Genomic DNA, 59,517 nt, shown 5'->3' with positions numbered 1-59,517 from the left:
ATTACCACATTTGAGCTGGAATTCATAATGTTGGTTTCAAAAATATTTTTTTCCCTATTTTTTTATGAAATATACATTTCACTACACTAACATGATTTGTGATATACGCACATACATATGTCAATTAACCAAGGTTTTAGTGTTTTTAATTTTATAAATCCTTCTATTGATATTCTGGGTTTCTATATTCCTCACTCCATTATTTTTAGTACAGTTTCAGAACTAATAAAAAATTGGCACAACAGATGTCAGAATTCTGAGAAAATCTCGTTTTTAAAAGTGAATGGGGTGAAGACTTTGTAGATTATTAACAATATTATATACTGTCATCAAATTATTAAGAGAAGCAAGAAATAAATGTTAACTATAAAACCATGCCCTTTTTTTCTCCTACTCTCCGTTAACTAATCACTAATTTAAAAAAAAATATTTTCAAGAATAAAAATTTTAATACTGTTTTTTATCATTTACTTTTCTGATAGAAATGAATCATATTTCTGGTCCTGGTCTAGGAATTCAACGTTTGAAGTCGGAACCTTTTTTCATAACATACATGGTATTCATTAAAATGTAGAGCGTGGTTTCCCAAACTTTTTCAACAACACTGCAAATTTTAACGGAACGCTTAGCTAATTTTTTTGAATGGGTAATTTATAATATTGAAAAAAACGTTATTAAAACATTTATTTAGTAATTATTAACATATCACATAAAAATAATGATTTAGTGTTCTTGAAATGCAAATCTTTTCGATGTTAGGCACAATATCGGTGAGTTGAATTCTTATATCTGTTGTGGCCTCGAGCCTGTTCCTGCACTACCTTTGTTGCACCATAATTAAAGAATCCCACTTCTCATAAATAAGTTGTAGAAAACAGAAGTAAAATAATGATGGCTTGTTTTCATACATTGAGGTACTCGGAAGACAAACAAGCTTTTTTGTCATTTTAACGAAAAATATTTATGAATTAGCGCGGCTAATCGTTACTAGACTTGCTCGTCAGCAGGTCGGGTAAAAACAATATACCCCATATATTTCATGTGTAAAATCTTCACCTGTACCTAATAATAGATACTTGAGGTCATAAACATCTGTGGAGATTGACCATCACTTGCCTTTCAATGTGACGTAGATGTTTAAATGTGTTTCAGCGTATAGAATCACTTCAAATTTTGAGGAACATAATTTGGGAATTCCTAATGTAGAGTTGATAGTAGCTTTGATAAGCTTAGATTATTAGGTATTACTTTTTTTTTAATTACCATTATATAAAGTTGAGTTTATTATTATGACAGTAAGAAAGAAAATTTAACTGTGCACAAAAGAGTCTATATTTAATCTCCCTCATCACATTATGCACTTCGTCACTAGAATCTTGAAGGTTGCATTATCAAAATTATAAAGGAGGAAATTATGATTACTGCAATAAACAATGAAATAGAAAATGAATTAAATAATATAATATTGTAAATACATATGTTGAAATTTTGATATGATATGAATAAACCTTTCATCTAAGTTATTACTTTACATTTATAAATCAATTTAATCTCTTTTTAAACATTAATTATAAAAATGGGAAAACTATCAAAAAGGAAAAAAAATGTTTTTTGAAGTGAATAATATTTATGATAAAAATAACTGAAAATATATTTATTTACTGTCTTAGAACGGGAAAGCTATCTCTAATTGGGCAGTTTATATGACATACCAGAAAAAACCAAAAAAATATGTATGTACATTTTACTATGCGTTAAACCTATTTTAAACTAAATGTAAATAATTGCTGTAATAAATATATAACCATAAAATTAAATTGAAATGTTGTATAATGTATACATATAGGGTTTATTAATAACACAGGTACTTAAGCTACAATATATTATATTTTTCTTACAGGAAGTAATACTTTTTGTTTGGTGACAGTCATATAATATTTTAGGTAGTATGTTTTTAGAAAAATAACATAAACAAGCAGTCAAAGTTAAAATCTATGTGTAAGCAGAATATTATTACGAAATAATAATGTAATACTTTTCATTCAACACATTGCTTGAATTAGTATGATTATATTGAGCATTAAACATACATATAAAGACATTTACAGATTCATAAACATAATGTTATTAGATGTTGTGATTTTAGTGCATAATTGAAAGGTAGTTTAGTTTGAAAATGTTTATTTCCCGCAAATGCAAAAATTAGATATTCAAATAAAATTTGACAATCATCGGAATAATGTAGAGTGGCAAAAAGGATTAGAGATTTCACACATACATATATTGAATGTAGGTAGGTATATTTACCTAAATTATATTTAGCCCTTCCTTTCTAAGATTATTAATATATATAAATCTTTTTTTGTTTGTTTTTTGAGTCATATTTTGTTTTAATTGAAACATTGTAATGTCAATGATTTATTATTTTACTATATTTCTAACACAACTCAAAATATTTTGCAAAACAAAAGCCTCTATTAAAATGTGTTATTAAATATTTTTTATTACAAATTTTGGCAGGAAAGGCTTAACACGTATAACAAAGATGGAAGATTAATAATAGTTGAAGACATCAAATCGAACATTTATTTTAACATTTAAAAAATATATTTACATTAAACATCATCAAGTTTGTTCAAACATACATTAAATATTGACTTAATTTTTCTATTACTAATATGGAAAAATATGTTTCCTTCACTATAATCACATTCATTAGGAAAAAAATATGCATGTATATTTTATTCAGACTTTCTAATAAATCCACACCAAAAGATCACGGGAGTTCAAATGGATTGTACCAACAGAAATATTTGTGAAATATGACCAGTATACTTATTTTCTCTACACACAAATATGAAATAAATTAAAACATTTATACATAAAATTACATCCATATAAATATGTATTTTATTATTATAAACAATAATAACATACACACATATATTACACATTAATATTATTTACAAACGATGACACAATATTTTCATATTTAGAATGCAGGATTCGAGAAACATGTAGGATTTTTGGTACATGCATAAAAAGTGATGGCTTAACTTTCCAAGGTCAAATCTTTGAGAGTGTTACCCTGAGTGGCAACCACAATACAGTAATGTTGAAATAGCTGCGTAAGCAATTCTCCTTCGTCCAGCATCTCAATAGCTTCCACACGGCGACGATCTGCTGCAGGAAGAGCTTTCCATATTGTCTCCATGTCCCAAGCAACAGCATTACTCCAACCACAGGAGAGAAACCTGAGAATCAGAAAAGTAAAACATTATGTTAGACTCATTAAAATTGATAATGTATTACAAAAAATACTTAAAATTGTCACAACCTGCATTATTATTTTAGTGTCAAACCATATGTTATATTTTGTCAGATAACCAAAAGATCTGTCATGCTAATTTATATTACTGCTGCCATTTTTTGTTTTGTTTAGTTTTTATATTATTGTATTTTGTGTCATCTATGAATTGACTGTATCCATTAATAAATAAAATAATTAGTCAAATAAAGAAATGAATGAGGTTACTTAAAATTTAAGTCAGATTTATTCCCTGACCAAGGAAGTTTAATGGATTTTTTTATTTGTTAATAGACTATGAAACTAAGCCAAAATGTTTATTTTTATGTATCGTATTAGTAACGCTATGATTTTTTTAAGTTTTGAAATTATTTTGCATGTGAGGTCACAAGTTTTTTTAGTCAATGAGATCTGCTGATTGGTGAGTTGGCTTCCCGGAAACCGGAACTGTGCGGCTGAAGAAAGAGTTGCAAAAAAGATAACTACCTAGAAATTGGAATGCCATCTATTATGCGGTTTTAAGTATCTATTTAATTATATGTCACTACCTTTAAGGGATTTTTAAAAATATGATGCAATATAAATAAATCAAATGTTATTTTTATAATACCTCTGTTTTTGAGTTTCCAAAGAAGCGCAAAATTCTGCTCCAGCTAAAGGACATCCACGAGCACTCAAATTGCTCAACATAACATCACCAAATTTATCTCTTAGATTAACTTGTTCGTAGCTTATAATCATGGAGTTGGGGAACTGGGAAGCTATGTAAGTGATGAGTTGCTGACATGGCTCAGGCTTCAGGTAAACCAAAACACATTCTGCGAGGAATAGAGTTGGCAGGTCATGAAGAATTCCGGTTCTCTCCATTTTCCTCTGTACTTCAGTTAAACAGCGCAGATCACAACCCATCAAATGGTATCCATCAGCATGCAAATCTCCTTCTCTTATTATGACCTCTCCATCTAAAAACACCCGTTTGTAAGGAAAACAACTTGGAATGATGCAAATTATTGATACACATTTTAAGACCGATTGGCTTTCTGGAGAAGAGATAGAAGAAATGTAAAAACATTAGAGTAACAATTTAAGTACGAAGACAAAACTATTGTTTGGTTATCTAATAATAATTATAATAGGAAAATATCACATACTATGAATACCGATAAAAACATGTGAAAGGAATTTGGAAAAATTAATTGTATTTTTAAAATCAATATAAAAGAAATGTTTTCATACATAATTTAAAAAATGAAATTGTTCGAAAACATGTCTACAAAAACGTGACATGTTTGGCCTTGACAATTGTGATATCAAGATTTGTGACCATGATCTATTTAAACATTTTACGGCCACAAAGTGCAAAATTTAACCGAATCGTGCTGTGTTAGGGGTTGTGGCCAGTGCAATGAATCGTTTTTGCGGGAATTTAAAATTATAAATTTAAAAATATTTTTTATGATAATACAAAAAAAAATTTTTTACTCGATAGTATTTTAGAGACCCTTATTAATTAAAAAATGTAAAAAAAAAAGAAACATTTCCCTATTAAGTACATAACAAAAATAATGCTATTGTGTAAAGACACACAAAGGTTAGGAGTTGAACCAAGACGTCTTTAATATTCAATTGCACTAATTTCTCGGACCTTTGTAGCACCAACCTCTTGATTTTACTAAGGTTAATGAAGTATTTACTTATATTCGATATTATTAAACTTAAAGTTACATTTATGAGACATTTTGGAAGCATACTTTTTATTTATTTAGTTTACATGATACTTCTCTTTTTTCTTTTCTATATGAACACATCACTGGGCAAAGCTTGTGTCGAGGCATTCATTTACATTATTTATGTTTCTAGTTATTATCTAAATAATATATGCATATACATACCAAGTACATAAATGTATACATATGTAAATAATAAAAAAATAGTAATAATGTAAGCACAAAACACAAGTACTGTGCAGATATTGAGCTGAAAAACAAGCCACCATAGCAGGTTATTAGGCACCTATACACCAGCCAGCTTCTGATACTCCTACATCTACATAAATACCTATATATATTATTTTTCACAGTGTTGTAGATAATAATTGAACAATCCCATAATATCTTGCTTCATTCCTTCTTTATAGTTGACAATAAGTTCAGTAAATTAAAAATAAGTACCTTCTGCATGTATTCTATCCAGTAAAACCTTGTTTTTTTTAATTGCATGACTTTTTCTTGCTGTAACACTAGGAAAATCCATCTCCACAAAATTACTGACAACTTGTTTTAAATCATGAAGCCTCCAGTAGAGTGTATCAAATCCACAGCCTAGATTCACAATTTGGCAGTTACTACCAGTAATCTAAAATTCATACAGCAATAAGTATTGATTTTAAATGTGTAAATATATATATATTTTTTTAAATATAAAACACGAATTCAGTCTCAGTACATATATCATACTAACCTTGAGAAACTTGTCTATAAATATTTCTACACCTTTGACTCTTGCAAAATAACCCCTGTTAATTTCGGGAGCTTTGCGATCAACATGTTTGACAAAGTGCGATATGTACTCATCTTGCCAGTATCCTTGTTTAACAGCACTCTTTTTACACTCACTGGCATCGTCATTTGTAGCTTTGACAGCTTCATCACCAGTTATTCTCATTTGAGTATCCATTTTTCTATTTAGAAATTAATTTCACATAAAAACTACACAAATAGAAAGGCAAAATTTGTTTTGAAGAACATGTCGCAACTGATCACGATATTGGACAATATTTCTTATCTACGTACCAATATCAATATTTTCCTTTTCTGCTATCGGATTTTCAAGGGTTTTCGTTTTCGACGAATCTGACAGCTATAGCAGTGTTGTCAGCAGAAGTTTATTTTCCTAAATATTTATTTCCATAGATGACAATGAAAATCAAATCTTTCTACTTTATGCTAACCGCAACCCGCAACGGATTTCCAATTTTTGAAATTTGCGTTGAATTTGTTGTATAGTGTTCAAATATATCTTTTTCGTGTTATTATCTGTTTCGAGCGATATTTAAACTATCTATAAGTGAGTAATAACCGCTGAACTTATTCGATAAGAAGTTAATGTTGATGGTTATGATATGTGAAAAACGAGTAGACAAATTATATCGAAATAAAAGCCAAGTTAATATTATACAGCCCATGTTTGTATGACTTTCGTACCAAAATAATAATCATCAAATATGGGCAATTTCCCCGTTAAATCAACTACCGAAGAACAAATGGCAAATGAAAAATGTGATTTATCGTGCGAAGGCGAAGGAAAAACGCAGTTAGAAGGCGATCCTCGATCTCCAAGTATCGATATCGATCGTACACCATTACAGGTATTAAATCCAACTGTTTATTAATATTTTTTATGTTAAATATATAATTAATTAATATTTATTGGTGTGGTCATTTTGTTACAGAAACAAGTTTTAAAGGCAAAACCGATTACTAAAAATGTGGCTTTGACAAAGGAGTGCTTCGAGAAATACGGCGAAACTGCCATGAACCCCGCAATTAGAGCTTTGATGAACAAAATTGATCCAAGATCCCCAACTTTTGACTTTCAGAGAACTCCTTTAGGATTTGTCATACAAAACACGGAGTTGATAAAAGCTAACAATGAGTTGAATTCTAGTAATTTTCTCAGTAATGGAGATTCACTGTGTTCTGACACTCTAAATGACTCAAGTACTGGAATCGTATCGAATTTGTCTCCTAAAAACTTATGTGAAGACCTTTGCAATTTGTCAGTGAGTGACAATAACCAAGAATCTTTTACTACTGATCTAAACATAGAAAACCAGTATTTCAAAGGTGAAGATCTACTAACTAGTGCTTTGCCCGAAAATAATGAAATGATTCAACCTATTTATGGATTACTCGAAACAAATTTAGATTATGTAGAGACTGACCTCGATACGGTGCGAAGAAAACGCAAAGTAATTGTAGCACCTCAGGTTGCCATAGAAGAAACTGATTTACCACCAGAAGATCCTCTTAAAGAGAAGAAAATTGATAGCGACACAGATCTTTCTGATAAGGATCCAAGGTCTCCAACCATTGGCATAGACAGAACCCCAATTTTGATAACAGAAAGTAAGCAGGAATCCAAATTAATATCAAGTAAAAAAGCTAATAGTCAGATGAAGGAAGTCTTTAAAAACAATGTGAAGTTGCAGCAGAAGAAACATTCAGATGAGAAGTCGCAAGAAAAAGATAATATCAGGAAAATAACTGATTCCTTACTGATCTATGAAGATAATTTTGCTGATGATAAATCAACAAGTACTTCAAAAAAGACGATTCTTAACCATAACAATGAAGGTTCGAGAACCCCTCTGGCTAGTATGATTAATATTGATAAAACACACCCAAATTCCAAGCAAAATACTCCGTCAAATGATAGCATATATGACATAAATACGAAAGTAAATAAATCTTCAAATGTAAAATCAAAAATTCCTATAAGAATTTCTAAAACATCTCCCCCTTTAAATTCAGACATTAAAGTTCTTAAATCCCGTAGAATACTCGGGATATACTCTGAGAACACTCCTCCTCAACCGCGCAAGGCATGTTGGGACACGGACCTAAGCGTTGTTTTATAAACCACGTTTTGTTGCTCAGATTACCAAGTAATTATTGTTTTGTTTGGTAAAGTATTCCTCGAGTAATTGTTTTTTATTTTTTAATATTATATTTTACTGTTAAAATTGATTTTACTTTAAACACATTTCAGTCTGATGTTGTCACTCACCATTCACCATTGATAAATTTAAAGTAAGCTAATTTTACCGTAGAAACATAAATTTGATAGTAATTTATCAACTGTTATTATGTTACAGTTGATAAATTACTATAAATATTTATAGATTCTGATTAACGCTGATGTAAGCTGTGCATTTTTTTATGGGGGCTATTTAGTTTTAAATGCAATTTACTTATATCTAGAAAGGATATGCATATATCTCTTTGAAATAATAAGTTAGCACAAAAAATATGCTTTTGTAAAAGTTAAAATATCATTTTACAACATCAAAATTATGCTAACTCACCTGATACGCAGTTGTAACTTTATTTAAATAACTAAAAAAAATAATAATTTAGTTTTGAAGTTTAAACGGCGCTTTTAAGAATGTAATTTTAATTGATATTTATTTGTCAATGTTTTTTTAAACAAAACATAATTCCTGTAAATTTAGTTTTTGTAAAATCTGACTTGTTTAAAAAAAATCGAGGCTTTTATAAAAACATTTTAAACTAACCTGCAAATAGGTATAGGGATCAATAAAATATCCCCTTTAAAAACAAAATAAATTTCCAAATGAGCATAAACTTTTTTCCTCCTAAATTGTAAATACTTTTTACCAATATTTGTTTTCTGTTATTGGTCATCTTTTCAAATAATATTTTTCGATACATTAAAAAAGTACACTTTCAACCAACAATATTGTTTAAGCATATTCAATTATTTCATTATTTTCTAATGTATATACTGATTCTTCTCTAAACTTATTTTGTAATTAGATTTTAACCTATCTGAATTATAAAAATAAAAAAACTATTTAATTGACTGCTAATTTTAATTGATTTAAATTCATTCCAAATGTATATTATTTGTATATCTTAATTCTTAAACATGATTGTATTTGTGGTTCTTTAAATAAAAATGAAATCTAAAAAATGTATCTCAGTTTACATAAATTAATTATTATAGTTCATATGCAGCCAGATACTAATGGTCTTTGTTTACAATATACCCATCGACATATTATTACACATAGACATGCCCAGAGCCCTCAAAATTGATGACACTTAACTCATGCTCAATGCGTATTTAGTCCTTCTTCGACCGCCAGCTAGGTGTGAAATTTAGAATCAAAACCAAAATGCGTACTTGTGTCATGAAAGCGTGTAAAAACCCATCGGATAAACATTGTGAAAGGGGTTGTGTAACTTTTAATCTGTAAATATTTGTTCATGAGTGATCAACAAAGCTTAAAACAATGAGGAGGTTCAATGTTTTTTTTTTATTTGTTAAGAAAACTAAGCTAAAAAAAATATTATTATTTTTATATATCGTATTATCAGCGCTATGATTTTTTAAAGTTTTGTATTTCGGATATAACTCCGCGTGTGACGTCAGAGGTTCTCTCTATCAGTTCTTCCGATTGATTCGTTTACGGTAAGCAAACCGGATATCCTTTACAGCTGTCACATCATTGGTTGGTTCATATGAACCAGTGACGTCATACAAAGTAGTGTGTTTTTATTAAAATATACATATTTTGTGCATTTTCAAGAAACTTTGCCGTACAATTTAACGCTCTTATTTTTAATTATATAATAAAGATAAGGTTTAAAGACAGACCAGTGAAGTTTCTAAATAAAAATCATACATTAAAATTTTTTGCAACAGAGAGGGAAAACATTTTTGAGAAGGGTATATGGCGGTCTAGGAATTTGCAGCCAGTCTGCAAGCATTTGAACTTGTACATTTGAAGCACTTCACAACTCACAACATTATGACTTTAGTGTCATTATTATTATGGATAACTTATTATTAACCATTTTCGTAATATAATACCTCAAGGGCGCTTTACATCACTGTATAGAATCACTATTCTATACATTAATAAATTTAATTGAAGCTTTCAAATTTGTAATTGAATGAAAACCACTTATTCAATCAAATGCTACAGATTTATTCAAATGATTTAAGACAAGTTATTACTTGCGTTTTGTAATTATTAATCATCCTACTATTTTATTCGGGACACAAAAATGGCTACCAGTTCATTTATTGTTTTTGATTGTTAATTATCTTAACATAGAAAATGGGTCTCAATTACTTCACTTTATATTAAATTTTCTGTGGACCCCCCGACGTTGTCCACGCACCCCCGAATTCATTTGAATTTTTCAGACCCCCGAAGCGGTTCCACGGACCCCAGGAACCACTGGTCTACAGGCTAACTCTTAATTACTATTTACTTACAGACAAATTTTGAAAATCATGTAATACACATATTATGTTTGTACTTCTAGAAATTACATCTAAAAAGTAACACTTTTCAAGCCAGGAAACGATTTCACAAATAAACTGTTATTAAACAAAACTGTTTTATAAACTTGGGCATATGAAAACTAACCAAATGAAAAAAAACAAAATATTTTGAAACACTTTATTTCATGTTAATAAATACAAAAAAAATACAACATAACATTTCTTAATGCAACATACCACCTACACTTTAAAGTTAATCGAGGCGCAACTGAGATTATTAATATCGCTATAACAATTATTTTACCTACATATTTTCTACACACAGTTTTGTACTCTAAACACACATACATCTACCTAATACAAGTGACAAATGTGAGAGATTTATTTTGTTATTAGTGAGAACACTAAATAGTATCAACAGAAACATTTTATACAGAAAAGGATGAGAGCAGACGAATATATTTTTTTTACTAATTATTATTGAGTTTCAATGATATGTATCATTTATTTTTTTAGAGTTTGATGTTTATAGTTACTTGGATAAACAGTTAGATAGTAATGCTTCAAAATGAAATAAAGTAATAGCCAGTGCAGATACCATACTTAAATGTGATTTTAGTTTTTTTTTTTGATAAACTGACATACTATTTTTAGATGATACATAGAAATGTCGTATACATAGAATTAAGAATAGTCCAGAAACCATATACGCGCATCAAACAGAAGGCGACTAAACTACTCCTCAAATAGTGGTTTTGACCCATTAGTTTTTTTGTAGATGTCGCTCAGTACGCAACTCCCGATTTTAATTCAACTATGCCGTGTTGTGTCGTTTTAAAGTGTAGAAATACTGCTGGGATCTTAAAGAAACAGGATGGGATCACATTTCATGTGTAATTAGCAAATGCATGTGTAAGTAGCAAATGCACTACTTAAAAATGGAATTATTTTTTCATCTGTCAGATTGTCGAAGAAAACAAAATGGACATTTCGTTAGTGTTGCCAGGGTAGTAATTTTTTTACCCTACTTTGCTTATCTAATGAGAGAACTAATGAAAATTGGACCTCGGATTAAACAACGCCGTGGTGAATATTTGACTGACATTATCTTTAAAACATCAAATATTATTTAACATGATATAATAAAATATCCAATATATGTCAAACAAAACTTGTTTTATATTTTAAGTTTAAAGTTCATTGATTCAATTACTCTTATTAAATGTCTCTTTACTTATCTACTCTGTTGTCTCAATCAATGTTTCCGCGTGCAATGAAATTTTTGAGAAAATAACAAATTGCTTTTTTTACCTTACATTTGTGTTGTGATTATATTTTTTCCCATCAGGCAACATTACGCGGCGACTTCACGATGCGCGCGGCGAAAGTGGGGCAAAGTGGGGGGATTTTTGGACATAGTCCGATGTATTCAAATATGATTCTACGCTCCTTCTGGACTATTCTTAATTCTATGGTCGTATTATACCAACAATATTTCGAATTTCCATTGCTGATATTCTAAATATGGAATTTTTAAATTGTATGTTAACATATATACGATTATGAGATTGGTGTAACATAAATGCATTAGCTTAATAATAGAGATATGATTGCAAACTTAATGAATAAAATTACATACAATTTTCATATTATCACAAAATTAAAAAATAAGCATACATAAAAATATATTATAAAAAATAATACCCTCGTAAATTACTTAAGACCTTGCATCAAATCATTTTATTTCTGTCAGGAAATTATTATCATTATTTGGTACAACTGAGACATATCCAATTTATTGGGGACAAGATCCCCAAAGTATGTTTGTAAAATCCTAGCATAGAAATATAATGTAATACATGTCATTTTTTATTTCTTTACAAATACACGTTGCTTCAAATAATATTATAAATATATTTTTGATGATGATAAACAAAGTCTACATTTGCTGATTTTTCAAAAAATTAAATATTTAACCGGTAACCCTTTATTTGGACAATGCAGAACCTATTATGCATTAATAAATTTAATGAAGCAAATTAAAAGACAATAAGCATATATTCGAATAACACATGTATATAAATATCTACGTATATTATTTGCAAGTTTCTGAATATATATCATTTTCTATAACACGCTTATACATTTGTAAGTTAATACATTTATTAAGAACAATTACATATACATAATATACTAGACATCCATATCTACATTACAAAGCACTCTCAAAAGTTAGATCAGTGAGTTTTATTTCTACAAGTAGCTTTCTAAAATCATTACAAAGGAATAAAATACTAATTCAATGGTTGTTTAAAACATTATATTGGAATAATTTAATCCGATAATTTGCAAGTGCATTAAATTAGAAATATTTTTACATTTTGTAAAGAGCCTTAATACTTGGTAGTAATTCTTTAGTAATCATTTTTGAGAGTTTGTAATAAAAATATGCTAATAAAAAATTATACTTGATAAGGAGAAGTTGGATACAACATGTTAAAAAAAACCAACATTTTTTAATATTGTAGTAATATAGACTATTTTAGCATAAAAACATCTTCAATGTTATTAAATATTTGTATACGACCACTTACCGACTTTTCTATGTCTACCGGTTTCGAGACGTACCCGTCCCTTCACCAGGACACCAATTAAACCAACATGCATAACCCAGTATACACCTTCACCATAGTTGTTGCACAAAAATATAAAAACCAACACAACAAGCATTTTAATAAGCACATGCACTGATTAGGTTATGAAAATATTTTATGTTGTGGGAGAAATAGTTGTAAAGAAAAGGGAGGGGTTTGAGTTTAATAGGTAAAGGGTGACCGTTTTATTCGTTTATTTGTTTTATAAATTTATTGCATAAAATAAGTCAACATATTTAATAACAGGGAATCTATATAAAACTAGTGAACAGAAAATGAAAACAAAGTGTTCTCTGTTTAGGATAGTCTCCATCTAACATGGCTTAGCCTGTTCTGAGATGGAGATTTTTTATCTTTTAAAGCATACGTAGTTCTATACTAATTTAACAATAAAAAAACTAAAACTACTTAATTATAAATGCCTAGCTAACCATGTAACATCGTATAATGGGCTAAATTGAAATGTCGTTTGATTATTGATCAAAGTAACATAATTTTTTAAAGCTTTCCTTATGTGAAATATTTCTATATTCTTAGTTTTTTATAAGTAAGATTTTAACTTCTTAAAGTTATGATTAAAATTGATTAGGTGATTTGCAAATTAGGAGAAATTGTTATTGTGAACACACCCCATATGTTCTTTAACACGAATATCAAAATTTCTTGATGTTCTTCTGACATAAACTGAAGGACAAGAATTGCATTTTAATTGGTAAACACCTGAATTATTTAAATAACTATTTTTGTCTTTATTACTAAGCAATAATTTACCCATATTGTTATTTGCATAAAAAACTAGTTTGATATTATTTGGTAAAAAATTGTGGATATAGTATTTACGTAAAGTAAAATCTAATATTTCACATTACAAAATTTAAAAAAAAAAAGTTACTTTGATCAATAATCAAACAACCTTTCAATAAAGCCCATTATAGGTTGTTCCATTGTAATGGTCACCCTATACCTATTAAATTCACGCCCTCCCTTTTTTAAATAAACTATTTCATCCAAAACATAAAATATTTTCATAACCTAATCAGTGCATGTGCTTATTAAAATGCAAGTCGTGTTGGTTTTATATTTTTGTGCAACAACTATGGTGAGTTTTGCATGTTGGTTTAATTGGTGTCCTGACAAAAAAATGGGTACGTCTCGAAACCTTTAGACATAGAAAAGTTAATAAGTGGTTACATACAAATATTTAATAACATTTAGTAAAATGTTTGACAACAAAGTTAATGATTAAAATATTAAGAAAAACATGTTCTTATATTGTTGTATTACCAAATTCCGAGTGATATTTTTTTTTGTTGAAATACAAACATGGCTGTAGATCAGTTTACATACTAAAAGAAGTATATAAAATACCAAGTAAACATATTAAAAATTTTATAGAATACAATTTCAGATTACACCAGAATCATTGATAGATTTGATGGGGACATCAGCATAACTGGACTGCATATAGCTAAAACCAACAGAAAATAAATAAAGATTTATATTAACTATTTTTATTTCATTTATAGAATGGGTCCCGTTTTGGGGTAATTATGGCCATGTATGTAAAAAAAAAAAAAAAAACTTTTTAGATCATGCATTTTTAGGAATTTCATAGAATACTAGAATGGGTCCCGTTTTGGGGTAATTATGGCCATGTATGTAAAAAAAAAAAAAACTTTTTAGATCATGCATTTTTAGGAATTTCATAGAATACTAAATATTAATAAATAAAAAAAACACTAAGAACGTGATGATAAATGAATTTTATTGAAGTACTATTTCATACATAAAACAATACTGATAAAGGAAATCAGACAGGGTTTTCAATGATTTTAATGATTTTCTTTATTGATCAATACCAAAGCACACATTTTTTTTTTTAAACTGCATGCCTGATGATTGAATATTGTTTTTCTAGAAATTAAAATCATCCTTAGACAAAATTTAAATAAATATTTTTGTTAAATAATATAACTACGTATTTAATATGTGTAAAATTACTTAAGCAATACGTAGTTGTATTATTTAACATGGAAAATTACAAATATAATTTTTTTTAATTTAAAATTTCCACTTTGATACTAAGGTCTTAAATCATATTATTATGCAATGTTTGCACAGAACTAGGTTATTGCAGGTTTTGTATATTATAAAACTAGTAATACGAGCGAAGTTTATATTTATAACAACTACAGGTTTAAAACAACACCCAGGTTCGAGAAGAATTATACTTTCTGGCAAGTCCATTTTGGAAATAAATTTGATGAGAAACTACTGTAACATTGTAATACCGCAATAATAACGAACTATAACAGATTAACTTGAACAATTTATTAATAGTATTTCGGCCTTTCAACAATGACAACACTAACAATTATTTCTATAAAATATATTTATTGCAATAAATAAGTAAGAAAAAAAGAATATGTAAAACTTACAATTTTATATGAAAAATTCAATAAAGGCAAGCATGTGACGGTAAAATAAAGCAATGTATAGCGTAATAATGTAAATGTTGTTAGTTTTTTAGATATTAATAATTAAACATTATTAGGACACTATAATTTCCATTAATTAGTATTTGATGCACAAGTTTTAGTAATTATTTGAAAAATAGTTTATGAAAGTGATTGTATATGCAAAGGGAGAATAAATGAATAACAGATAAAATATCATGCACAAATAATGGTGTGAAAATTGTTTTAAATGCGTATTATTTTACGAATCTCATTAAAAAATACAATTATAGAGCTGAACGAAAAAGTGTTTATTTCGCATCCATTTTTTATTTAATTTAGTCCTAATTATGTAAAATGACTCCTCAATATTATTTGTAATAATGATTTACTTCTATCCACGCCGAATGAAGGATGCAACAATTGAAACGAAACATGATTCATTACTTTTATGAAGGTAAAATCAGTCTAACACTTCAGGTGTCAGTTCGGGGTAACATAATTTGTATATTATATTATATAAATAAATATAAGGTTTTTTATCACTTTACAATCTGGCGCTTATTTTATGGTATGGGTTAAATTTGACTTACTATATATGATAAAAAACATTTTCATGACTGATTAGAAATCAATATTTACACATCAAGAACTTCCAAAATAAAACGAGTCAGATTCATTTTACAAAAAGAGAAAATAATTGCCACACAAGGCAAAGGAAGGAATGTTTGTATACTAAAAAAATATGTTTTGTTAAGTAATTGCAGACAAGTTAAAATGAGCACATTAATATAAATGTAGAATTGATTATTGATTAAATATGTGTATATAAAATATTGTATATTTAAAAATATGAGATTTATAAAAATGCATATTTATCTTAAAATAAGTAGTAAACATAAATAACTTGGGTAGTCAAACTAATTCAATTAAAGTATAAGCAATTGAATCGCAGTATCAAATTTTAGGACTATGTGGATTAACAAAAAAAAAGGACTGGAAGCTAAGAGCTTGTCCAGAAAGGGCGAATTCACCGCGATTCTCTTGCGCGTAATACGTAATCGCGAATCAAGTGCAAGTCGAGAGTCTGGCAGAGTGCACGCAATTTACGCGCATATTTTGAATTTGCGCAATGCTTGTGGACGCGATGTATTGGCACCTAGTATGTCGCTAATGTGCCAACGAATTCGAGCGAAACGTTTTGCGACAAATTCGTCCCTTCTGGACGAGCTCTAAGACCTTGTCCAGACAAGCTCTAAGAAGTTCTATGTACAGAGAATATAACAAAAAAAATTCAGGTACCTACTGTTATAATAAACAATATATGGTATCTAGTACGTACGTACATTTAAATAATCCTGCCGGAAATTATTTAGTATTATTATTTTTATATGTTTTGGAGACAAGTTTTGTTATAAAACATCAAATACATATATAAATAAATTACTTGGTAATAATATAATCTCACAATAATGTGTTTTATATGAAGTAAAGTACTGTTAAATCAGATGAAGTCACAACTAAATCATCAATTGTATGTTGTAATAAAGTAAGTTTATCATACAAATATTGAAATTTATGTTAAATTATTTAATGAAACTTATTTTAAGATTACATCTCGGTACTATACAAAGTTAATATGGGTAAAAAGGATTTTTTTAATGCAAAAAATATGTTATAATATCTGAAAACAGACATTTTATTTTATAAAAATCAATAAGTAATTTGGTCAGTAGAATGTATAAAAAAAATCCTTAACATACATTTACCTTGCTTTAGGATTGGCATAATATGATGAATCATTAGACAACATATTCCACTAAAAAATCTCAACAGTAGGATAATACTAGGACAAGATTTTATTATGCTAACATATAATAGGTATAATACGGAGGTTGTACTCGAGGTGTTAAATCATGTTAGGTTGTAGGGACCACATGCGGGTTATTTCACCATTGTGAGACCATGGATCTTATTCTGAGGCCGGACCATCTGGGGAGACATAAGGCATAAATCATATTTTTTTTGTTAGTAGGTCGAAAAACATTCCATCATACATACAAAGTAACTGAACATGGTAATTTTGATCAATAATACCAATATATGGAAATTTCAATGTCAACAACTAAATGGTTATGTGTCTTGAGTTATGGATTGCATGTTAATCTTTATTTACTCAACATAACATCAACAAAGGTAAAAGGAAAATTAATTAAGCCACAAATTAAACACAGAATGCTTAATCACATAAATTGAGTTACTTATTGTACTCACCGTATTGTTTATAGGCAATATATCAGGTTAGGGAAAAAGTCATTTCGTATTTTGCGCTCTTTTTTCTCCAACTAAGTATACCTCGTTCATTATTGGTCACATCGGATCATACGATACGGCGTTGTAAAGGTGTGAGTGTATAATACAAATGCTTCTTTGACAGTATTGCGCTTGGTCAATTCAGTCGTGAACTATCGTGCGTCAAGTATGGAGGTATCAAAGGAAGAAATTTGTCATATTTTACATTTTTACTACCTGAAAGGCAAAAACGCATAGAAAGCGCTCAAAAAAAATTTGCCATGTATATGGGGCCAATACTCTTTCGGTTCGTGCTGCACAACAGTGGTTCGAACGATTTCGTTCTGGTGTAGTGGAGGTGAATGATGCACCACGCTCTGGCAGGCCTGTCATCGAAAATGTCGATAAAATTAAGGAAAATATCGAGATAGTCCATCATGTTAGCAGTCGTAGCATCGCCCAGGAGTTGAATATTGATCATAAAACTGTTTTGAACCATTTGCAGAAGGCTGGATTAAAAAAAAGCTCAATGTTCCATATGAGCCGACGCAAAAAACCTCATGGACCAAATTTCCATCTGCGAATCACTACTGAATCGCAACAAAATCAACCCATTTCTGAAGCAGATGGTGACTGGTGATAAAAAGTGGGTCACTTACAACAATGCCAAGCGAGAGATCGTGTGTTTGGTGGGATTGGCAGGGAATACTCTACTATGAGCTGCTCCCAAAGCTCCGGGAGCTGGAATGGGAAGTTCTTATGCATCTAACCTATAGTGCGGACCTGGCACCAAGTGACTACTACCTGTTCCTGTCTATGGCCAACGCTCTTGGGGGTACAAATTTGGCCTTAATAGAGTCCTGTGAAAATCGGTTGTCCGAGTTTTTTGCCAATAGGGACAAGGGCTCTCTACGAGAGAAGAATTATGAAGTTGGAATCTCATGGGCAACAAGTTATCGAACAGAACGGCGCATATTTGACTTAAATCAGATTATCAAATATCAGATGATAGTCAAATATGCAAATATTAACACTTTTAATAAAGCATTGAATTAAGCGAAAAATATGAAATTACTTTATCCCTAACCTGATATTATGTACCAGAAAGTGAAAATAAAAAGTTAGTTATGACTGAATATAACTCGTCAAAAAACATTATGAACATGAAAATTATTTAACATTTTTATGTGGTTTGTTTTTATCCACTTACGTAATTCTTTTCAAATATAGATTTTTTCAATTTGAAGATCTAAATTTGTAGATAAAATTTAAGATGTTAATTTGAAGAAAACAAAGGTGAAATACACAAAGAGAAGAAGGAAAATATTTTTTTTTTTAAATCCAAGAAAGAAAAGCAGAATTTCCAGGAAAGCCAACTCAATTAACATGTCTTAAAACCATGTACATATTTTTAATGAGGTTTTTTTTTGTTTTTCTTTTAAAGTAATCTGATGCTTCATATATATTTAAATTTGTCTCAAAAAATGCTAAATTTAGTTAAATTTAAAAATAAAATCTCTATAGTCATTAAGAGAAAAGTTAAAATATGACACTGTTTGAGAATGGCGGTGTTCAAATAAGTGTAAGTGTATGTGGGTCATACAGCTATACATTGTGAAGCTAGAATTATGTAAATTTTTTAAGATCAGATTTTTTTGAGTTAAGACATTTTATCGGATGCATGCTATGTCTGTTATATTAATTTGTAGCTAAATAATATAAAAATTAAATAAGCGGAATTAGTTGCATGGTAGGGAATTTATCAAACAAAAAAATCTATGTATGTATACATTGGTTTTTAAGCATAAAAAGGTATGATGTTTCAATTCACTAAATCAATAAGCAAATAAGGAAAAGTTGGCTTTTGGTTGATATAAGATCACTCAATATAAATATGTTATGTATGTCATATTACGTGGCAATCTGATTAGCCATAAAATTAACCGAATGATGATAAAATGTATGTTCATCAAATGACATTTTAATGATTTTAAATGCATAAATAATTTTTTAATGTTTAACTTTTTTATTGAAAAAAATATATATTTTCATTCTCGAGTTTGCAAAATGTTATAATTTTTTAGGCCATTTTCTTTCAAAATGGGAAGCAAGTTGTGGTAAGGCAGGATTTGAACCTCGGACATCCTGCCTGCGTCACTACCCTTAGGACCACAACCCGTCTCCGAGTTATATAACAACATTTCTATTATAATAGTATTCTTCTAGAACAATATCAAAACACTATTGTAAAGTGTACACATTTGAAATAAAAATATATTTCATTTAAAAGTAATAAACAGATCCTTTCAAGTTTGTTAGTGAAAGTTCTTGGTAGAAATGTATTGTAAAGTAATTTATTTATAAGTTAACTTGTGAAACGTCTAATAATGCATTAAATTTATATCAACAGCATTGTTTGGCTTATAAATTTAACTTTAGGTAGAATAGAAATAGTGTTAGAATGCCTAATTTTAATTTTAATTCAGGACATAATACAAATTTTAGTGACACCATATCTCTTTGGGCTTCCATAAAATGTTTCAACTTTCATTACCTCCAAGGAGAATTTATACAGTGGTTAGTATAACTTACCTTGAATATCTTGTTCCATCTGTCTTCGAACAAAATCGCGTAGTTGACCATAAGCTTTTTCGACGTTATCATTTTCAATTGTAACGTGAAAGTTTCCAGGCGTTTCTCCTATGAGACGAATTAATAAAACAATTATGAGTTATAAGTTGAAGTGAACTAATACAAAAATGTGAATATATGAATTTTTACATGAAATTACTAAACATAAGAACTCTGCAAAGAAAAAAAATTAAAATATGGGTCATGAAAATGTTTAATGATGCAATAAAAAACAAACTAACAAAGGGTCATAACAATTCAATAGATAATCTGTTATGTAAAAGATAGCAGAAACGTTTACACACATGTTTGAATTACCAGATATTGATCAAATTATTCAAAGACATAAAAAAAAACTTATTTAAAAGAAGAAAAAAACACATTACAATCAAAATAATATTTGTTTTTTGTTGGTAAAGAAATATATCTAGATTATGTACTGCCCTCCAGGTGTAGCCTGTTAAAATTTGGTTTGAAACAATATAAAATTTTGAAGTCTTCCTAAGCATATATTTTTTTTGATGTATATGAAATGCATATCGCAGAAGCAAAAAATTTTACCATATTCCATTTCTTTACGAGCTGTAGTCAACCTTTTTTGCAGCGATTCCTCTGTTTCAGTATTCCTGCCCCTCAAGCGACGTTCCAGCTCTTCTAAGGATGGTGGCTTTACAAATACATACACGGGATCCAAGTCAGTCTGCTTTACTTGCTTCACGCCCTCAATCTCAATATCCAGTATACAAATCTTTCCAGAGCGACGGACTTCATCCACAGCTTGTTTACTAAAAGGAAAAAAAAATAACATACAAAAATATAGTTTCATCTTTTCATAACTGACGGAATAAAATTTTTTAAAGCCTCATTTTAACGTAAATGAAAAATACTTTGATGCAAATTAAATCATAAATTCTAACACAAATACTTATTTAAATTTTTTTTTATTTATTTTAATTATTTCCCTATTTATGAATATTATTTCGAAAATCTTAAATGATTTTTCGACAACCTCCTTTTTCCACAACACAAATTTAACTGAATGGCACCGGTTTTAAACTTTTTTTAGTTAATATACAATATGACTGCGATTTAAATGTTTATTTATTGAATACTTTATATACATATACAATTTATATACATATAAGGGTGGGCATATTGCCTTAAGGCAATTTATAAATGTTGTTCTTGATAAAAAGTTTAATTCTGAACCCAATGTTATCTATTTCAAATACAGACATTGACTGCCTTGTAAGATAGATGGGACAACTACACAAAAGAGATTCGGCTAGTAATATAAGGTCCAGGGCGAAAGATCTAAATATTTTTTTAAAAGCTTTATTTCTACCCCGGAAAACATGCTAACCAAGACAGAAAGGATACTAAAAACAAACAGTTTATAATTATTAAATCTAATTTAGTGTGAATTTACGTTATTCTTCAACTGAAAACAGTCCACCAAGAGTGTAAACAAAACATCAAACATAAATTAAATTATATATGTTCTTATATATGTATACATGTGCTCATACTTACTGCATACTCCTAGAGTATAAATAGAACGTAAACAGGTCAATACAGTGGTGTTAAAAAAACACACAAACATGACATGCCACCAACAACTAACACACAAACACATTAAAATATAACTACAGGAGTGTGTGTGTGGACAAATATATTATTTACTTTAACAGATTCCTTTATTAGCTTAGGCCTTACAAAGCATTTATTCTTGCAATAATAAATATGAGGAGAATGAACTTTGGCACCATTCCAAGTGAATCAACAGTCCAATATTAAAATTGGGACACAAATAATATGATTTAGTTATTGTATACCTTGTACCATACATGTTGCCACTGAATTGTGCAGTCTCGATGAATTCTCCTTTGGCAATAGCATCTTTCATGGATGAGACATCTGTGAAATGATAGTGCACTCCATTTTTCTCGCCGGGTCTTGGATTTCTAGTTGTATGAGACACGCTGAAGCCAAACTTATCGGGAAACTCGTCCATTAGCTGCTTAAGAAGCGTGCTCTTCCCAGAGCCAGATGGGCCACAGAGCACCAGCGGGCGAGGACCGTGATGAACCATGGCTGCAAAAGCTGAAATTTCAAGACGTTTAAAAAATAAATAAAAGCTTGAACCGTCTTTCATTACAATAAATCATCATCATAAATTATCAACATACCTCTTTGCAGTAAATAAATTTTTGAGTGAATAAGATTAGATGACGTAAACGTATATTATTTAAGTAAAACGTAGTGTATTTTGCTAGTTTAGTAGCACGCCGAGTTTCACACTTAAGAAAAACGGAAAACTGCAATGTGACAAGCGTACAAGCGCATGCGGCGCGGCGGCGAAAATTCTGTTTCAACCACAGACCACATAAATAAGTTATATTATGATTAGACCATAGCAATTTTAAGTAGAAATAATTATCACTGGCTAATGGGTAGTGTTCATCAAATGATGTCGGCCCTTTCAGGAAGTGTTAGCCTAGAGATCTCTTGACATAAAATCATCTGATCAAAAAATAACTAAATAAGTAAAAATGAAAATGAAAAAGAAACAAAAAATAACGAATCAAATGAATAAGATTCTTAGAGGTGATTAAATTATTCCAACTAACAGAATTCTAAATGCTTCAAAATACAATTGGGGTATTAAACATAAGAAATAACCCTTTTTTACAATTTACTTACGACGTGAGAAAAATATTCAGAGCAAGCCAAGTGCAGAGAAACTATTATTTTCTTCCTATGATGTTGAATGCATACCAAAAGCAGGACCCTGAAAAAACAATGGAAGGGAAAGGATACGTAGGAAATCGATTATAATAACAGACACCCAAAAAAATTAGAAATTCGGGAAGAACAAGTAAAAACGGAAGATTAAATTATTAAAATGACCTGTTTTGAGTGGTGAATAAAATGTAAACCCAAAAAGTTTGCTCAAAATAAAGTATAAAACGAAAAACATTATAATGAAGTAAAAGAGGTGAAAAATATTACTGTTGGATTTCTGTTGATCAAATGAAAAGTAAACGCAGTGTTTAAAGTACCTACCGTGGTTTTACGTAGCTGGTTCTAATAATGAACTGAGCCATATGTTTGTCAATTTTTTTTTGTAGCTCCAATATTTGGCGCCACTGGTTACTTTTATTCTTCATTTATTTAATACTGAAAATACAAAAATTGCTTGACGCATCTTATTCAGTATTTTTTTACAAAATTATAATCATCCTTAGGAATAGGGTTGATTGTAACAAATGCCGTGATTTGTATTTTTTTTCAAAAGCCCCTTAAGTTTAAAAAAAAATCATACATATTGCCGTACAATTAGATAAAAAGCAATGACCGTCATAACTGTAAACAAACGAAAGATTTAAACACAAAATTAAAAATAATTACTTTGATGAAGTTATTAACGTTTTTTATAACTGAAGGGTATATTATGCTTTTCTGACAAAAATATAACTAAAAAATTGTAAAATCAAATAAATGAAAATGAAAAAAAACAGCACCAATGCATAACGTAGTATCTGAAAAATTAGATCTGTGAGTAAGTTCTGGGATATTGTCGATTGGAGAATTTTTGTAATTTTTGAACGCACCCTTGTTTTTAAAACGTCAAAAGTCAAAATAGCTTATCAAAATCAGGTACTCGCCAACTTAGCAAACCTGAAACTTGCCTGAAATCGGCAAACTTGCATCTTTCGTTGCATTTGCGATATTTGCATTAAACTTGAATTAAACTGCATCGAAAAAGTACCCAGCTTAAATGACTACGATTCAAAAAAATCTCAAGTGTTAGGTGTTTACTGAAATAAATAATACCGGATTGAGTGTGTTGAGTTCTGTGTAGATTATTTAGTTTAATTTCAAAATAGAAATACTTTCCGCTTTCGGTATAACGTATATTTTATGCTGTGGAGGTTTACGCGAAAACATACGTTTTGCATTAAAAGAATTGTTAAAATGACGAATGTTCAACAGAACCGAGGGACAACTTGTGATGTTGATTCAAGGTATTATTGTCCGCCCTTTTCTTCTTGAATTAGTTTAAATAATGAATAATATAAAGCAGACACAAAATTTTCATTTCACAGCTGTTCAGTTTGAATGAAAAATCAATATAGGTACATGGTGAAAATTTATTGATACCTATTAAAGTTGTCTTTCATTTTCCTAGTTTTCTTTCTCTGTCTTTTTATTTTAATTCCATATTAATTTTTGTTATATGATATATTATGATAGCACTGAAACAAAATACACATGATTTTTTTAGAGTTTAAAATAAAAGTTTGTATTTGAATATACATTAAACTACTAAAAAATATTTACAATTTTTTCTATAAAAATTTTTTAGACACTTTATTTTATAGGCTTATAATATTTAAGTTGGTATTTATTTTCTTTACCAAATAGCTTACAAGGTATTGCACTGCATCTAGACTTATTTTTTTCATGAAAATATTGAGTTTCTCTTCTCTACTGACATTTCTTGGTGGAACTGCATAAATTATAGTAAGAAATTTTTTTTTTTTTAACATTGACCACTTTTATTTATAAATTTCGAAGGCGTCTAAACGAAACCTGGTCACCAGTGGAAAAAATATCGATAAAGTAGTTGAAACTAAATAAACTATTTTTAAACATGAATGTATATTTTACACAGATTTAAGTAAATACTGAATAAGTTTTAATGCAAGCATTTGCTAATACTAATTTAAATGAACAGTCCATTTATATATATATATATGTATATTTTAAAATAAATATTTGCATTCTCGTGATTGACTAAAACATTTTGATTTTGTGGCCATTTTAACGAGTTGAAAATTACTCACTATTAGAAAATAAAAATAAAGTTGGGGTAGAGTGGGGTTCGAACCCCGGACCTCTGATTCGTGAGTATGCAACACTAGCCACAGGACCACGACCCAAATCTAAATCTACTTATATTATACTCACATGGCAACAATATCATACAGTCAAAATAATTTAATTAGTAGATATTTGTAATAAAAATGTTCAAAAATATAATAGGAATTCCTGAATTTATACTCGGTCTATATTAGCCATACTCAACCTGCGGCCCGCCAAGCTTTTATGTGCGGTCTGAAACACATTTATTATCAGGAACGCCATTTAAAAAAAAACATTGCATTCTTTTTTGGAAATAAAGATACGCACAAATCATCATCACAAGCTGCGAACTGACTCCAGCAGTATAGTATACGGATATGAAAAAAAACGAATAGGAAAATACGCTGTTATTTTTATGGATAACTTATAGAGGGCGCTTTACAAAATGATTATATAAAGAAATAAATTTAATTTTAGATTTATTCATTTGTAATTTAAGCAAAACAATTTACTTTGTTATCACATGTTGCTAATGTTTTAGCTAATATGCTGGCTTTTTTAGGCTGGTATGCTGATATGCAATAAGTATTATTGTTCTGTTTCAGTTTTTAAAAAAAATATTAGTTGATTTATCAAGTGGCGGCGCCCTAATCTTGAATTGATTCAAAAAATTTAAAAACCCGTAGTATTGGTTGAAACCCGTTCAAACGGGTTTCAACCAATACTCTTTTTTTCCATATGAATGTTTTTTTTTATCATATCAGTATAATGTTGCAGCGCCCGTAACTTATCAAACATATGTTTGCGGCTAGAAGAAAAAAAGGTTTCGTATAGCTGGTTATGCTTAGAAGGATACAGAGAAAATAAATTATTATTATTTTAATGAGTAAAAGTAGACTGAACATTATTTTCCGTGTCCAGGCGGATTAAGAATACAGTTGTGTATGTGAAATAGATTCAGAATCCTGGACGAGTGTTTTCCACTTGACTGGCAACTATCAAATAATCCTAGAAAATAAAACGAATGGAGACAAGTCCGTTTCGTAGTGTAGTGGTTGGCGCATTCACTTTCCATGCTTGAGGTCCCGGGTTCAAACTCTAGTAAGGCTGTGTAAAATATGCTTTAATGTGGTTTTACACCGCATATTTTAGTGTCTCTGCATTGGAATCTGAATCATAAGACTGATCCTCACATTACCTTCATGTAAAAGATAATTGAGATACGCTGCGTTTGGTGCACAAACACAGTTCTCTATGCACCATCAGGTGCACATGATGATAATGATGACAAAACATGAATGAATTCGGTCTATTTGTCCCTGATAATAATCTTCCGCAAAGGCAACACTGGTTGTTCTATCACCACTATGCAGAACCAACCGGCCAATGGTTATGCCGGTAGGTAGACCAATCGTGTTATTCAATCGTATCGCCTCGGATGTCGATATATTTCATGACATTGGGATTTCTCTTAGGAAGGCGATTTCCAAATTGCAATATGTATAATAAAATAAATAAAACAACTTTGTTTTTAACCACTAATTTTTTACTCAAAGTTGTTTTATTTTTTAAACAAAGTTGTTTTATTTTTTTATTGTAATGAATAACCACTGATAAATGACAGCTGAATATGAATAACAACTGAAGATGCCCATTAGAGGGTGAAAGCGCTAATTGGTCAAACAAATAAGTGGAAGTGTACCAAGTATTTTTAAATTAATAACTTATATGTAAATATAAGTTATTACATCATTACAATGGAATTCCATCAAGAATTGTCAATAAATAATTTTAATAAAAAAAATATATTATTACAGTCAGTTAAAAAATAGTAGAAATCAGTTGTTATCAGAACTACAGCTGGTTTTAATGCTGGCAACATTAAATTATAAGTGGCTGCTTGTTTTGCGAATGGTTAGGTCACAATATATTTTTATACTTGTACTGCTGCTTTTAAAATGAAAGACTTAAGAACATCATTACTCCCAATTACTTTACTCTTTTTTTGCAATATATTTTGTTTACTATGGCTTTAGTGCTGAAAAGATTTTTAACTTTCTGGTATGAAATTTTATTATTAGGTATAATGCAGAACAGATTTGAATCTACCATCTCATCAAAGTGCCGGTGGTGTAGTAGTATCTCAATATTTTATTTTGCATTACCAAACAACTTCTAAATGCGTTTGATCCTCCTGAATAGTTTTTACAAATTAGAAAAACAGCATCGCATTTATTAGAAAAGCCTCTTCTAGGACTTCGAAAACAGCTTTGTCTTTGTTTTTTCAACAGTTTATGTTCTACGGAATGATTCAATTATTTTTTTCCCTATCTCTGCACTAAATTACTAGTTGTAATATTTATAGTTAGATAAAGTTTACACATAGGTTAGACGATAGTTTTTGAAAATCAACATTTTTTATTGAGTATAAATAATTAGAAAATATTTATGCTTCAAAACTCATCAATTCCTTTTCTAATTCTGGTTTCAAAACCACCACTCTAGGTGTATTAAAATATCTCTTTTGAAACGTGTAACCTGGTTTGTTCATCAATATTTTTTTACAAAGTTTGTGTGTAATATAGTTGTATTGTTTTTTTCAGCTATGATGCCAATAAACTTATATATCCAGCGGCCTCCAGGAATAAAGACCCCATTTTACAAGTTTTGAAAGATCAAATAACCAAGTACTTTCCCAAGACTTCCGAAAACCTATTTTTTTTGGAAGTGTCCTCAGGGTCGGGCCAACACGTGGCTCATTTTGCTCCTCACTTTCCTAAAGTAACATTTCAGCCATCAGAATATGAAGCCGACTTACTTGGCAGTATAAATATATATGCCGAAGAATGTCCCACACAAAATATTAACATGTCTATATTGGTGGACATCTGCAAGGATCTGTCTATGTACAATTTTAAGGAGAAATCAATTGATATCATATTTAACGCCAATATGATTCATATTTCACCACTCGAGTGTACCAAAGGCCTGTTTGCAAATGCAGGGAAATATCTGAAAGATAGTGGAATGATGATCACTTATGGGCCGTATGCGATGGATGGGAAAATAACACCCGAGAGTAATGTAACTTTTGACGAATCTCTTCGTACTAGGGATCCTCGCTGGGGATTGAGAGACGTGCAAGATTTGACCTCTCTCGCTTCCCTCAATAACATTTCTCTGAAGGATATTGTAGATATGCCATCTAATAATAAATGCCTTGTTTGGATTAAGGATGAGGAATAAATTCGATTCAATTTTTATCATTTATTAAACAATTATATTTTCGACATGGTCACAAAATAATAATAAAAAACATTTTCATTATGGACCTATTTTATATAAATTGTAATGGGTCATGATAAAATAACTGTGTTTAATTTAATAAATTGTAAATTCATATTTATTTTTTGATGGATGACATTTATGAAATAATATAAAATTCTAGTTACTAACTTAAAATTATCGATCTGAATTTACATTGGGCTTTGTACTAATTCTTGAGAGAGAAAGGTAAACTTTTAAAGTTTTGGAATGTCCAATATAATTTTTTTTAAACACTGGAGTATTTTATGGATGTATGTTTGTTTGATAAAAGATTAATAATATTATTGTATTTCATAAATATTATACATGCACTGTAATAATGATTGTTGCTAATAGATAAAAATGTAGTTTTTAATGTTCTCTGAATGTGTGTAGTGTTCATATCGGTAAAAATAATAAAATATTGATGTTTATTAAAATGTGCTCATTCTGGATAAAGATAAAAAATATATGTGTAAGTATTTAGAATTTTAGTAAAAAAACTGATTTAAATCAAAGGTTTGCTTCAATTTTATAAGAACTCCAGTGTTTCATTCATTCTGAAATATAAATTTCTTATGTAATGTTCCACTTTCAAATTTATGTTTTCAAGTGGACGGATGTTCTCTATTTATCCTTATGAGCACAAAATACTTAAAGTAACTTTATAAACAATATTTACATATTCAGAAAAGGCATAATATAATATTACCGTAGTGTTCATAAAATATCAGAAGACATTGTTTTATTGTTGGTCAAATAAAGCTGCAGAAAGTAACATTTGGAAAGTAATGCAGGAATTAAATGATCTAAAGAACATGAAATGGGAAAAGAACATTAGCGTTTGTTTGTAAAGTAAAAAAAAAAATTGCTTAATACTTTAAAATAGGTATATAAATACAATATTACAGTCAATAAATACTCTTTTATTAATTCAGAATATTTTAGAGAAATATGTACAATGTTTTTCAACTGAGACGAGTAACTATGCCATAAGCTAACGGTGGGATGTATTATGCTTATGAGCAATGCCATGCTTTTTGATATAATATTTTATATATAATAATATTAGCTGAGTATTTTGATTTTGCATCTATAAAAGGCAAATTAATTTCAATAAAGAAGGCAATCAACAATCACAATTAATAAAATTTCAGACAAATGCAATAACAATGGATTTCTATTTTAGCTATAATAACATATATGTTTAAAAATAATTTGTTTTCACAGTCTATTCCAGCCTCGACAGATGAAGCGTTCTTATGACAGATTAGGCACAAGGCTGGCAGCCTACAAGGCACCTTACAATTTACTTCGCCTCTTTACTTCGTGTACCTCTTCTGCTAGCAATTTATTCCTTACTCGCTAATATTTATATCGCTTTCTCTAATATAAGTAGTAAATAAACAGCTACATAACAATTTGTATTTAATTTAATGATATACCGTTACCTAATTATACGTTATATATTTTAACCGATACTATTATGTTAACGCATAATTCAATATTTACATTGGGATGAAGATATATTTTACAAACATGATATTGCCTTATTAAAATAGCCGCACTTAAAAATGAGTATGAGGAGAAAAGTGAAAAAAATATTCAGACTCAAAGCATCACACATGTGTAAAAATAATGAATGTTCATGTTCATACTATCATATGTACTCAAGTTTGTTAAAACATAAAAGTTTTCTATTCTACTCCTTATTAACTTCACAAAAACGGAAGCGGATCACTTGGCATATATGTCTACAATGCATTCACTATAATGCATCGCGATAATTAATACTTAAATGTTTGGAATGAAACGAAACATGCAAATAACATCGCCAACTTTTTACATAATATAATAAACACCTACATTTATCAGACACTGAACCACTTTCATATTTAATTGTATAAATGTTCCCTTTATTTCACAGTTATGTAGGTATTGTGTCTTTAAGTAAAAAAAAACTGTTTTTGTAGGCACCGCTAAATTAAAACACGATTATTACATTCAATTTTCATTACAACGCAGGCTTCCATTTTTATGGGACAATGGTAGTTGATCCATTATTTCCTATTTTAATTATTTAAAAAAATAATTATTGTCATCTTTCCAAAATAAAAAAAAGCGTACAAGGTACTTGTTTCCTCATCTTTTTTCTAAGAGCCACAAATGGAAAATCCTTTCAAATTATTCTTCATTATTTCCTTCAATGCGTAGTTCGTACAAATAAATCACCATTTTTGTACCTCAAAACTCTTTAAAATGAAAATTCCATTTTTAGTTGTGGTTTCATATGTACGTTTTTTTTACTTTTTGAAGAGTTCCACCTTTGATGTCTTTATCAAGAGATTCATTAGAGTTTTTGCATTCGTGAGAGCGGTCCTTACTTCCCAATTCATGTTGAAGATTATCCTGCTTAGCAGGAACATTCACTACAAGGTTGATAGTTTTGTTGGCTCGTGGAGGCAAATATGCTGAATGGTTGGCATTCAAAGGCGTCTCCAAAGGTGTCAATCTGAAAAAGAAAATTGATAGTAATGAATATTGTTTTCTCAAGCCTGGGTGTTTTGTGATGAAATTCACAACTGTAATTGGGACTCCTGGCCTGTTGTGGTGCAAAAAAAATTAAATTGTTACTACCTAAAGGCAGAATATTGTTTTATATGGAGAAAAACTAGTATTGGAAATATATTTTGGCAAATACAGTGAAAAACCCAAACTTTTCAAAGTACCACAATTTTTGTGCAAAATCACAAAGGCCAGATTGTTTGATCATTAGTAAGAGTTAAAAATCGAAAGTAATACATAGCAACAATTTTAACTAATACTAATGATAAAAACAATCCTAAAAAGTGTATCTTAAGTTTTAAAGGGCATTGCATTAGTAGTCATTAACATTTATTATAAAAAATTAGGAAGGTAAGATTTACGCTTCAGATGTCCATTCAGGGAAACCATAAAATATACTAAAAAAAGCTTTTAATTTTTTTTCCATGGTAACCTCAAGGAAATAAGATGTCACATACAGTATACATACCTGTTGAGGTGGTTGTGTTGTTCGTGAAAGGGCGTTGTGTCTGACAAAAAAGGGTGACGAAATCGACGGGAAAATAAATAACCAAATACGAATCCTAGTAGAAGTGTCACGACACAAGATGCCACAACGGCAATATGAAGTGCATTAGCAGTATATATCATCTTTTCTGGGCGATTAACTTTTAATGAATCTGTAAAAAAAAAAAACATTAAATACAAGAAAAAAAAATCAGTAAGCATGGTAGAAATTGGAAACAATATATGACTCCAATTGCAATCACAGGTTGTGACCTTACCCCTACTATGAATGTTAAACTACTGGGTGTTCATTTAGATTCAGATCTTTCTCTTCATTCTCAGGTCAATAAAAGGGTAAGTGCTGGTTTCTTCTTTTGAATAACATGATATATTGCCCTAAGATTCTGTCACTTATTAATTTTAGAGTCCCAGTAACGCAGACCAGAAACCAATCTCTTTTTAAAATTTCTAAATGTAAAACTAAATCTTTTCAAAATTCGTTTGTAAATAGAACCTGCCATATGTGTAATCAGAAATTAAATTGTATTGATATTAATAACATATCTTTAACTTCCTTTAAAAGTGAAATTTCCAAAAATAATTCAAGTTATGATGTTGCGCCTTGAATCCGCAGCCTATATTATGCAGGTTATGTGCAGTTCTGTATGTAGGCACATAATAAATGAACACTGTATGGTCAACTATAGTTGTATTATTTATTGTAATGTGCAACTGTGTGACCAATATTCATTTACATTTCTAGTAATATTATAAGTTTTGTATGATTAGTTATTTTATGTTATGTATAATTTTTATGACACAACATTTACAATAACAATATTATATGGAAGCCTCTAATTGGACTTTATGATATGTATTTATGGTATAATTGATTCTTATAAATGTATAAATGTCTGTTGGCTTTCCAATGAAATAAAATAAAATAATATGTCAGTTTAGGTTAGTTAGAATTTAAGTTTAAGTATACAATTGTAAAACGCCCTTGAGGTGATTTTTCACAAAAAGGGCGCTATATAAATAAGCAAATAATTAATATTATTATGATTTACCTGTTTCGTGTGTTTGTTTTGGCTCCGAATTAAAATTAGGAATATCATTTGTTTTCACTAATTCAATGACGACTTCATTATCCATGTCATCAACATTATTTTTGTCGATTTCTACTTGCGTAGGGTGTTTGGAGGTTCCACCTAAGGTCCCGTGTGTAGGAGATTTGATCACTCTCTCTTCCTTGGATGGGAAAGGTAATTTATTGCAAATCTCAGATGCTCCTTTCTCAATGTCTTGCAAGAACCTATCAGCATTTGGAAACTGTCTTCCGCCAACATATGCACATTGTTGCATTTTTGAATCCCAAGCACAGTGAGGATCTTGTAAAGTGACGCAGTGTCTGCAATATGAAAATTAGATATTAAATACCATTCAAATTGTTGAGCTTGAAATCAAAATAAATTATTTTTATCAACAAACCTGCAAGATGAAATGTTATTGCAGTGATATAAAGACATGGTTTTAATGATTTCGTTTGAAATAACTATGAGTTTATCTGTTGCCAGTGCTACGTGGATTTGTTTTACAGGTGTTCCCTCAGGTAAAACTTGCGTTTCAGAAACAACAATTGTTTCAACAGGAGCTCTTGTGTCTTCATCTGCACTACTGTCAAAGTCTCCGAGAGCGGATGCTCCATTTAATAATTTAATGACTCTTCCATCATCTACAATAATAAATTATTTGATAAAATAAATGACCATGAACTAAAAAGGCAATATCAAAATAATTATCAATATAAATAAGCTTTTTCATTACCTGTCCCAACGTATAAAACATCAAACTTTGCACCATTCATTGCTAAAACTTGCGGATGTACGGCTATGGAGGTTAATCTGTATCTGAAAGAGAAAAAATAAAAATAAGCTTACCTAGGCATAAAAATAAAATAATATATCAAAGTAGTATAATAAAAAAAACAACTTACTGTAGGCTGACACGCACAAGTAATGGCTTGGAGAGAAAAGCTGGAACTGCTTGTTCCATTAAAGAATGACTCTTAATAAAATTTACCGTTGAATCAGGTAAAGTTCGGCTATCCTTAACACAATCACCTGGTCTTGGACTAGGAATCTGTTGAAATAAAAAATAAAAATTGAAAATAACAAATAATAATAATAATGTACAATTCATAACATGTATAACCTATTTTATTCAATGATATATTGAGTTGACAATACTTCTACAATAACTGAATGAGCTGAACTTTTGGAAAGAGTAAACAAAGTACATTGTTTTTCGAATTCATACCAAATTTGAAAAGGAATGTTTCAGATCTAGACTCTGACACATGGCTACACAAGAATGAAAAAAAAATTGAGATGGTAAATACAATTAGGTTTACCTTATCCTCTTCAACTGGTAACCAATTAGCATTTATGGTTTCTTGAGCTTTAAATCCACCATTGAAAGCAGATAAAATATCTCGCATAGCAAAGGCACACACTGCTGATCCGCCAATTGAATTTACAGGAGTAGTGAGAACTCCATAAATAATTTCACTTTGTGCTTCACTACTGCCATAAACACCCGATACAATGTCTGTAGTAGATTCTGAAAATAATTTAATATAAGAAATTATAAATAATTCAAATTTGATAGAAGTTCATTATAGCTCATTTAAAACAGGAAAATGTGAGCTATGTTATCAAAAATCAAACTTACGTATTTCATCAAAATAAAACGGATATTCTCCTGGAATTGAACAGTTCAGACGAGATTTTAAGAAAGTCGTCCATCGATCCCCAAATTGATGAGGCCCTCCTTTGTCATTTAAACAAACCCTTGCGACACGTGAGTATGTTGCCTAAAAACAAGTTTTATAATACTATAAATATACCAAAATGTCCACATGGGTTTCATATTTTTGAAAGCAGCAAAATCATCCAAGAAAGAAACTAAAGTAAAAGATGTAAACGCACCTTTCCACAGTTCATGTATTCGACAGCTGTCTCTCGGAAAAAGAAGAATACATAATCCCCATAACTCACAGAGTTAACAAAGTTTGGGTTGTTGAGCTGTCTAAGGTTGTAGTGTTCAGTTCGTTGGGGTCCCCTGTAAATGAGAGGGTCTGTTCCGGAGAAGTCCGCAACAGTTGCGGAATAAAGCCGTCCATCTGAAATTAATATAAGAATGTACAATAACAGTTATTTTCCAAACATGTTGAAATAAGTAAGTTTTGTTTTATTCTATTTTTACCTCAAGTATTTAAATTTTACAAATACGTTTGGGGAAAAAAGTATGCCCTTAATATTTATATGGAATAAGGCTTAGGTTCACAAGCTTAATTGTACAGAATCATAAGCTAACTGGTATACATTGATGTTTTTGTGTGATAATGTTTAGAAGCTAGATTGTAAAATGGATCTTAAATTTTATTCAAGTTGAACTTGTACGCATTGACGTGGAATTATTTTCAGACATAACTTTTCTTGTAATTATGTTCAGGATCACAAAGCTTATTTGTAAATTGATGTGGAATTATGTTCAGGATCACAAAGCTCATTTATAAATTGATGTGGAATTACGTTCAGGGGCTTATTTGTATAAATTGATGTGGAATTATGCTCAGGAGCTTACTTGTATAAATGGATGTGGAATAATGTTCGGAGGCTTACATGCATAAATGGATGTGGAATTATGTTCAAGGCTTACTTGTATAAATAGATGTGGAATTATGCTCAGGGTCGTAAGGGCACAGGCCCGTGCCCTCGAACTCCTCGTGCTTCCGCAGCTTGCCGTCCTGGAGGCGCGGGTGATAGTGGCGGCACAGCGGTTTAAAGGAGTTGGTGCCACAGACCAACGTCTTGCCGTCCTGCGCCCGTGCCGCTATACGGATGTAGTTCTGGCAGTCCACCTCTAGAGACTTGCCCTTGAGCGAGCAGAGCTCCCGATGCGCGCCCGTTGAGTGCCATTCGATTTTCTGAAAACAATTTATAAATTATATTAAATATATGTAAAAAAACGTGACATGACCATCGCTCATTTTATTTGGTTTGAAGCGCAAATGTTTAAAAAATTACAATCAGGAAGTTCAGTGCTACGGGAAATTGGATATAAAGAATAAAATCTTACGCGCAGCAAAAATTAGAGCATTTAATTGTATGGTGAAGTTTCTTGAAAATGTACGAAAAAAATATAAATATTTTAAACGTCACTAGTTCTTCTGAATCAAACAATAATAGAGTGTTATGATAGATTTCTGGTTTACGGGAAGCCAATTTACCAATCAGCAAAACTAACCGAAGAGAATTTCAAAATTACAAAACGTTAAAAAATCATAGCGCTCATAATACTATACATAAAAATATTTAAAAAACGTTTTTTGGTTTAGTTTGATAGTCTATTACCAAAATTTGTACGAATTATATTCATTTTTTGTTAAAAACCAAAAAGTTTTATTTACAAACCGTGAATACAATGCATACAATTTTAAATCTATTTTAGAAACTAAAGTCATAAAAATCATAATTGTTCATCAAAAGTAAACATGCAGATTCCACTGTAGGTTTACGAATTACAAAAACGCTTCTGCAAATCTATGAAATTATTTCCGCCGTCCAAGATTGGTAAAACGAAGAGATCCTATAGGTCCTTTTGATACCTGGATGCACCCAACATATTGTCCAACTTGCTTCGATCCACGGACTACTAAGATTTTTGGTGGATTTGTTACTGTGCTGCATCTAGTTTCGTCTAAATCGGGAAATATCACATACTACAAATAACAATAAAAATATATGAATTGGATTTTTTCATATTTTTATTTAGTTCTATGAAAAACAAAGTCTAATATATATTTACAACATAATTATACATCTATACTTATTCTAACATTATTTAGAATAATTAATTGTATTTTCTAAATCAATACGGATATTGTGGAGAAATGTTTTCAAACATAAATGTAAAAAAGAAATTTAATACAAATACGTTGCTAGAAAAACGCAACCTGTTTGGCCTTGGTTATTGTGACGTCAAGATTCGTGATAATATTCTAAACAAATTTCAATGGCCAGGGATAAATAAATATGAATCGTGACGTATTAGGGGCGTGGCCAATGGAATGACCGTTTTGCGGGAATTCAAAATTACAAATTTAAATTTTTTTTTTTATTCTACTAATAATTAGCAAAAAAATTTTTTTACTGGACAGTATTTCATAGACCTTTATTACTTTAAAAATGTAAAAAAAAGGTGATCTCTTACGTTTACTTACGCACCCTCAATTATTATGTTCGTCGATCTTATGCCCTTTTTTAAATTTATTTAGAACTGATGATCTCTAATAATTTAAAGCAAAATTTATCATGTATTGTACCTACACTTTTCACTATAGTATAAAACATGCTCATGAAACGGACACAAAAAACACCATAAACCGGACGTCCATTTCATTGTATTTATTAGTGTCGGTTTTATTGAACTCTTTAAAACCTTAAATAAATTCGAATAATTTTTTTTTTCATTAAGAAATATAACATTTTTGTTACATATTGTACCTTATAGTACCAGTACTTGATAATTCAAAAAAATAAACACTAAGATCGTTTTCACACTACAGCAAAAATCCACCCGGCCAGAAAAAATGACATAGGGTGGATCGATTTTTATCCTATATATATTTCTTTATTACTTTTTAATTAGCAGGTAAACTCACGAACCAGTACACTATGAGGCGGACTAATCTTCACTAGATTTCCTTTCGAAAAGTTTTAACCTTCGAGAAGAAATAAAACGAAAAAGAAAATGATAAATAAGTATCCACCTCCCCTAATTTTACCGGGCCGGGTGGATTGGAACGATGGATGTGAAATAAGCTTAACACTTACGTTTTTGAGAGTTAGTAAACAGCATAAAAAAAAATTGTGTCACAAAAAATTCACAGACCTCTTCACTACTCACTGCACAATGGCAGGCGCAAGAGTAACATACTTCCGTGGTGTAATATGATACTAGGTTCAATCATGAAGCTAGCAATAAAATATATTCGAGTTCAGACAGGAATCGAGAAACTGCAATCGTCCGTTTCATGGGACGTCCGTTTCATGAGACATCCGTTTTATAAGACGTCCGTTTCATAGATATTTTCCCCTACTCGTTTGTATTCGCAAAAAAATCAGCGATGAATGTAATTCAGTAGCGATAACTAGCTTTTTTTTACTAACATTACCACTATAATTTTGTATTGTCTGCGGATTTTGAAATTTGCGGTTACATAAGGCGAAGCAAAAATATTCCGAATTCGAAATAATTACGTGAACAATTTGCCCTTGATGTAAAATGACAGAAAACGCAAAGACGAATAATATCAGCATTAGTACGGGAATACGGAACAAGAAAGCTTTATTGTCTACCCCTTAGTCAAGAAAAATAGGTTGACCGTAACCCCAAGATTTTCCCAATGTCAGCGCTATTTTCTGATTGAGGGAAACCTTTTTAGACTATAAAAAATGGCATGCTTAGCAGCATGTTTTAATATAAAAAAACATAAGGTTCCAACTTATGTCAATCAGAATTACGCAATTAAAATACATACTACTCTATATCGTATTGTTATTATAAAACACATTAGTGAGTTTTTGGATGTCAGAAACGATAAAATTACTCAGTGAATGCAACATTGGTGGTCCGGTCTGTGGTTTCAAATAACCGGATATATTATTTTTGGGGTGATAAGCTTATAGAATACCTGTTTCATAAAAAGGCAGCGCTGAGAGCAATACTGCGTCAGGGCTCATTGCGTAGTTTATATATTACATATAATATATATCATGTAATATCGGAAAAGGCGTCAGATAAAAGCTCGCCATAAGTTCGATGTGTCGCGAAATCTACTTGCACGTAGGTACGGTAACTACATACATTATGCAACAAAGTAGATACACAAAAACCTTTCTCCCACAACCAAATATCCGTAAAAACGTCAGGACCGGATTCGAATTCTTAAGGGTAACTTAGATGCACTAAAATACGCTACGACGGCCATAACTAAACTTGAAAGACGAAACCTGCTAGTAAATATTACAGGTAGGTAGCTGAAAAACTCGTATAATTAATTTTATACGCGGAAATGTGTTTTCTGTGAGCTTACGCGGTATTTCAAGATATATCCGCGGAAATTCACAGATAAATGAATTTCATTTTAGATTTGAGTATGCAACAAAAAATTCAACAAAATGCGTATTAAATATATTATATATTAGGGATTTTGTCGTTGTTTGGTTATACGCCCCCAAAATGTGAACTAGGTACTAATTTTTCAAAATAATATATAAATATATATATACAGTATGTACATTAATGAATTCCCTGTTTACAATTTGTGAAATGTAGACAGATAAGTTTTAATTATTTTTTAGAAACATTGACGTCGGTTATTCGAGAACCTATGTTAAGAATCTAGACGTGTTTGTCATAGTTTACAGCGACACTAGACGGCTAATGGCATTCAATGAGGGCGCTAGCAAATGGGTCGGAAATAAATGTGTAAAGCTCAAGTGTACGGATGCATTTACCCGGCTACCTCGATTTGGCAGAGAGCCACAGACTGTTCCCTGTTCCCTGGCCCTCGTTACGTCAAACGGGCCCATCTAATTTATGCATCGCTTGTTATTGTTGCGCGTCGGGAGTCGGGAGTGTCGCATGTCGCCTTCGCGGCACACGTCCTACGATATGATATGCAACTTCAGCGGGAGTGACGCTTCACACGGGATTTTAGTTCTCAGCAGCGAGGGCTAATAAACCGTCCACTTTATTTTGATGCGATAACGTGTTGTCACGTTGTGCGAAGAGCGAACATTTTATTTACCCGGTTATCCTGTATTGTGATGACTAAAGCGTATTTTATACGCTGGAGATGTTGCAACTACATATATTATATATTCCCGACGGCCAGTTTTGCCTTTAATAATATTGACCTTTCGAATTTTTACGAACTGATATTAAAATAATGTTCGTGTCATATCAGGTTTCATTCAAGAACTGCGCCAAACTGGATACTCTATATGGCTGTATCTTTTATTGCAAAGCCTTCGGAAATCGCACTGGAGTGTGAATCGCGATTCCCTCTAAATGTATTATTCCTCTCAGATACATTATTATGTATGCATGTTTGCTTGCAAACTCAGCACAAGGATCACTCAACTTCTCAGCTACATAATAATATTGTGTATATTGGCGACCATCCAAGATATTACAATATATCGACAGATACACGGGTAATCAATTCTAGAATTAAAAATAACTCTTGCTTAGTATTTCTATAAATTTTTATAGTACCGAGTATTGTACCCACACAATTATTATAATACATACATCGAGTTCCTAAATATTGGTGAATCTGACTTCGAACTTCTAACCGTACATCTTGGCCTATAAAAATGCCTATATTATAATATTTATTATGTATGTACTCGTATCGAGTTCAACAACGAATCTCTCACGAATCTTTATAAGTCGACTGGCAAAAAGTAATTGCGTACTAAGGTGAAATTCTACTGCAAATAAAATCGGATCATTAAGCTACGCGTATTGGCAATAACAAAACAACTACCAGCAGATGCAAGAAAAGCAGTATAAAGGGCCATAATAGGTTTCTCTATTCCTTTAACTGCGTTGTATCTCAAGTATGTTTATATTATGTATGTATATGTGTTTGCTTTCGTGCAGCTAGAAACAAAACTCAGCCCGATAAAATATGTAAGTCGTGATCAGAAGGTAACGCCCGAAGAGCTAATGTTAACAAATTATTTATCTTTCTGTTAATTGGATGCTGGGAGCGTGCGCGGATTTACTGTCCACGTGGAAACTTAGTAATTGTTTCGGTTAGAATTTTCTTTCAACATTTTCGTTTTAGTACTTTACTGGAGAAGAGGTGTGACGCTACCCATTACGATAGCGAAGAGATTAGGAAGTTTAGAGCTTTGTTCGTTACGCGTGTAAGGATAATAAAAACTTCGATAACTCGCGTTGTAACAATTAAAATGTCTGTACTTGGCAGATTACCATGATTCATGTAATCACAAATAAAAAGACCGTTGTAGGTTATCTAGTTTTCGTGTTCGGTTGAATCAGCGGTACTTATAATACTTATGTTTGTAGTCTGTATGTATACAGTACAAGTTGATCAACCTCTATTGGCTGTCTGCAGAATCCCACACGGAGATAAAATATATAATACAGTTATCTGGTGCCAGCCTGCCAGCCATCGACAGAATCGGGTGTCTCGCGATGGCGGCGCGGCGGCTAGTTCCACAACTTCCACCGTAATTACGAACACCTAGATGGAAACGTTTAATTATTATTGTATTTGAAGCCGTGTGTAGTTTTACCGATAAGGAGTTCCTAGACCACTTTGAACAAAAGGTTAGGTATATTAAAACAAATTGCATAGCGTCAAAAAACGCCAGTTAATAAGCCAATCGGGTGAAATAATTAGGTTTCTTTCCACGATATAAAGAGCCGATAGCCGATGTAATAAATGACGAGGATGTTATGGTCAACCAGTATCGCAATAGTGTAGGAAACTACGAAAGAAACAAGATGTTAAGACTAAATGGTTTTAGTTCTTCTATTTCCCTTGGCTAGATAGTAGATACTATATCTACATACTGCCTACATCTACACGTATCGCCACAATCGTAGATCGCAGTCAGTTCGCGAACCCTGAGCAGTGTGATGTCTGAATGGGCGTTTAAATATAACTCCTTCAGACAACTCACAATCTGACTTATGTTTCCTTCCCGGGATGCCGCATGCCGACTGCCGACTGTGGCTCGCAAGAAATGGCTGCAGTATGTGTACCTTTACAGAAGATGCTCAAATGGATTCGGAAATCCTGGTCTAAAAATGTACATTTTCCAATCTGTTCAAGTCTCGGTGTGTTCAAATTTAGTAGAAACGAAGTAATTAAAATGAGATATCTAATATTGTTACTATTTAAATTATTCGTAGATATAATAATAGAAGGTTGAGGTGCGGTACATTTTACAATAAAAATAATCCACTTGACCTATCTGTCGGTATCAATAATTTTGCTAATTATCCCAACGAAGGGGTTCTACCATAGGTTCTACCTTTTATTATTTTACGCACGCGATTTGAGAATAATTTCGCTACGTGTTCTCTAAGCTTGACTTTCTCGGAGAATAATTAATCAAAAATAATTGTTTAAAAGAGAAAGAATACCATTTATTTTCTATATGCTTTAAGGCGCGGATAAATTGCTCAATAAAATAGAGCGGCATTAACATTCTTCGAATTAGGTTAGGATTCACTATTTCTAGAAGGCGGAGAAAGTTCCAAGCAGGGGTCGACGTTATAGGAATATCGATAGAGAATTAAACCAATAAGAGTCAACTTAAATTAGATTTTAATAAATTTCGAGAATTCTTGTCAATTGGCACGCGATTCTAGTTTCGTGCGTGTGAGCATTTAATAGACAAATAACGTCTCAAGTAGAAAACATATCAAAATAAATGTTGTGTTTGGATAAAATTTAATTTTAAGTTGACGTAAATACATAAATCACTATATTTAAAAGAAAAAATAACAAATTTCTGTAAACCGGCAGAAAATTTGAAATCCAAAAAAGTTTTAAGTGATTTATGAAGTGTGGTTTATTCGTGAAATCACCAAATTAGAGAATCAAATGTTGAATCCTTCACCGAGGCTTTCTAATTAAAGGTCAATTGTGATGCGATTATAATATATGAGACTTTTGACATTTTAAAATTTGCGGAAGTCGACCTATGAATACGCAGTAGACGCGTGCGCCAAGCCGGTATACTATACGAGTATACTTCTTCTAAGCTAAAAGGCGTCTTGTAATAATTAGAAAACGGGAATCAAGTTGGAATAGAGTGTGGCTTAACCCTTAGACCTCGGATGCTTGAGTCCGTAACACTAACCCAGGGACCACAAATGGATTCAATTTTCACTGTTGATAATAAAGGAACTAATATCCTATAAACTTACATAAGTTAAGTTTATGTTGCCGATAAGGAAAAATATATGACATCACGATATAATATTATCCATTTCTCTAAAATACACACAATACCTTTTGTATACTATATATGTAGGTACAATCGTGATGGAATTTTCCAAATATTTAGTTTTAATTATTTAATATCATAAACAGCCGAGTAATTGTTATCGGCATCGCGGTGTAGTGGTCAGCGTATTTGCCTACCATTCACGAGGTCTCGGGTTCGATTCCCGGTATGGTTGACATGAAATATTTATTTAAAAAGGTGCTTTTACACTAGAATATTTTATAGTCCCTGGACTGGCACCCGAAGCGTAAGAATGATCATTTTACATTCATGTAGTAAAAAATATCAAGATACGCTGCGATTGGTGTACCAATGCGCAGTGCCCATTAGGTGCGGAAAGGGAATGATGATGATTTTTTAAGTCTGGTAATAATTAAGAGAGTTCATCTATGGATTTAAGAGAAAAGAAAAATACGCCTTTTTGTCTATGATTTATGTCAGTTTTTCTCTAGATGTACATACTCTAAGGTTTTTCTGGTGTTTTGTAAAGGTTATCATAAAAAAAATTCAGGTATTATAATCTTTTCGGAGCAAAAAAATACATAAATGTTAGTATTCATACATACATATAATATATATATTGTGTTAAAAAATAAAATTCAATAAAGTAATTGTGAATTATAGTACAATGTAAATTTACATAATCATGTTTTTTTTTTTTTAATATTTTTTTTTATGACATTAGGATTTAAAAAAATATTTTACGCCAAATACACCATAAAACATTTTTTTACTGCAATACAAAAAATCTTGCATTTTAGGGTTAGTATTCATAAAATGGTGTACATTTAGTGGAGTATTTATACACTTTGGTCTAACAAAATAAAAAAAGTATTCAATTAAATAATCCATTTATTTGACAAATTGTAGTCTGCATTTATTTACCCATTAAACCCGTTAAACCCATTACACAAAGCAGACTGTAAATATAAGTTAGAAGTTAATGAACAGATAGCAGAAAGCTGAATTAAAAAACTTTGCATGATGATAAAAATGAGAGAAAGTTCATTAGTTTTGCAAATATAATCGTAAATCGTAATTAATTATGGAGATATTTTAGTCAAGGAGATGTAGTAAACTTATGGAAAAGTCGGTCGAAGTATTCCGTGAAGTTCATATAGGTATGTACACGTTCATGGCCAGAAATAGTGAAAATAATGTAACGTTTGAAAGACACAAGCGTAGCGTGTGGACATACATACTATTACAGAATGGAGGAAAACCTGATAAATTGCCGCCTATAATTATTAATGTTTATGAGCTAAGTACTAAAATCTCGCCGGCCACAAAGGGCGGACTCACAGCCGGAGCTTGTAGCTCAGATCAGTTCGGTACTAGCTTACTAGTTCACTTTAAACGTGCCAGATATCTCGCCAACTTAACTCAATTCTGCGCGAATAATTCAGGCTTTGATTTATCTAGCGCTCACTTAAAGGAATTCCGTATGCCGAAAGAGGAAACAAACCCGCTTCACCGGTCGTAAATTACTAGCCTTCCGTGTCAAGATGTCACGGCTACATTTTGGTAAACAAATAAGACAACCTGAGTAACATCTCTTTAGTGAAAGATTTGCATATTCAATAAATATTTCATTTTGGAAAATCTGTTTTTCAGAATCGCGCGATTCCTATAATATAAAAAGAACCATTACGAAACGGTACAGTGTTGTTGGATATTTTAAAAATTACAGTAAATAAACCAATATATCATAATCATTTTGACAGGGCACGGGGCTATTAATTATTTTAAAGGTTATATTTTATTTGTAAAAGTAACAACAGAGTACTAACCTGATGAATGTTTTCCGTCAAGTCGTAGAGACTGAGATTGTGTATCGCGTTTCTGTAAATAAAAAAATACAAATAAAAAAAAACATATTCTCAAAATATCAATAAGATAAGATGGCTTCCATAAGTGACACAAATAACCCTGTTCATGTAAACAACGGTCAAGAGCGTTAAGCCATAATGGAATAAAACAGCGTCCGAGTTCTTTGTAACAAAGCCAGTTAGTAGAGTCCCGGGAAACAAAGGGACAATAAAAAGTGAATGAAAACAGTTTTATAGAGTTTTGCACGGAAGGGGCAGATGAGTGCACTCAGCCATGTTGGGGATTAGATTTACCGTATCAAGGCTGAAGAAAAGGAAGGAAATTCAGTCCACATCCTAAATTTAATATAACAAATGAAGAATGTTTGAATGTGTCGACGGATTGTAGAAGTATAATGTACTTAAAATAAATATAATTCTATGTTGCACCTCCAGACAGAGGTAATAAAATAACAAAATATTCACCCAAGATCTCCATATAATTTAATGTTTGAATACATGGAATTATAGATACCCATAAGCGTTTTGAAACACGGTTATATATTATAATACTGGTACAAAATTTTCATTCATAAGTACATAGTACACGGGTACAAAACACATTATTTGAATTTTTATAATCGTGTGAAAATTATGGCGCATGTTTTGAGATCAAACTAAAATATTCATATTAATTATAAGAGTAGTGGGGCTTACCTCGCACTAATATTATTTAGAAATTACGATATGAAACAACTTGAAAATACGTAGTTCGTATTGTGGCTCAAACAGTAGTAAGGGGTGAGATCAATGGACCAGGTAAGTTATGTGCAATCAGAACAGCATGTTTACGAAACAGTTTGCTCCATATTTCTCAAGTACTCCAATCCTATTGCGCCAACAAGTCTTAATGAATCTAAACTCTCGTAACCTACTCTACTACTTTAGCTAGGAGTGACGATGATGCGCTGCAATTTGGCAAGATTCCTCTCATAATATTCGCTCAACATTTAGAGCCCTAGACTTGATGCTTACTTCGAAGTGACTTGGCTTACTGACAAACAAAAATTGCTGCCAAGTTTAATCCGCGGTACTCAGCCTCTTTTTGGGAGATTCATCTTCCGCGCGGATGCTCTCGACGATTTCAGGATAATTATTCGCACACGGCAATCCAAATAAACGGTTTAAGATATAAATTTTTAAGCGAATAATTAATGAAGGTGATGAATTTGACTTAATAAGAAAATTATTCAAGTAATGCTTTTATAAATTGTAAAAAATTCCTATACTTTCCTCGAAAACTGTAGTGCGTAGGTTTCTTTTTTGGTCGCGAGTAAATAATGAGCTACGGAGTTAATCTGACTGTCATAAAGTATGTGGGGCACATTTAAACTAAATTAAACGCTGTTAAACAGTGAAGGCATAATATAGCACGACTGGGGAGGGCTTAATCGCATAAAGACATTTTTAAATACATGCAAATCCGTAATCGTAGTAGAATTATACAGTGAGGTTCATTACAAAGAGGCGTCGCGGAGTGTGGTCGCCTTTGGCTTTGAGAATATTATTTGTCTGCGGGGATTATGGAGCGGAGTACTTACCCATCGTTGGAAATTTAAACCAGCACTGAAGATGTAAATTTGACAAAGAATTTTACTGAGAAAATTTACAAAAAAAGCGTAGTGTCACAATTATTACTTCATTCATAAATATGATTTAAACTAGATTCGTTGGTATTAACCAATCCTATTAAGGAATATTGTTTTCAGATATATGATTTTATAATAATTAATACTGGATTGATCGTTACCTGCCACCGATGAGTATTGAGTAGTTGTCCTTATCTAGAACTTTGAAGAAATCTTTGGCTGTTGCGTTTCCTAGGAACTGGTCAGATGGTTCTTCTCCTGAAAAATAATATTTTATCAGTTAAACGATAGTAATTATAAATTTGATAAGATATTAATTATAATACTTTCGGTAAAATAAAATTAAGGGATAACTCATAATCTCTCTTAGTGATAAAAAAAGAATTTAAAGGGCATAAAAATATTCAAAGCAAAGCAAGAAGAAAAACAAGTTAGATAATCAGAGTTATGTAAAAAAGAACAATGTGATTTTTTTGGATAAGAGAATATCTAAGATGTCCTACATTTCTGTTGTGATATCCAACAATTTCGATAAACTCCCTAGGGGGGTAGGTAGGGGGGTAAAAATATATTGACAAAAAAAAATAAAAAAAATGGAAAGACAAAATTAACAATACAAAATAAAAAAACCTATAATTTTTATGAGCACCAAAAGTAAAACAAAATGGTAAAGGTTAAGCGCCATTCGAAAGAAATTTTTCTGCTCGATCATACATTGTGTTTCATGTGAAAACATGACACAGTCAGCTCATGGTTCGCACGTGTACAACGGTCCAGCATCCGTGAATGTATTGTAGTCATTTAGGGGGTTTGCTGGTTTAAGAGATCATTTCACGCAATGTGTGTAACAGTCACGATTCTGTCAATTTTCCACCCTTCTGTCACCAATTTGCCACATTTCTCAAATTATATCTTTTGTTGATTTTTCTGAGGTCAAAGAGCCTCATTTCTTTATGGACGTGGGTGAAGTTTAACAGAATTATTTCACATTCGAAAAAAAACTCATAAAAATATTTTTCGATTTGTGTCCGTTTTTTCCCAAACAAAGAGAACAAGAGGACAAAAAAAACGAAATTGACAATAATGTATTATCCTTCATTATTTTACTGCAAAAAAGTCAATAATTCATAGCACCTTCACCGTGCACTACGTAAACACCGCGAGCAGCTTTGGTAGCTTTTATTCCTCGATTGAACGCGAACAGAACGAGGTGTCGAAAATGCTCACTTTCGTCAACTTGACATTCTATTTTGAAGGCTTCTAATCGAGTAAACTGATACGAGTATATGTGTTAAGATATTATAACAGGGACGAAGAACATTTTAGAAAAGGGAATATAAGGCTGGGCATCTACAGGGCTTATGACCTGTAATGGCTGGTTTAAGTGGCCACTTTACACATTGTGTAACATTCACCATTCTGCCTATATTTACATACATCTATATTCCTTCAATTCTTCCATCTGATGATATTCATTATGTTAAAGAGTATCAACAGATGGAAAGTATTTTTGAGAAGGAATATGGAAGTCTAGGCATTTATAGGGCTTATGACCTGGTTGGCTTGTTTAAGTCGTCACCTAACACACTCTGTATCATTCATAACTCTGCCTATGCTTAAACATCCACATTTCCTCAACTCTTTCATTTTTTGACATCACGAAATTTTGTGAACATTCGTCACGTTTTGTCAATTTTGTGAAATAAAGAGCTGAAGCTTTTGAGAAGTCAACAGATGGAAGAGTTGAGGAAATGTGTAAGTTTAAACATAGGCAGAATGGTAAATATTACACAGTGGCCACTTAAACCAGCTAATGGCAGGTCATAAGCCCTGTAAATGCCTAGACTTCCATATTGACTTCGCAAAAATGTTTTCCCTGTCTGTTGCAACAAAAAATAGATATAAAAACCTACTCAAAACATTGCTGTGTAAATTTCTATTTTGTCCGCCTCTTGCTCCACGGTCAGTGTGTTTGCTTACCATGCAAGAGGTCTCGGATTCAATTCCCGACCCGGTTGACATGAAAACTTTTTTTCGAATTGGTGTTTTTACACTAGAATATGGAGTAGCATCTTGGAGTGGCACCTGTAGCGTAAGACTGATGATCTTATCTTAATGTAAGAAAAAATGATCGAGATACGCTGCGGTTGGTAATGCAGTGCCCTATGCACCATTGGGTCCGGAAAGGGAAATTATGATGAAAGATTTCTAAATAACCTTAAGACAAATTCCCCTCAAGCCACCTTCAAGAAACGCTTGAAACATAATTATATATTCCCAGGATTCTGAACTTAAATATATATTTTTATCCCTTTCTCTCTCCATCCAAACTCATTATCTGATCCCACATTCCGCATCATTTAATATGTATAACATAATGTACTTTATTGTGCATTTTTTATTAAAGTTAATATGTGCAAGCCAACAAAAAAAACGTCTAAAAAAAAACCGCTGTCATTTTTAATTGAAATAGTTTTTTTTTGTTTTATGTATGTTTTTTTAAATATTTATTTATGGTTTTTTAGTACAAATTTTTAACTAATCTCTCCTTTTGATCAGTCTGTATTTTTGTTGGTTGGAAGATATTGCTTTTAGCAATAAGTCCGCCAAAGTACTTATTCTTTGTACTTGAAATTTTAAATAAATAAATAAATTCTCCGTCTCTATTGAGATAGATGTAACATTTAATGGTGCTTTTAACGATTCCAACCTTTATTCTATTGCAGAAAAACTTTTCGCATTAAATCTCATTCGCAAGAATAAGTCGGATGTGTTTTAATTTGTTTTGTGCCGCGAAATCGCGGTGGTTGCGGCCCGGCAGCTTTCCGCGTCGGCATCGCGACGGCGACGCTAGGAAACTTTTTATGAGCCAGTCACGGCTTTCTAATGCAAATCCAGGCAACTTCCTGCTGAATGTGATCGGAACTCCACGGAGTCAAATGGGAAATCAGCTCAGAGTTCATAAAAACTATTTCCCGCCTCCTTTTCACGGAGGGGAGTTCTAACGAGTGGAAATTAGGAATAATTCAGAAATCAACAAAGCAAGGGAAACGTTTCGATGATGCTAGTCAAATGTAATAATTTCTAATTAAAGTCAACAATATTTTGAGTTCGTCTTATTTTCTGTAGTGGGATTCCACCCGCTAGGGAGTTAAAAAGATCAACATATTACAACAGACATGTAAATCATTTTAGAGAAGGAAATATGTCATGTAATAAGTCTAGACATTTTTACAGGACGTATGACCTGTCTTTGGTCACATTAAACACTGTGTAACATTCACCATTCTGCATGCATTTAAACTTATAACATATATATTTCTTCGATTCTTCTAACTGTTGATTTCCGTGGAGTTATTGAGCTGAATCCTTTATTGATGCGGGTGAGATTTATCAATAATTCAGTCCGATGAATCTCACCCGCAACAGTACCTATAGGTTTCAGCTCTCTAGCTTAACAAAAATAAACATTAAAAGCGCTCCACCCACTTACCCGGATTTTTTTAGAGGCTTTTTTTAATTCGCCCATTACAAAAACATTTTTTTTTATTTTAGCTTTAGTGTTAGGTCAATGATTTTTAAAATATTTTAATAATATTCTTTGTTTGTAAAATATTTACGTTTTATTAGAATTTACAATTGTTTAAAAATAAACAGTGAAAGTACTTCTTCCACATACCCAAAATCGTTTTAAAAACCGTAGGTCTTTCTGCCGGTTTTACTCATGCAAAAAAGTAATGTTTTTTTTGTCAATAAACCAGTTACTCTATTAAAATGTTCATTTTCATATAATATCACGATTTAAATTGAATTAAACTACCCTCTTTCTCAGCGTGTTTGGCAAATTATATGGAGAGCCTTTGTCGGATATTGTCGTTCATCCCCATGCCCATATTGCAAACACGATAACTTTTGGTATGGGATGGTAGCAAAAACTGTATTTACGCGTTTCACAATAGCCTATGTCCATTATATGTACAAATATCAACAAATGGAAGAATCTAAGAAACACAAATGTTTAAACATTGGCAGAGTGAATGTTACACAGTGTGTGAAGAAGTCATTTAAATCAGTCAATGACAGGTCATAAGTCCTGTAAATGCCTAAACCTCCGTATTCCTTCTCTAAACTTAAGTATTGTTGTAGGAAAATAAATATTCGGGCTCTAGATTCAAGCATCTATTGCAATTTTGTGTCTATTTTCAATTACGCGTGCAGAAATATATAGATTATCGGGTGTTTTTTAAGGCGTAATAAAACTTTAAGTTGAAATAAAAGAAGCGTTGTATTGAATTTGTTTTTATTGTATTCGAATGAATGAAATAACACTTGGCTCACTACTAAATACTATTCTATGCACTATTGTCGACAATCGACTAAGTCGAGTTGTTTTATCGTCTCTTTGTACTCGAGACCCTGAAGGATATGTTACTCTATAATAAACTACAATGAAAAAACGCGTAATCGCATACTTGTAACATAAACCTTTTGTTTTATTGTTATTTGTTTTTTCCGGTTACTTGGAAGAAATTGCTCGTGGCAAAAGGTTGGTTATGTTTTCTAAACAACAAAGACAAAAACACACAATTGTGTTTTGCTTCGGTACAAACGGACAAATATAAATTTCTTTAACAGTGATTAATGATGCACACGGCAATAAAACATATTTATTTCACTATCAAAATAAAATAAAAAACAATAACAATCGATATCACGAAGGGGAGGTGAGGCACTTATGCTTCAGGTATCATCTTAATAATATAGTAGGTAAAAATCGATACTATACTGACAGAATGCATAAGATCAACAGTCTTATTATATATATACATATTTTTATATTATTATAAAGTTTTTTAAATATAGGTGTAAGATGTTGATTTCTAATTTAATGCCTAGAATAAAAGTTGGTCATTTTAAGCTTAGAAAAAAATTGTCGGAGATATAATTCGTTGAAAGAATAAAAAAGCTTTAAATGCGATTATCTCGGAACTTGTTTTAATGACTAAATGCATTCTGTCAGTAAAGCCTCGATATTTAACACATTTTTTTAAAGTCCAAATTGGTAATGAGGAAGTTCAGTGGTTTTTTATTCTTTTTTAATAAATGAAAAAATAATTTGAAAAAAATCTAATTTTTCAATTTAAAATAAATTGCTAAATTGAAAATATTTTAATTTGAATACAAATTTTCATTAAACTATTATCGAATTTATATATATAAACGAAGCATTATGACTATTTTTTTTATTTATTTCAACTATTGTATGGAGAACTATTCAAAAACAAAAATTTAAAGAATACAGGTAAAAATTAAAGGTCAAAGTGTAATAATAATACACAAAAATAAAACATTTTTTACACTATAAATGTAATTATGACAAGTAAGGAAATTAAGGAAACGGGTGTAAGATGAGAGTTGTAAAATCACGAAAATAAAACGGATAGACTCAAAATGCAAGTTTAATTTCAGCTGATTAACATCCGAATTTCACCATGGCAACTAGTGTGTAAAGATCATCAAAACATTGGTAGGCAGATTATTAATAAACTTAACGAGATAATTAAATTCATGTTTATGGTAATTTGATATTCGCCATGCGGTATGAAATAACATTTTCATACTTATATTGTGGTTTGAATATCAGATTGCAGAGAGGACATACAAAATGAACGCAATTTCTTCCCCTATCAGTATGATCTATGCTGAATACGAGCGTAATGTGTTGGACCATTAAGTGCAGATAAGACCGCTTTCTGTCTTACTCGAAGGTTTTTCTTTATTGATTAAACCCTCAATTGCAAGACACCGGCATACAAAACCAGTATTCGTCTTGTCGCAAAAAGAGACATCTCTATATAAATATTATTTTATATTATACAAGTAAATTTTACACAACCAAATATATTACTTAAGTTTACTAGCATTACTAATTACTATCCAACATTGCTCAGGATCGATTTAAATTCAATTTTCAATCGTTACAATTTCAAGAATCCCTTGCAGAACGGCAAGGGATTCTTGAAATTTTTGTCGCTACGACTTTCCGTTAATGAGTTTGATTTTTTACCGATTACGTAGTTGATATTTTTTTTAATACGCGTTGCAGATTTTTTCATGTACCTATCAAAAATTTATAAGACGTACAAAACATAATTTTAAAAAATTCGCTAAACTGCGAGACTGGCTTGTTGCCAGGTTTTTATTTTTTCAACAGATATAGATGTAAAAACCGGTTTCATAAATTAAAATACCAATGTATACATAGCGTAAAAACGAAAAAATACTTTTTTTATTGTACTTACAAAATATAGTGAATGTGTAGGAATGGCTATAAAAGAGACAATAATTGTCCACTAGGCGAAAATATTAATTAATCAAATAAAAAAAATAAAAAATATGAGACATTATTACATTATATTAAAATAAAATTGTAATTTACAATAATAAAAATACCAGTTTTGTTAATAATTATCAAATTAATTAAGTGTCAAATTATTTTTTCAATTTAATTTTTACTTCGTATTATTTATAAAGCCTTCTTATCAATTGCTCAAATATATTAATTTGGCGTACATTTTCAGTTAGCCGTATAAAGTGGAAAGCGAATCTAGGACCTCTCACCTGGGCCCCGATTACAATGGGAAGTTAACATTTATCTTAAATTTTATCTACAAAGTTAAATTGAGATTTCTGTATGAAAATCAGAATACGTATACAATTTTTTCTTCTAATCATGTTCAATTATAGGTTACCGACGAAGACATTTTAAATGTTCATGCAAATATACTGATTTTCGTACACAAATATCGGTTTTTCTTTATAGTCGAAGATAACTCTGTTAACTTCCCATTGTAATCGGGGCCCTGGAAGAAAGTTTGTTGTTGAAAAAGTCGTCAATTAATTTAAGGAAAAAAAATATTTGGTTATATATTCAATATATATACGGCCTAAACCAATCACAACAGTTATATGAAGAAACATATGTACAAGAAACTGAACAAAAATAATAAAACTATGTGGCATATATACATAACACCTATTCTCCTCTACGGATGCGAATTGTGGCACCTCACTAGGAAGTAAAAAAACAAAATACTGAGTTTTTGGAATAGGTTTCTCAGAAGCATCTTGGATGTGCGGTGGTTTGACTTTATATGGAATGAAGTAATTAGAGAACGGACGCAGCAAACTCCGGTGACAACTTTCATCAAGCGGAGGCGGTACGGTTGGTTGGGCCATTTACTACGGATGCCTCCTGAGAGCCTTAACCACGCTTGCCTACTTTACAAGGAATCAGGTTCTCGACGTCCTGCACGTCCGCCGCTGACGGTTCGTCGGCAGTTTATGTCAGAATTACGGGACGCGAACCTGACTTGCGAGGACGCACAGGAGCTGGCAGCCGATAGAGGCAAAGAGGCTCTTTATGGACACCATATGCTCCAACTAGGGAGCGGATATGGAATGATGATGATGATGATATATTTATAATAACACTCAACATGTAAGACTTCGAGCTAACCCATGCCAATCCATCTTCATCCCACAATGTGTTAATGGCGAAGAGATCTACGAAAAGTAGCAAGATCTATCCCAAAGAATTTAAAGTTGTGTGACGAATCAACTAATCTACGCATTCTTTACATAGTTACTCATAGAAGATTTAATAAATAGTAGATTTTGACTTCTGGTGACACGATTGGGAACACGAAAAGAAATTGAATGCAACAATGATGCAAATTATAATTATAGGTATTTGCAAACACATTAAAAGGCTAACTATTATATTTAAATATGTACTTTTAATTTTAAGCTCGGTAAAGTTTGCAGTCACAGAAGTATTTTTAAGTTTTCAGAGATGGTTTTTTTAAATAGCAATTTAAAGCATAAATGGCGCAAAAATAGTCACTTTTTATTGATCGACAAAATGTCACTTGCACAATGCTTTGATAGGGGCGTGGGGGTATTGTCAATACCCCTAGGATTACGTGATGCGGGACAAATTAATGAAGTCGGATGGAAAGAGATCCATGGATACATTTAAAACATTGGAAAAATTTGGTAAATTCAGTTAAATGTTAAATCTTGTTACAATGTTCTAGAGTTTTGAAGTAGATAAAATGGAAATGGCCGGCGCATTGTGGCGATAATCAGGAACGACCCAGTACCTGTATTTAATATTTAATTGAAATTATTCCAATACAAATTCTAATAGAGATGAAATAATGCTTTGAAAAGTTGAAAAGTATGGCATATTATTATGATTAAAGTTATATTAATTTATTTTGTGAAAATAACAAAAAAAAAGTATAATGCATAGATAATAGATAATTAAAAAAATATAAATGGTAAAAAAAAGTATTCATTTATTTTCCACAATAGTAATGCTTAGTAGTAAAATTAAAAGATCATTTTAAAAATTTGCATGACGCAATATTTATAATAGAAAATATAAATAATTGAAAAAAAAAGTTTTAATTTAATGTTTTTTTTTTTTTTTTAATCAACAAAACACAATAATTGACATAAAACAAAGTACGTATTTGAATATTAAAATAACACGGATTTTATTGTATATATAGAAAAGAAGGAAAAATCATAAATTTTAGAAATGAGGAAATAAAAAAAAAGTATTTTATGTTTTTTTTTATATTCAATGCTAATGTGAAATTCAATTAATTTTTGGATTTAAAGTGTAAGACTTGGTCATGCCTTCATGAATCAAATAATCAAGATACAATGTCATTCGATATTTAATAAAGATGTTATTTATTAGACAATTATGCACGTAAAATGTTGTTTTACCATAAAACTCCTTGATATTAATTTTATATCTGTCATGTAAAAGCCCCGTGATCTTATATTAATAATAAATGAATTAATAAATTGGAGTAGCAATGCAATGCTCTATGCACTAATGCGATCAAGTTGATAGGGAAATGATGGCAACCATAGTATAAACAAATAACCAGACTTAAAACATGAATTATTGCAGAGCAGTATCTCCTTTTTCATCTATATTTTAATTAAACCCGGGACCTCAAATATGGTAGGCGAACGCCCTAACCATTAAACTTCGACACCAACAGACGAACAGATCTCCACTTGATGTCCTCATCAGGGATTTTTACTTGAGAGTAGCTATTGCGCCGAAAGCGCTCGTCCAGGATTCTGGTTTTATTTCACACACATAATTGTATCTTTAATCCGCCCGGACACAGATAATATTATTTAAAAAAATTATCAAGTTTTTCTTTGCATGGCGATTATACGAGAACATTTACGAAAGTAATGTGTATACAGGGTGTTCATTAAACCCTGTCACATCCGAAACCACGATGATCAGTGTGAGTAAGAAGACATATTGGCATGTTAAAATATTTTTTTAGAATAAATAAAATTAAAAAAAAAATATATTTAAAAAAGCAAATGGTTGCTTACTTCTGCAGGGGAGTAACGAAGAGGCGGAGGGGGGAGTCTGATACTGCGCCGCGCTCCCCCCACTTCTCCCCTGCAGAAGTAAGCAACTTTTTGTTTTTTTAAATATTCTATTTAAAAAAAAAATTTTTTTCATAATATTTTTTTAAATATGCTAATATGTCTTCTGTCCCATACTGATCATCGTGGTTTCGGATGTGACAGAGTTTAAGACCTCAAAACTTCAGAGGAACAATCCTCATAAACACTCTTTTTTTAAAGATTTTTTATTGATAATTCTGAAAACGGAGTAAGTCCCTATTTTTTTGGACTAGCATCCCTTCCACAAACCCCTAACCCTCCCCTACCCAGTCGCTTCCCTTGTCCGCGTCCGGTGCGTATCGCTTCGTTGGTCAAATACATTTCTTATGAATTTTTTGTAGGGAAGGTAGGGGTTAGTGGAAAAGATGCTAGTCCGATAAATTAAATGAATTTTCAGATTAAAAAAAAGAGACGTTGGAAAAAAATAGGTTTCCCATGAGGAATGAACTAAAGTTTCGCGGTCTGGCCCTAAAACACGTGTATATAGAGATGCGGTAGACATTATACAATGTGGTAAAGTAAGTTGTGCTAGTTTTCTCCAGGGTGCGATATAGTCCGGCTGTAAATTGCCGGAGTACGATTAATCAATCATATTACATACAGACGTTACAAAAATATGATCTCGCCTGTTACACCACTAATACTTCCATCGATAATAAAAATAATATTCCGTGGCGACGTTTTTATTAATCCGATTTTTTGTAAAAAAACTGTATATTGTATTAAAATAAATATATATCAAACGCATTATCATTTGAACCATTAACTTTTCTATATCTAACGGTTTCGATATGCATGCGTCCCTTCGTCAGGACACTAATTTTGCTAACGTGCAAATCGCACTTATTGCTAGATTCAAGATCAAATTACTTTTAATTTAACTACTTAATATTACTGTTGCATATTTTTTGTAATTATATATGATATTTTGATATAATACATGTTTTTTTTTTATTCATAGCACCCTGAAAGTTTTATCATTGTTAATTTCATTTAATTACGAAGTATGTTATATTGTAGTTGATTAATAATTCAGAGTAAGTTAATATAAGATAGAACTAAAAACTAAGCAATCCAAAGAGATTTAAAACGTTTCGAAATTTCCCTGAAACCGTTATCAAAATAACAAGAGCAAAAATAAAATAAATAAATAACTAAAATCCATTAGGCATTTTGGGTATGTAAAAGGCAAGCTACTACAATGTTTTAATGACCTACTATATTTATTTATTTGGAATCTTGAAATAGGGCACACATAAATAATATCATTGAATAATAATTATAAAGTCATTGAGAATAACTGATTTTTCCGGATAAGGATATCGGGAACACATTTTAATGCGTAAATTATTTTATTAATTTGTTTATAAACGCCATTAGGGTGTGTAAATGGACTTATTATAACAAACACAAACATTATAGAAATATAAATGCAAACTCAATAGAGTTGATTTCAAATTATTTACTAAATCAATTTCTTTTCTTAATGACAATTTAAATGATATTTAAAATATAGTCATGATGCGGCGTGTAATTTTCTTCAACTTAACATAAGAGTGGTTTATTTACACTTTATGTCACAACTTGAAAAAGTCCGAAAATACATAATTTAATACTTTGGTTAGTTTTATACAATATCATTTATATATTTTTCCAAACCTAGAATATAAAGCCTTTATATAAACTTATAAAGATAAAATATAAAAGAAAGTCAATGTCGACTTTTTCGTACATTCTTCATTGTTCTACGATCACGACGATATATTCATTAATAAATGAAAAAGTCAATTGATAAAATAAATAAATTGTTTATTTAAATTTTAAAAAGTTAATAAATAAAATACTAATGAATAAAAATATGGCCAATTCTCGTAAATTGCGTAAATAATGCGTTAGAAGGTGATGTCTCGTGCTTCTAGTAAGAATTCGTAAATAATTTAGTCTCAGCAAGTCAGGACATTCGATAATATTGTTTAATATTATAAATAACAAAAATAAATCAAATATTGTTTCTGTCTTACAACCTTATTAATTTCATCTCGCTTTGTTGTGCATTGGAATTTTTAATTTGTAATTTATTGTTTTAAAAAATATTTTAAACTCTTTCAATATTTATGGTAGTCTTGAAAATCTAATTTTATTAAAATCTCTGGAAATCCTCAATATGAAACAGAGTATTTTTATTCCTGCTTTAGCAATGACATTTGCGTACGAGCATTTAATAAACAATCATGTTTGTAAAATAATATCGATATCGGTCTGCATTAAGATTATTTTTTAAAATTTTGTTTTAGGCCTAGAGACCTAATTATAATAAAAAATAATGATTTACAGAGAGGTACATTAAGGTTGTGAAAATTCCGTTTATTTCCGAATCGAACCCAAGTTTGAGCATTATTGTCTTTTTTTGTTTTATTTATTATATATACAGCCTAAGCCAATTACAACAGTTAACGTGAAGAAACATAAATACAAGAAACTGAACCAAAAGAACATAAAACTATCTAGCAAAGACCACAAGGACAATATAATAATGGTATACAATATATTCATAAAAACGAAACACATAAACCATGCCAATCCAACTTCATCCCCCACTGTTTTAGTCGCGAAGAGATCTACAAAAAGCCGGAAGATCTATCCAAAAGAATTCCAAGTCGTGTGATGAATTGACTAATCTACACATTCTGGACATTACGGCATAAAAACATAATAATACAATAGAATAAATAGCAGATTTTGACTTCTGGTGACATGTTTGGGATCATGAAAAGACATTGATTGCAACAGAGTTGCAAGTATTTTGAAAATGCATATAAGGTCCATCTCAGTTCTACGTTTCTCCAATGAAGACAGATAAAGAGATTGCTCTATTTCAAAATAGGAATAATTACCCCGTTGTAATCCGAGCAACTATGCCACTTTTCTTAGAAAACGGTGTTGGACAGACTCTGTATAATGGAGACCGAATACGAGAAGCGTATTCTAGATGTCACAAGGATGCCAAACGTACATTTTTTTAAAAAAGATAAAAAAACACATAAGTGTTTCAAATATCAAATATTGATTGAAAATATTCTTAATTCTTCGTGAAGTAGTTGTATGTATGTTAAAATACAATAAAGGGTAAAAGACGAAAAATTATCTGTGATGGTGATTTCTTTGGTAATTGGATTTTCCTTTCAAATCGCTTTCTGGAAGGTTCTCGACGTTTAAAACGTTAATTCTAGAATTTCTTAAGCGTTCTTGCGTTTTTTATTATTCACTACACGTGCGGGATTGGTGCTTTCTTCTGGCCACTGAAGGTTCGAGTTCTGGAGAGAGGTATGATGGATGATTCTGTAAACATTTTAGTGGTCTGAACAAACAGAGTCTCCCTACAACGTACTTAACTCGGGCCTCACCCCCCGCAAAATATTAACGATATAGCCTGCGAGGGGTTGATTGTTGGCGCAGGCATTGAACCAGTAACCTTTGCTGGCTCGGCAAACAACTTAGCTGCCTCACGTTTTATTGATAATTACTTGAGATAAGCGGAGGGAAAACTTCTTTAAAACTATTAACTATTGCAGTATAAGATTGACAGGTATTTCAACCGAGCTAGAGAATCATTTTGAGAAGGTATATGGAAGTTTAGGCATTTACTGTGCTGGTTCAGTGATTAATCGTTCTGAGTATGCTTAAACGTCTACATTTTCTAAATTCTTCCGTCTACTCAATAAATGGGGATGTACAACAAACAGGAACGGAATGGTGAATGTTACACGGTGTGTAAAGTGACCAAATAAACCAGCCAATGACAGGTCATAAGCCA

At 31.0% G+C, this 59,517-nt stretch overlaps 5 protein-coding genes across 7 annotated transcripts; 2 read left to right on the top strand and 3 right to left on the bottom strand.

The window, feature by feature from the left end:
• Nucleotides 1–2,884: 2,884 nt before the first annotated feature.
• On the bottom strand, nucleotides 2,885–6,198 carry LOC148279465 (leucine carboxyl methyltransferase 1-like). Of its 2 annotated transcripts, XM_088229877.1 has the most exons (5): nucleotides 6,100–6,189; nucleotides 5,768–5,987; nucleotides 5,479–5,662; nucleotides 3,918–4,269; nucleotides 2,885–3,254 (listed from the first exon to the last, which is right to left on the bottom strand). In XM_088229877.1, exons 2-5 carry the CDS (start codon nucleotides 5,981–5,983, stop codon nucleotides 3,053–3,055), a joined length of 954 nt encoding a protein of 317 aa, XP_088086003.1. In that variant the 5' UTR covers nucleotides 5,984–5,987; nucleotides 6,100–6,189; the 3' UTR covers nucleotides 2,885–3,052. The 2 variants fall into 2 exon arrangements, with proteins under 2 accessions (XP_088086003.1, XP_088086002.1); XM_088229876.1 differs by having other exon boundaries at nucleotides 5,768–6,198.
• A 197-nt stretch (nucleotides 6,199–6,395) lies between these two features.
• LOC148279464 (uncharacterized) lies at nucleotides 6,396–8,051 on the top strand. The gene is made up of 2 exons (XM_088229882.1): nucleotides 6,396–6,674; nucleotides 6,759–8,051. The coding sequence occupies exons 1-2, from the start codon at nucleotides 6,531–6,533 to the stop codon at nucleotides 7,944–7,946; spliced, it is 1,332 nt and encodes a 443-aa protein (XP_088086008.1). The 5' UTR covers nucleotides 6,396–6,530; the 3' UTR covers nucleotides 7,947–8,051.
• Nucleotides 8,052–14,281: 6,230 nt separating this feature from the next.
• LOC148279463 (guanylate kinase-like) lies at nucleotides 14,282–22,748 on the bottom strand. 2 transcript variants are annotated; one of them, XM_088229878.1, is made up of 5 exons: nucleotides 22,568–22,748; nucleotides 22,214–22,481; nucleotides 20,940–21,163; nucleotides 20,340–20,447; nucleotides 14,282–14,467 (listed from the first exon to the last, which is right to left on the bottom strand). In XM_088229878.1, exons 2-5 carry the CDS (start codon nucleotides 22,468–22,470, stop codon nucleotides 14,409–14,411), a joined length of 648 nt encoding a protein of 215 aa, XP_088086004.1. In that variant the 5' UTR covers nucleotides 22,471–22,481; nucleotides 22,568–22,748; the 3' UTR covers nucleotides 14,282–14,408. The 2 variants fall into 2 exon arrangements, with proteins under 2 accessions (XP_088086004.1, XP_088086005.1); XM_088229879.1 differs by lacking the exon at nucleotides 14,282–14,467 and adding an exon at nucleotides 15,001–17,447.
• Nucleotides 22,749–24,040: 1,292 nt separating this feature from the next.
• On the top strand, nucleotides 24,041–29,507 carry LOC148279462 (methyltransferase-like 26). The gene is made up of 2 exons (XM_088229881.1): nucleotides 24,041–24,406; nucleotides 27,851–29,507. Exons 1-2 carry the CDS (start codon nucleotides 24,303–24,305, stop codon nucleotides 28,491–28,493), a joined length of 747 nt encoding a protein of 248 aa, XP_088086007.1. The 5' UTR covers nucleotides 24,041–24,302; the 3' UTR covers nucleotides 28,494–29,507.
• A 1,253-nt stretch (nucleotides 29,508–30,760) lies between these two features.
• LOC148279461 (semaphorin-1A-like) lies at nucleotides 30,761–46,445 on the bottom strand (the record flags this gene model as incomplete). Its single annotated transcript, XM_088229904.1, has 12 exons — nucleotides 30,761–31,065; nucleotides 31,588–31,777; nucleotides 32,675–33,015; nucleotides 33,096–33,339; nucleotides 33,432–33,514; nucleotides 33,601–33,746; nucleotides 34,018–34,226; nucleotides 34,338–34,479; nucleotides 34,595–34,788; nucleotides 35,328–35,595; nucleotides 44,521–44,572; nucleotides 46,349–46,445. Coding segments are annotated over 12 exons (2,192 nt in total), but the record flags the coding sequence as incomplete, so codon positions are not given.
• Nucleotides 46,446–59,517: the final 13,072 nt, after the last annotated feature.

This window comes from Micrasema longulum, unplaced genomic scaffold (assembly GCF_059751315.1).
Source record: "Micrasema longulum isolate JH-2025_06_02 unplaced genomic scaffold, ASM5975131v1 h1tg000721l, whole genome shotgun sequence".
Taxonomy (NCBI): domain Eukaryota; kingdom Metazoa; phylum Arthropoda; class Insecta; order Trichoptera; family Brachycentridae; genus Micrasema; species Micrasema longulum.
Note: the sequence above shows the minus strand (reverse complement) of the source record. Positions and strands in the feature narration are given on the sequence as shown.

Coding starts and splice junctions, on each gene's coding strand:
- LOC148279463 (XM_088229878.1), bottom strand. CDS start 22,470: ATGGTTCATCACGGTCCTCGCCCGCTGGTGCTCTGTGGCCCATCTGGC. Junction 21,164..22,213: donor GGCAACATGTATGGTACAAG/GTATACAATAAC, acceptor TTTTCCTTTTAG/TAAACAAGCTGTGGATGAAG. Junction 14,468..20,339: donor GATGGAACAAGATATTCAAG/GTAAGTTATACT, acceptor TGTTGGTTTTAG/CTATATGCAGTCCAGTTATG.
- LOC148279462 (XM_088229881.1), top strand. CDS start 24,303: ATGCTGTGGAGGTTTACGCGAAAACATACGTTTTGCATTAAAAGAATT. Junction 24,407..27,850: donor ACTTGTGATGTTGATTCAAG/GTATTATTGTCC, acceptor TGTTTTTTTCAG/CTATGATGCCAATAAACTTA.
- LOC148279464 (XM_088229882.1), top strand. CDS start 6,531: ATGGGCAATTTCCCCGTTAAATCAACTACCGAAGAACAAATGGCAAAT. Junction 6,675..6,758: donor TCGATCGTACACCATTACAG/GTATTAAATCCA, acceptor ATTTTGTTACAG/AAACAAGTTTTAAAGGCAAA.
- LOC148279465 (XM_088229876.1), bottom strand. CDS start 5,983: ATGGATACTCAAATGAGAATAACTGGTGATGAAGCTGTCAAAGCTACA. Junction 5,663..5,767: donor TTATAGACAAGTTTCTCAAG/GTTAGTATGATA, acceptor TATGAATTTTAG/ATTACTGGTAGTAACTGCCA. Junction 3,255..3,917: donor TTGGAAACTCAAAAACAGAG/GTATTATAAAAA, acceptor TCTGATTCTCAG/GTTTCTCTCCTGTGGTTGGA.